The sequence below is a fragment of the Solanum dulcamara genome, chromosome 5, assembly GCF_947179165.1.
Source record: "Solanum dulcamara chromosome 5, daSolDulc1.2, whole genome shotgun sequence".
Lineage (NCBI taxonomy): Eukaryota > Viridiplantae > Streptophyta > Magnoliopsida > Solanales > Solanaceae > Solanum > Solanum dulcamara.
In genome coordinates this window covers 8,444,796-8,515,267 of record NC_077241.1, presented here as the reverse complement: position 1 = coordinate 8,515,267, position 70,472 = coordinate 8,444,796, and the positions used below count along the sequence as shown (strand labels likewise).

The 70,472-nt window shown below is 33.4% G+C and overlaps 4 protein-coding genes across 4 annotated transcripts in view; 1 reads left to right on the top strand and 3 right to left on the bottom strand.

The window, feature by feature from the left end:
- Nucleotides 1–2,407, bottom strand: part of LOC129888985 (formin-like protein 2) — a 4,858-nt gene extending 2,451 nt beyond the window's left edge. The window contains exons 1-2 of the mRNA XM_055964063.1: nt 1,177–2,407; nt 356–555 (exon numbers count right to left, since the gene is read on the bottom strand). Coding sequence (XP_055820038.1) covers nt 356–555; nt 1,177–2,363 — 1,387 coding nt within the window. The 5' untranslated portion in view covers nt 2,364–2,407. The remainder of the gene's footprint in view (nt 1–355; nt 556–1,176) is intronic.
- Nucleotides 2,408–15,890: 13,483 nt separating this feature from the next.
- Nucleotides 15,891–35,540, bottom strand: LOC129888983 (mitogen-activated protein kinase homolog NTF4). The gene is made up of 6 exons (XM_055964062.1): nt 35,118–35,540; nt 34,868–34,997; nt 33,875–34,012; nt 25,219–25,551; nt 24,412–24,592; nt 15,891–16,356 (listed from the first exon to the last, which is right to left on the bottom strand). The coding sequence occupies exons 1-6, from the start codon at nt 35,339–35,341 to the stop codon at nt 16,181–16,183; spliced, it is 1,182 nt and encodes a 393-aa protein (XP_055820037.1). The 5' UTR covers nt 35,342–35,540; the 3' UTR covers nt 15,891–16,180.
- Nucleotides 35,541–41,832: 6,292 nt separating this feature from the next.
- On the bottom strand, nt 41,833–43,304 carry LOC129890405 (acyltransferase Pun1-like). Its single transcript, XM_055965957.1, has one exon. The coding sequence runs from the start codon at nt 43,265–43,267 to the stop codon at nt 41,957–41,959; it is 1,311 nt and encodes a 436-aa protein (XP_055821932.1). The 5' UTR covers nt 43,268–43,304; the 3' UTR covers nt 41,833–41,956.
- A 24,057-nt stretch (nt 43,305–67,361) lies between these two features.
- The window catches only part of LOC129890822 (pectin acetylesterase 8-like), a 3,374-nt gene continuing 263 nt past the window's right edge, over nt 67,362–70,472 (top strand). Inside the window, exons 1-11 of the mRNA XM_055966297.1 lie at nt 67,362–67,521; nt 68,034–68,116; nt 68,351–68,477; nt 68,768–68,847; nt 69,120–69,206; nt 69,393–69,517; nt 69,603–69,666; nt 69,830–69,883; nt 69,969–70,046; nt 70,129–70,207; nt 70,284–70,423. Coding sequence (XP_055822272.1) covers nt 67,362–67,521; nt 68,034–68,116; nt 68,351–68,477; nt 68,768–68,847; nt 69,120–69,206; nt 69,393–69,517; nt 69,603–69,666; nt 69,830–69,883; nt 69,969–70,046; nt 70,129–70,207; nt 70,284–70,423 — 1,077 coding nt within the window. The remainder of the gene's footprint in view (nt 67,522–68,033; nt 68,117–68,350; nt 68,478–68,767; nt 68,848–69,119; nt 69,207–69,392; nt 69,518–69,602; nt 69,667–69,829; nt 69,884–69,968; nt 70,047–70,128; nt 70,208–70,283; nt 70,424–70,472) is intronic.

The following is a 70,472-nucleotide window of genomic DNA, read 5'->3' as shown; positions in this document are numbered from 1 at the left end:
AAAAAAGATGAGACACCCAAAAGAACTTGCTTTCTGATGTATGGATCAATTAAATATGAAAAAAAACAAAATAGCTAATTCAGAGAAATTGAGATAAATTAGAAAATGAAATCGTCATAAATGAGGGGGGGAGTAATATACATGGGAGGAAGAAAAATTAGTATTGATGAGAAGGTAAATATATTATTTAATTTGATGAAAGAAGATTTATAGTTATTTACTCATTCAATCGTACAATCTTTACCAAATTTGAAAAATATTAAAATATGAAATCGTTTAATAATAATTACATAATATGTTATATATATATATATATATATATATATATATATATATATATATTTGAAATCTTTACCTTCTAAAAGTGCTTCACAAACTTCATCACTAGTAATCTGAAGTGCTCTCAACAAAATTGCAATGTTCTGAGACTTCTTTAGGTCAAGCAACTGGTTCTCTTGATTCATCACAGGAATAATTGGGAGTCTTACACAATCTTTTGAATTCATATTTGAAGTATTTATAGTGAATAATGTTTCAATCATCTCCTCATTTAACCTAATATAACCAAACAAAAAAAAATGGTGGGAAAAGAAAAGAATTACAAATCAAAACCACTCATCAAGATTATGAAACATTTTTTTTTAATCTTGATTAGGAAATATATACACCCGCCCGTCTCAATTTATATGGACACCGATTGAATTTCGAGAATCAAACAAGTTTTTCTTTGACCGTGATTTTTTCATATGCCTTTAAAGTATTTTGAATTGTCAATTTTTAAATAATTTTCAAATATGTAAAAAAAAAATTATAATAAAGATTCCATGTTTGAATTTTGTGAAGATTAAAATATTTGACTTTCGACATCCAAATGGTACCATTAGGACAGAGAGTGTACCAATGAACTAAAATCAATTGACAACAAGGATATACTCAATGTTAAGCTATTAAACTTTAGTGGATCAAACAAATTCATACTACTAATAATCTCTCTAAATAAAAAGATATACTAGCATAATTATATTATGTTGCTCTGAGTCTTCAAAAATGTTGATTGGTACGCGTCGAATCCACCCAAAGGAGTGTGTTTTTAGAGGATCTGACACGTGCCACAACATTCTGGGAAAGTCTGAGGAACATATGTTTAAATACTTGGAATGATAACATAAATCTTACTGAAAAGAGCTAGATTTTAGTTGATCCCAAACCATTGCTCTATCTGAGCTAGCCCTGACTTTATCCCAATGCAGAGGCTTGAGCTTTGGCTTCATACTTTCTTCATTCCTCCTTTCAACACCTTCCGGAATTTCGGAAATGTCATTAGCATTCTGGAATGAAATGGGCATCGATGGCCAAACATCTTCTACTAGTACTCGAGGTGGTGGCAGTGGTGGTGGAGGTGGAAGTCTTATCGATATATACCTCCCAGGATTCCCGAGTTTACTCATAGTAGACTCGGGATTCTGATCAGGGGAATTATGGGTACTACCAGAAGATATTGAAGATGATGACATTGGCCTATGTTCCACTGGCTGAAGAATAAACCTCGCCCGTGCTGGAAAATTTACCAAACTCAATTCTCCAGAAGGACTATTGGATAATGAATCATTTGATGAATTGTAATTCAGATATTGATATTGGAAACTCCTTTGTATGAAATTTGGACTTCCTCTACTCCCAGAGGATCCTCTGGGGGAGAAGAATTCGTTGTCTTCATCTTCAAATGATCCATTTTTAAGATGTTGCTTGAAATATTGATGTCGTGGCAATGGAGGGAGAGGGTGGAGTTCTGGTGATCCAATTCTTTGGTAGTTTAGTGGGACAAAGTCATTTGAGGCTGTAGAAGATTGAGCAATTTCTTCTCTACAATTCACAAGCGTCGACGACTTTTTCTTTCCAATTTCAACGTGAGAAGGGGTTGTATTAGGCGAGACAAGCCTGAGAGTATTGTTTCTCTCGTGATCATCATCATAGCTTTTGGCTTCGCGGTGGGGATGACGGAAGAAGAAAAGAACAAGGGCAGTGATGAATACAACAGAGAGGATGGATACAGATACAAGGATGGCGATGAATTTGCTGGTGATGGAATTATTAGAGGAATGCGAGGAGCGTGGAAGTATGAGGGAGGAAATGTTGGCAGGGAAAGTGGCAAAATCATTTGAAGGTGGCGGAGGAGGAAGAAAAAATACGAAAAATGGATGAAAATGAGGAGAAGGAACTGGAGGTTTAGTTTTATTAATGGATGGAGTTGAAGTTGGAGGAAGCGGTTGATGGAGAAGGCGACGATGGCGGTTGATATTAGTGGCAGAGGAAAGAAGGAAGAAGGTAAAGATTAGACAAAGACTAAACAATGGAGAGTGCATTGTCAATTGTGAGTTGTGAATGGAAAATTTTCATTCTCACATTGAATATATGAAGATTGGAATGATTCTTGATAACAATGGGACTCACTATTAATTACATATATAAGACACATGGGAATGTTAATGTAAGGAGTTGTATGAAATTGAGAGGTTTAAATGCCATGCTATTTGATGAATGATGAGTGGCAATTGTAGTAAGGTAGCTGGGGTGTGCTATTGGGAGGAAAGCCTTGATTATGGGCTGTTATAGTGTGTAATTGGATAGAGAAGCTCTGTTTTAGAAGAATTGAAGCACTAGGGCTCAAAGGTTTTAGGTTCGAGTCCAAGAAATGGAGAAACTTCCTATAGTGGAACCTACACGGTACAATTTCAAATAAGTCAGATGAGTGGATTTTACATAGTAGTGTGTTGGTTACGGGTTCATCTGAACCCAATAATGGTATCTCAGACTATATATATATATATATATATATATATATATATATATATTAAAAAAGACATAATACATAAATATGCCCTTTAACTTGATCTCATTTTACATTTATGCCCTCCAACTTTGGGTGTGCATAAGTAGACACTTAAACTTGTATAAAATTGAACAAACAGACAGACATGTCCTACGTGACACAATACACGTAGGGCACCACGTAGGACACAATTGTCATGTAGCATGCTACGTAGGAGGAATGTGTCCATTTGTTCAAGTTTTAGATAGTTAAAGTGCGTATTTGTGCATTAGTAAAGTTAGAGGTCATAGTTGCCAGCTGAAGTCAAGTTAAAGGTCATATTTATGTATTATGTCATTACAATTTTGGCTAAACGAGTACAAACATAGATTTCAAACCCTAAATCAAATAAGTCGTGGCTCGAATTTGAACCCGCAGCTGAAGTCAAGTTAAAGGTCATATTTCTGTATTATGCCATTAAAATTTTGGCTAAACGAGTACAAACATAGATTTCAAACCCTAAATCAAATAAGTCGTGGCTCGAATTTGAACCCGTAATATTCAAATCTTGAATCCGCATATTCCGAAATATAAAGGAAAAAAAAAAGAACAGTGTGTATTGGGGGTAGTTTTGTTCTTTGTAGAGACAACTTCTTAAATAGTCTCTTCATCATATGAAAAGCAGCAGCATTGTCCTTAATGGTTCAGAGGTAGGGCAGTGAGAGAATGTTAAAGAATAGGACTTTAATCCTAGAGTTTGCTACCCCTTAAAAAGTGAAGAAAATGTAATCAAGATGCTTTGCAAGTCAATGATGAAGGAGACATACGGGTAACAAATAACAGACATGATAAATTAATAGAACAAAGGCCTCATTTGTTTCTTTTGTAAGATTTAAACAATTTGAATTTATATACCTATCTCAATATTAAAATGTGCTTTAAGATTTTTATGTTTTGAATTTAAATATACAATTGAATATTAAACTATTCCCAATTATTATTGTGTTAAGATTTGATTATTAAATAATTAAAACTGTTAGTTTTTTCAATATCTAAATATATACAACTTGTCTTTATTTAAAAATTAATAAATATAAATTTAATTAAATTTTATTAATTTTATCTAATATTATATTAATAAAATATTTTTAAAAAATTATATGGTGGTTGATGATGATGATAGCTAATGCTAGTGGTTGTGGATGCTGATTGGGGATGTCGTTGGCTAATGGTGGTGTTGCGGGCATGTGTATTGGTACATGACACATGATGCATTAGGACATGGTGCATGGTGCATGGTGCGGTGGTACAAGATGTGATGTAGTAGTTAGTGGTTATGGTGGCTGTCAGTAGTGATTGATAGTGGTAGTTCGTGGTGGCGGCTGATAGTTATGGTGGAACGTAGAAATAGCTAATGGTGGTGATAGTGATTTGTGATATAAAGTGGTGATTGTTATGGCAATAATGATAAATCGTGATAATTGTAAATGATGGCTAATAGTGGTGATGGATGACTGTATTGATTGACAGTGGTGACGGAGGTAACGGATGAGGATGATAGTTGATAATGGTGCACGACGACTGTGATAGTGGATATTGGTGGGCCGTAGATTTGAATGAAATGGAATTGGTGAACTGCTATTTTTTTTTAGAAATCAATAACTATTCATTTTAATGATATTTGGACTCAATAAATAGGCATCGTAATAATATTAAGACTCTTTAGGACTTTTTTTTAAAGATCTATGCAGACTCGATAAGTGGTTGTAACATAACAAATGCATTTCATTGTTAAGGTATGACTAAAGTAAGACTAAAAGCCAAACATACTTGAAATCTGAATGTTTAAGATTAATATATTTATTAAGTGTAAATAAATGAGATTTAATTAATTAGAATTTTTAAATCTGCTAGATATATCAAATGATCAATAAATGCATGATATTAGGTTAAGGCAGAGGTATCGCATCTATCCTTACCCCTTATTGTAGATCTTCTGATTCTGAGCTTCGAGTCTTGAGAATATGTGCATTGGATATAATTTGTGCCACTAAACTTATGCACTAGCATATAAGTTCAACGATAAGTTGTGCCACTAACTTATGCCTTACAATGTTCTTTTGCTTTGAGAGTTTTTTTCTTTCTATCAGAGGTATTTTTGGTCATATTTTTATTACTTAAAGCTAATGGGTAAAAATTAAAGACCAACAATTTTGAGGAACAAAAATTAAAGATCACCCTAAAATTGAGGCATCTGTGCAAATAACCTAGATTATTTTAACCTAATCCAATTTGACTCGTTCAAATTCAATCAAATCCATTCATTTTTTCACTTTTATCGATTAAAAAATTTCACAAGCAAGTATCTTTTGGAGTATAATTATCCCTAATAACTATAGTTTTGCCTAATTAAGATTCATAAAAATTATTTTGGAGTTGTAGCTGTCACTCAAATTCCTTGTATCTTTAATTCAAATTTATTATATCACTAGTGAATTTAGCCGCGCTTTGCACGGTAATAAGATTTTTAAACAATATTTTCATAATATGCAAATGATAACAATATTTTAATCTCTAATTTATATATTAAATTTCAAATTTTGATCTAATATATAAGTAACACTTACTTTCCTCTAATTTTTCATCACTTTTAAAGTGTTGAAGAATTTAAAGAAAATTGATCTCTTAACATGGATATGAGAGACAAATTTGAAATATAATTTTCCTTTGTACATTTAAAAATAAATATTTAATCTTGTTTCCTTTCATAGAAAATTTAATCTTTAATACTTTTATATATCTTTTAAAATTTAAACATAAAAAGAATATACTATATAAATATTCATCTCACCTTTTTTCTTTTTTCTTTCTCTTCAAATTCGTCATTAGTCTCCTATTAATTTTATCTAACCACCAATTCGTATTTTTCTCTTATGATAATATTCATTATTGTGCCTTGTAAATTATATATGAAAGATATTGAAACAACTCTTCTTTTTAGTATTCTTTCCTCCACTTCCTTTTCATCTTTAGTTGCACATAACGTCAATGTCATTATCAATTAGTTTAGACCGGCATCAATCAAAGTGGTATTATTTTTGAAAGGCATTGAAACAATGTATTTTTTTCATCAGATTTCGTTGGCATATTCAAAAGCCTTAGAAATTCATACAAACTTTGTTGAATACAAAAAATTAATCATGTATAGTGATATTGATATTTTTCACACATTTTTTTTTATGTTTTTTGATAATCGAGAGATAAAAGTAAAATTTTCGTATATTAATTGAATTGAGCAAAATCATGTACACAAATTTAAATCTTGCAATTGCAATTTGTGTGTTGAGATGTGGACTTATATAAGTTTTGAAAAGTTTCTTGACATATATTAAGGTAATTATAATTATCAATTAAAAAGAATTAAATCATAAAATAAAGAGAGAATTGAGGGAATGTTACGAGGTAAAAGAAATAATAGGGAAAAATAATAGGTAACAATAATGAGCAATAAATGACCCATATATTTTCCTGCAAATTTAAAGTAACAAATAATTTTTTTACGTTTTCTATATATATATAAAACACATTTAGTTTTATAAATAATAATAAATAAATAAATAAATAAGAAAAAAATGTCACAAAAATTAGAAAAGATAAATAGGATTTTTGGTCAAAAAGAGGTGTCATATCACTTTTTCTTGTATCTAACTTTAAATTATCTATATATTTATATTACATATAGATATGTATGCTCATTTTCCTTTACACCTTTTCAGTGCTTTTTTTTAATGCAATAATTTTAAAAAATTGAATAAAAAAGAAAAATGATCATAAAAAAGTATCACATCACTTTGTCTATGCCTAACCTTAATATTATATATAGATTTAGAGAAAGAAAAAGATAAACGTATTCATGTAAATTAACGACTTCAAAATAATTACACTTGAATCACAAATTCTTCAAAAACTTAAATAATAATGACATTGATCAGAAAACAAAATCAGCAATGACATTGATAAGAAAAACATTTGCTGACTTATCTCTTCATATAAAAAAACCTCTATATTAATTTGCCTGTTATAAGATGATGATAACATATATATATATACATGAAATAAAGCATGAATGATGGCAATTAATTATTGATGATTAAAAGCATCAAAAGTAACTGATGCTACGTGGGTTGAAGGCTTGAAGCAATAATTTAATTGTACATTATGTACCTAGCACAAATTCTTTTGGAAGGAAACACTAAATGCTAATAATGAGGAAAGAGGTTAATTCTTTTAATAGATTTTTGAACAGAAAATGAAGAGAAAATTCAAAATTCTGAGAAAATAGATAAATAGTGATACAAGCCAATGAGGCATGCCATATTAGCGTGCTTATTTTCAGCTTTATATATATACATAGATTTGCTCAAATTTGCTATATCTATGTTCAATTTTATTGTATATGTTCACTCAATTTCGCTTATCTATTTGTCAATTTCTCTAAATATAGTGTATTTGTTCTCTCAAACCTAGTTATATAAACACATTTTACACTGTATTTATATTCAATTACTCATCATATCATATTATTACATTAAAAGTGGAATAATTTAAATATTATAAATTATTTAATAATTAAATATTAAATAATAAATCATCATATTAGTACATGAATCTACCACCATAAAGTCTCTTGACCATGTATTCTTTGTATTAATTTCATGTTTGAGTACATTCATAACAAAATTTGTTTAGTTCATCTTCCAATTGGAAATATGAATAGTTATGTTTGCCCTTCACAAAAATAAAAATCATGCAAACCTATATTATATTCTTATATATGTGTGTATTAATGTGAAGTATATTACATAAATTTTATTACCACTAAATCTCCATTATGTGAATATATGTAACTCCCACTAATTATATTCATTATGATTTTTAATCACACATCTCATCCTCATCCCTGATCTCAAATGGATTAATGACATAATCATGACAGTTTATTGTGTTCCTTAATCATATTCTATAAATAGTGATATTTGACACAATATCAATTGAAAAAAATGAGAATCCTTATATGCTATGTTCTCTCGTCTCTTTTAATTTGTTTTGTTTAGTGTTTATGTTTCTTGTTTGTTGTTATTGTACAACTTTCTATTATTTTGTTGTTATTATTATTGAGAAGTTATCGTGGTTTGTTGCTTTGTATAGATTAGCCTAGCATATGGTATTTTTGTAAAGTCATTTGAAAATTGTATTTATATAATAGTTAGTTATTTATACTTTATGCACTTTTAGTCAATTTTATAATTAAAGATATATTCTTTTTATTAGGAAGATATATGTACTTTCTATCGTAAAAATGATGGATATGTTTTAGTAAATACCAATAGATTTGAAGAGGATAAAATATGTCATTTACAATACAAAATTGATGAAATATTTTGAGATAAAGTGCAAGGCACGTCCCCAGAACTAGTGTATTTTTAAGTATATAAACTGAAAGAGTCAACAAATGCTGCCTCAAAGAGTCAACAAATGTTGCCTCCCTTTTTGAAAAGTAAAAAAAAATGCGTAGAAGAAAAATGCAAGGTTGGCAGAAAAGAGGAAAAATGTGTTCCTCTTTTAACAATATTGCAACGCGTAAAAATTTTACGCGTTTTTGGTTCCTATAAATAGAGGGTCTCTTGCCTCATTTATATCATTTAGGAAAAGTGAGAGTAAAAATACAAAGAGAGTTATACACCAAGATAAATATTGTAGTCTTGAGTGTCCTCTTTAGTGGTTGTTCCTTTTACAAGAGAGAAGTGTTAATTGTTGTTTTCTCCTTGTATTTGAGAGCAGTGTACTCCCAAATTATCATAGTAAAATCCTTCTACCCCGTGGTTTTTTTCCTCTATTTGTTTGAGAGTTTCCACGTAAAATTTTCGTGTCCAATTTATTTTCATTATTTATTATCATATTAAACTTTAGTTGTGGTGATTCCTCCCCCCAACAGTGATATCAGAGCCTTTGTTATTCTGTCTCTTTTATGTGAAGGTACTATCTATGAATAGTAAATTTTCGTAAATAATAAAATTCGGTGAAAAGTACTATTTACGTGAATAGTAAATTTAGGTGACAGTATAGTTTATCACGATTGTTCGCAAAAATATTCAGAAATGATCTAGAAGGGTGTGAAGTAAACAACAATGTCGAGTACAACAAAGTTTGACGTTGAAAAATTTAATGGGACTAATTTCTCATTCTGGAAAATAAAAATAAAAGTGATATTAAAAAAGAGCAATTGCTTAGCTGCAATTGAAGGCAGACCCACAAACTTCACTGATGATAGCAAGTGGAACGACATAGACAACAATGCAGTTGCTGATCTACATTTGGCATTAGTTGATCAAGTGTTGTCTAGTGTGGCTGAAAAGCGGACGGCGAAGGAAATATAGGATACTCTTACGGGATTGTACGAGACCAAGTCTTTGCATAATAAAATTTTCTTAAAAAGAAGATTGTATAGTCTTTGAATGGCAGAATCCATGTCGGTTACTGAACATATCAATGCTTTGAATACTCTGTTTTCACAACTTACAACAATGGGTTGCAAAATAGAGGGGACTGAACGTGCGGATTTTCTACTTCAAAGTCTGTCTAACTCGTATGATCAACTTATCATCAACCTGACGAACAATACAGACAGTCTAGTTTTCGATGAAATTGCAGCCGCTGTATTAGAAGAAGAAAATCGGCGCAAAAATAAAGAAGATAGACAAGCAAGTTCGCAGCAAGTTGAAGCTTTGATGATGATGAGAGGAAGACCAACGAAACCTGACCCCAGTAGGAGTCACAATCATGGTAGATCTCAATCAAAAAGTAAGAAGAATATCAAGTGCTACAACTGTGGAAAGAAAGGGCACTTCAAGAAAGATTGTCGGTTCAAAAGAAGAGTGAACACCCTGAGCCATCAAATGCTCAAGAGAATGTTGCATGTAAGGTACCAAATTGTCTTGATAAGGTGGGGATGATTCTTCCCCTTTCCCCAGGAAATTGCTCTGATGATGGTGATATTTTATGTAGTGAAGCAATATCAAATAATGAAGGCAGAAAATATTTCACTGATGTCTGGATCATGGACACAGAAGCAACATGGCACATGACTTCTCGGAGAGAATGGTTCCATCAATATAATACTATCTTAGGAGGGTCTGTGTTCATGGGAGACGATCATGCTTTGGATGTTATTGGTATTGGGTCCATCAAAATAAAAATGTATGATGACACGATACGCACCATCCAGGAGGTACAACATGTAAAAGACTTGAGGAAGAATCTATTGTCTTTGGGACAATTAGATGATAATGGATGTTCATATAAGACTCATGATGGAGTCATAAAAATATCCAAAGGAGCGCTTGTAGTGATGCAAGCAAAAAAACTTGCTGCAAATCTATATGTGCTTAAAGGTGAAACACATAAAAAAAGAGAAGCATCAACCGCGTCTGCAAGTTCATTTGAAGAATCAGTGATGATATGGCATCGTAAACTTGGCCATATATAGGAATGAGGTTTGAAGATTCTTGCTGAGCAAAAGCTTCTTCCAAGGCTCAAAAAGGTTTCAATACCCTTTTGTGAGCATTGTGTTATCAGTAAGCAAAATAGACTGAAGTTTAGCAGTTTCTCTACTAAAAGCAATGAAATATTAGATCTGGTCCACTCTGATGTATGGCAAGCACCGGTGGAGTCTCTAGGAGGAGCGAAATATTTTGTGTCAATTATCAACAATTACTCCAAGAGAAGTTGGGTGTATCCAATCAAGAGAAAGGCAGATGTTTTTCGATTTTCAAAGAATTCAAAGCGCGGGTGAAACTTGAATCTGAGAAAAAGATCAAGTGTTTGAGGACAGAAAATAGAGGAGAATACACTGGTGATGAATTTGATAACTTTTGTAAACAAGAAGGTTTTAAATGGCAGTTCACTGTGGCATATACTCCACAACAAAATGGAGTAGCAGAGCGGATGAACAGAACCTTGTTGGAACGGACAAGAGCTATGTTGGCAACTGCAGGGTTGAAAAAACCATTCTGGGCAGAAGCAGTCAAAATCGTCTGTTATGTGATCAATCGGTCACCATCAACCACAATTGATCTGAAAATGCCAATGGAGATGTGGACAGGAAAACCAGCTGATTATTCTCGCCTACATATATTCAGAAGTTCTGTTTATGTTATGTACAATACCCAAGAAAAATTAAAGTTGAATTCAAAACCCAGGAAATGCATTTTCTTAGGGTATGCTGATGGAGTCAAGGGATATTGCTTGTGGGATCCCACTGCTCGCAAGGTGGTAATCAGCAGGGATGTTGTATTTGTTGAAAATAAGATACAAGCAAAAGAAGGTAGCACTTCAAAAGAAAAATCAGAGACTACTACAGTTGAAGTTGAAGAAATAAAAGAAGTTTCAGTTTCTTTTGAAGCAGCACCAGAGCATGAAGAACAAGAGCAAACTGAGATCGAAACTCTACAAGTTCGACGGTCAACTAGGGAGAGAAGAGAACCAGCTTGGCACTCAGATTATTCCATGGAGGGCAATGTTGCATACTGTCTATTAACAGAAGATGGATAGCCTTTAACTATTTACGAGGCTATGAAAGGCCAAGAATCATCTTTGTGGATGGTAGCAATGCAAGAAGAAATTAAAGCTCTTCATAAAAATAAAATATGGGATCTTGTTCAATTACCACAAGGAAGGAAGGCCATTGGAAACAAATGGGTCTACAAGATGAAACGCAATAGTAATGATCAAGTGGAGAAGTATCGTGCAAGATTGGTGGTGAAAAGATTCGCTCAAAAAGAAAGTATAGATTTTAATGAGATATTTTCTCCGGTGGTTCAACTCACAACAATTCGAGTGGTCCTGGCGATGTGTGCTACATTTGGCGTGTACTTCGAGAAGTTAGATGTCAAAATTGCATTTCTTCATGGAGAACTTGAAGAAGAAATGTACTTCGAGAAGTTAGATGTCAAAATTGCATTTCTTCATGGAGAACTTGAAGAAGAAATTTACATGCTCCAACCAGAAGGTTTTAAAGAACAGGAAAAAGAGAACTTGATTTGCAGGTTGAAAAAATCTTTATATGGTCTCAAACAGGCGCCGAGATGTTGGTACAAGAGATTTGATTCCTTCATTATAAGCCTTGGATACAACAGACATAGTTCAGATTCTTATGTTTATTACAAGAGATTTGGTGATGAAGATTTTGTTATTTTACTGTTGTATGTTGATGACATGTTGGTAGCAGGCTCCAACAAAGATCGTCTTACAAATCTAAAGGCACAGTTGGCTAGGGAGTTTGGAATAAAGTACGTTGGACCAACAAACAAGATTTTAGGGATGCAAATTCACCGAGATAGAAATAATAGGAAGATTTGGCTTTCTCAAAAGAACTAATTGAAGAAAATCTTGAGACACTTCAAGATGCAAGATTGTTAGTCAATTTCTACCCCACTTCCTATTAATTTCAAGTTATCCTCAAGTATGAGTCCTAGCAATAAAGCAGAGAGGATGGAGATATCTCGAGTACCGTATGCATCAGCAGTGGAAAGTTTAATGTTCGCCATGGTATGTACAAGATCTGACATTGCACAAGCAGTGGGAGTGATCAGTCGATACATGGATAATCCTGGTAGAGAGCATTGGAATACTGTTAAGAGAATTCTGAGATACATCAAGGGTACCTCAAATCTTGCAATGTGTTATGGAGGATCAGACTTTACTGTTAAAGGTTATATTGATTCAGATTATGCAGGTGATCTTGATAAAAGTAAGTCCACCACAGGTTATGTGTTTACTCTTGCTGGAGGAGCTGTAAGCTGGGTTTCAAAACTGCAATCTATCGTGGCTACATCTACGACTGAAGCAGAATATGTAGCAGTTACACAAGCGAGCAAAGAGGCAATATGGATGCAGATGTTATTGGAGGAGCTCGGGCACAAACAAGAGAAGGTTGCTCTGTTTTGTAACAGTCAGAGCGCTTTGCATCTTGCAATGAATACAACATTTCATTCAAGGACAAAGCACATACGAGTTCAGTATCACTTTGTTCGTGAGAAGGTGGAAGAAGGCAGTGTGGACATTCAGAAAATTCACACCAATGACAACCTAGCAGATATGTTTACAAAGCCGATCAACAGTAATAAGTTCATATGGTGTCGATCTTCTATTGGCCTAGCAGAAACGTAACATTGCAGTAATTGGGTAGAAATGATGGTGTGAAGACTTAATTAATTCTCAATTAAATCTTCAAGTGGGAGAATGAAAGAGTCAACAAATGCTGCCTCAAAGAGTCAACAAATGTTGCCTCCCTTTTTCAAAAGTAAAAAAAACGCGTAGAAGAAAAATGCAAGGTTGGTAGAAAAGAGGAAAAAATGCGTTCCTCTTTTGACAATATTGCAATGCGTAAAAATTTTATGTGTTTTTGGTTCCTATAAATAGAGGGTCTCTTGCCCTCATTTATATCATTTAGGAAAAGTGAGAGTAAAAATACAAAGAGAGTTATACATCAAAATAAATATTGTAGTCTTGAGTGTCCTCTTTAGTAGTTGTTCCTTTTACAAGAGAGAAGTGTTAATTGTTGTTTTCTCCTTGTATTTGAGAGCAGTGTACTCACATATTATCATAGTAAAATCCTTCTACCCCGTGGTTTTTTCCCTCTATCTGTTTGAGGGGTTTTCACGTAAAATTCTCATGTCCAATTTATTTTCATTATTTATTATCATATCAAACTTTAGTTGTGGTGCTTCCTCCCCCAACATAAACCACGTCTATATTATAAATGGACTTGTATATATATGTACAATTTTTCCCTATAATGTATTCATCATAAATGATACATATATGTACCATTTATTTATGCTATTGAATGTATACAAATAGCATGTATACATCCTTTTGTTTTTAACTGTATTTCATCGAATGCATCACTTAATTGTTGATGTAGGGGTATGATTTATGTATGCTTTTGTTTCTCTGCCAATAATCCTAATAATTTTGAAAAACTTGTCGCCTAAATTTGAGATGAAATAAACACGGTCTAATATGTGTACAAATCGTTAAGTTAATATGCTGAATCGATAAATTTCAAAATCAAATCGAATAGACCGATACACAATCCTAATACACACACCTTCTTCAATTCATCGACGCAAAATAGGGAAAAGAGTTGGGGAAAAAAAAAGGGAAATTGGCTACATAAAGTTGTTTGGTGATAACTTGAATGATTTGACTACTTGTGTGCTCTTGATCGAGCAACTTTATCATTCCATAGTGGCACTATATAATAAATGACTTTAACCTAGGATATTTGTATGTAGTCTAAAGCTAATACTTTGGGAGACTCCTCACAAATGAATGGATGATAATAGACCACTTTGGTTGGTAGTTATATATTGCTATCTATGATGGCCCGTAATAATGTATTGCTATAATAAGAGCTAGCTGTGAGTACGTAAAAACTACTTTTAACTTCAACATGAAACATGATGAAACAAGTACCAATAAACACAAATGTTACGTAGCATAAAGTGAAATAAAAACAAACTAAGAGGTATCAACGGGACTACGAGAGTTGTGATGGAAGTGGTAATTAAATACTTCATTATCAGTAATCAAAGGTCTCGGTTCAAATTCCGGTGGGTATGAATTCGCCTTACCCCCAAGGTGAGACTCTCTACGTGAATCCGAATTTACTAAAGTTCCAATATGAGTCCAGACCCGGATGAAAAAACAAAAAAAAACCGGAGGTTGTCACATTCTATTACCATGAGTGGATTTAGAAGTGCCAAGATAAGACTCACGAGGGACATATTGCACGTCATGGATAAAAATATACCAAGCTGCCTATTCCTTTCACCTGAATAATAGGATTGGTTGCATGTTGGGGCGGAGCCTGGGGTTCATCCAAACCTCTTTTGGTGAAAAATTATACTATTTATATATGATTAAAATAATTTTTATGTATATATAGCAATGGTTAACACCTAAATGCTAACTAAACTAAGGGGTCTTTTGGTAGAGTGTATTAGCAAAATTAATGCATGCATTAATTAGGTGTATTAATAGTACCTTATTTGGTACACTTTTTTTCATATTATGTATGACTAATGCTTGCATTAGTTATACACTATAGTGTATTAAGGTGTGTATACTTACACCATGAATTTTTAGGTATTAGTAATGCAAGGGGATTTAATGCATGCATTAACATGATTAAAGACCCAATTATCCCTTAAAATCTTTTTTACATCTTTTCCACCATAACTGTTGAGAATATTTTTGTAAATAAATATTTTTATCCAATGCATGCTATTTTTAATACATTAAACCAAACAATGCATAAAAAATATTTTATCTATAATTAATGCAAGCATAACTAATACAAACATTTTAATACACTCTACCAAACGACCCTTGAATGTGGCACATTTGGCCATAAAATATTTGTCCACCTAACACACACACACATATATATATATATAATCTTAAAACTCTCCCAAGCTGGAGACATTGAGGACACGGCTATGATGAGACCACAATTAAGGTGGAGAAAGAGATGTGGGATGTCGCAGTGGCAAATAAATTAAATTCTACAGTGATAATTTTTAACCTATAACCTTCACTTTTAACCTAGTATTGATTTATTTAGCTCTTTCCACGGTGGAATTGTTTTTTCACGTGGCAAAATTTTTAAACAAAAAAAAAAGTGTGACACCATCAGAAATTAGTTGAGGTACATTTTGTTAACCATTAGGTGATAATTCAGATAGAAAACTCGCTCTCAATAGTTCAGATATGAAACTCAAAAAAAATTAAGATAGTTCAAGTGTATTTTTAACCCTTTTAACTCTGATAAAAAGTTCAAGTGTACATGACCTGGAGATTTCAGATGCCAACTGTATTTTAGCATGTTCACAGGGTTGCCAGTTCGATATTAGAATTAACTAGTATCAGATGTACAAAATAAGTAATAAAACTCATTTTTTTCCCTGGGAGGGAGGGTTTTCATCAGCACAGTAAATCAGTATCAAAGCATGAGAAGTGACAAAGGAATAGAAATCCAATAGCAGAAAGATTACATTTCTGGGACTAAAATCGTCCAGCAGAATTTCAATGAGTAATAATAACAATACTGATACAAGTGAACCACCTCTTAAAGTACAGAAAAACAATGGTCATACACAGGTCATGCTACATAAATTAAAACGTTCAAAAAGAAACCTATCCCGTGATTGGGCGGAAAAGACATGTATATACATGGAGATATAACTGACCTGGTTCCATTAAAAAATGAAAGTCACACAGACAATCCAACAGCAAACGAGCGAGTACTCACATGTGCTGGTATTCGGGATTAAATGCAAGACCCTCCCTGTAAATCAGCTCTTTCATTTGCTCCTCAGTAAGGGCATGCTGTTCAAAATCGAAGCTAAAAGGAGTCATGCAAACGGGCTCGTCACTGATATCATGAAGCGATGTTAAATATGGATGTGCAAGCGCATCTTCAACTGAAACAAGAAACAAAATGTATAATCAAGGAATCAGTATGTAGAAAGATGTAGGCTTTTAAAGGATGCAGAAATGGAAATTCAATTTCAGTGCGCATCTTTTGACAAGTGCCAAGGATAAAAATATATAATACGACAAGTGTGAAGACCAAACATTGGAGGTTATCCATAACGCCTATCCAATCATGCTGCAAATCACTTGAAGCTGTACGAGTGTACTTTAAATCATAGCTCAGTACTTTCGACCAAGGAGACCACACAATACCCACAGAACAAATAGTAGCACTTCCCCGGGCTAGCTCTAGCATTTGCCCCATCTTTAGTCCACAAATCAAGAACGTACAATTCTAGGTTTAACAATTGTCCTTTCTTGGTTCATGCCGGAAATGTTACTGAAATTCTATAGAAAATCTCCTTTTTTATATTAAGTGGAAACTCTACAAAGTTCCAGCATATATTTAGGTATATGGTAGGATGAGGTTCATCAAATCCTTTAATATAGAAGGTGCTTTAAGATCTCAAGCAAAGCTAGAGTACTGCTGGCCAGGACTGAAATATGGGTTTCATGCTTTAGCTTTTGAGTTATTGTATTGTTGTAAGCAAGGTCAAGTGATAAGATCCATCCACCCCCAAAGCATGCAAGCTTTAATAGTTCTTCATTAGTATAATACAATAGCATAACTGTCAGCCATCCAATGGTGACGCCACCCCAATCTTGTTCGTCCTTTATTTATTTGTTTTTTTTTGCCCTTTTTTTTACCATAAGAGTTGATGGTTACATTAAAGCATGTTTCAACCCAAGAGAGCCTTTACTCAATACCTGGGGATTTGTTAAAACCCTAATTGGTGGGAAGGCCTTTCCTTGGCCGACTTTTGTCCAACCCAAGAATCAGTAGTCATTCAATTTCAATAACTCACAGTCGAGAGAGTTTAAAACTAAGTCTCACAGTCGAGAGAGTTTAAAACTAAGTTATTCTTAATGAAGATGTGAACATAGAGTTACTAAAAAATAAAGAGGTGGACGTAATGAATTCATACAAGATAAAGGTACACACTACAAAGAGAGAAGGCATAGTTCATATTCAACATTTTTCAATACCCTAGGTAGGACAAACAATTATTCACACTCCTTAATAATTGGGCATAAAAATGCCTGTGTGACATATTTAACATGTTCATGCCACTAACCACTAATGGCCCTCACATCAGGTTTTATCAGCCAAATTCTTGATTTTAAAATACCAAAATTTCCAAGTGTCCTCCAATTAAACCACCCACATCACCTAACTCATTCTATCGATTTTAACCCATTCCCTTTTACTTTTTAACCCACCCCACGTTATAACCCAACCCAAAATCCTTTTTACCCAAAGCACTGATCCCTTCTCCTCAATTCCCTTACTCAAACAAGTTATGCCAATTTGAAGAAGATGAAACAGCCAATTTTATCACTTCCAAAAATGGATAATGATCCTTTGTTTTCAGTTCTTCAGATTCAAGTTGTGGTGCATTTTCATAGTCTTCTGAAGCTGAGTGTTTTAACTCAGTAAATCCCCAAAGACTAAATGAGTTGACCAAAAGTAGGGAAAAGGGAAAATCATGGATGCATTGAATTCTTTTTGCTTGATGATAATAGGGAAACCTAAAGAGAGTTTGACCAAATCAACACAGGGTTTTGAAGATTTATGCCAATTAGAAGATGAAACAACCAATTTCACCAGGTGGGCATCCTTCAAGTTTCCTCAACATTATTTTGCAAATGGAAATGGGAAAAAACTAAAGACCTTGAGTTTAAATGAGCTAGGATTTGAAGATGAAATTTTTATCGAGAGAAATTCAAAATCAACTTGTTCTTGAGCTGCTTGGGATTTTGAAGATGGGATTTGGGTCTGTTTGAATGAGGAAAATGAGAAGAATGAATTAGGAATTTGGGTAAAAAGCAATATGGGTCGGGTTAAAAATAAAGGAAATAGTTTAAAATAGATGGAATGGGTTAGGTGATGTGGGCAGTTTAATTGGATGACACATGGTAAATATGATATTTTAAAATCAAGAATTTGACTGATAAATGTGAGGGTTGTTAGTGGTTAGTGGCATGAACATGCTAAATGTGTCACGGGAGGGATTTTTATGCCCAACTATTAACGAGTGGCATGGATAGGTCTTTTTTGATAGTTCGATGGCAAATTTGAACTTTTTTCCTTAACAAAATAGTAGTTGTAATTTACAATTTTTCACACCTAGACCCTTCGTGCAGAAATGCTATAGCTTCCTAAAGAGCAATCGCTATGTTGTATGAATGATAGTATAAACTAGAAAAAGTACTTATATTATGGTTAAGGCTTACGAAACAACAAAAACTTAACTCCATCTCAGGTATGAGTTATGACAGAAACAATTTGTTCCTTCCACTTATACTTCATCCCCAATTCCCCACACATCTCCATACTGATCATGCTAATTTTTAATTTTTTTTAGATGGTAACAATTTCAATATCATTTAAAAGCATACAGGCTATGCAGGCCATATCCAATTTATAGGACAAAAGAAATATAACCTAAACAAAAATTATCTTCTTCCTTACAGAGATTCTAGGACTTCTAGTAGACACTCAGTGTCATTTGAGTATTCTTGTTTACACCAGAAATGGAACAGAAAAATGCAATTCAGTTTAATTTTCTGAATAGAGTTGTTCTTTGCTTCAAAGCATCTCAAGTTGATCCTGCCCTTTAATTCCAGCTTGACATATACTCCACCAAATGCAGCCTGGGACTATGCTCCATGTTCTTTTCTGATCAGGTGATCCTGCCCTTTAGTTCCAGCTTGACAGCAGTCCAAGGCATTTCTTGGCATTACCCAACTCATGTCTTCCATAGCTAAAAAAATGTTCCACAATTGTGTAGTCACTTTGCAGTGTAGGAATAGAGGCTTGTATAACCCTCCTATACAGCTTCTTCTTTTTTTCTGAGGTAAAGGTAATGAACCCTCCTCTACAAGTTTTCCTGGGTCAAACAAGCCTCTTTTGCAACCAACCACACAAAACATGATACTTTGTTTGGGATCTTGACCTTCTATATGTTTTGAAGGCCATACCTCAATTTGGTTATCAACTGTGGTTCAGCACCTGATAGGATGAGTTAACAGAAAAGTTCCCAGAGTTGTGCCCTAACCATCATAGCCTATCTTGATCCTGTTATACCTCTGTGAACGGGTGGGATTGTGTTTGATTCTACATTTTCCCCACATAAATGGCAAATAGAGCAGTGTTGTATTTCCCTCCTCTTCAGGTTTTCCTAGGTCAAACAAGTCTCCTTTATAACCAAACACAAAAAACATGATACTATGTATGAGATATTGATTTTCCATATATGTTTCCAGGGCCACAACTCATTTTGGTTGTCAATGTGGTTCAGCATTTGAAAGGATGATTTAACAGAAAAGTTTCCAGAGCTGTGTACTAACTACCATAGCCTATCTTGATCCGGTTTACCCCTGTGAACTGGTGGATTGTGTTTTGGAATTCATCGAAACGTGTCTCCCAATCATTCAAAAGTCTCCTGAAACTGAGATACCAATCTTGTGCAGTCCATACTTCATCAATAGTAGCCTTTTGTTGTTGGGTCAAGGTGTGTATATCAGGGAATAAGTGTATTATAGTGCCCTGCCCCAAGGTTGTCTTCGCAAAATGATGTTTTATGGCCATTACAAACTATGTAGCTAATTTTTATTTTGTTTTGAAACTGGTAACTTGTATTCCACAGCATTAAGGGCTATGCTGGCCACCTCCAAAAAGTAGTAACAGAGAAGGGGAAAAAAACAGAAATACTTACAAAGAACCTATGAAATCCACTAATTGGCTCTTCTATATTTTGTTCTTTACACCAAAAACCTAACGAAGGAATTACTTTCCATTTAATCTTCTGTATTGAGCATTCTTTTCCTTCACAAATCCTCTGATTACTTTCCTTCCAAATATTCCACCAGATATAAGGAGGTACCGTCGTCCAACACTTCTTTTGACTCTTGCTGCCCCCCTTTGTGATCCAACAACTCAATAAGTCCATTGTGTGTTTTGGCATTCACCAGTTTAGGCTAGATAAATTGAAGAATAAAGCCCATACTTGTGTTGTTACTTTGCAATGCAAAAATAAGTGTTTGTTGGTTTCCAGTGCCTCTTTGCATGGTAAGCATCTAGAGGCTATGTTGATGCCCCTTTTCTGTAATGCTTCATGAGTCAAAAAGGCTCTCCTAGCTACCAACCAGAAAAAACACTTCACTTTAGTGGGAGCCACACTTCCAAACACTCCATGGCCCTGTTATCCTTCCTCCAGTTATCGATAGACCCCACTTATACAATCTGCTGATAGAGAATCTTCCATCTGGGTGTTGTCTCCATAATAGACGGTCTGTTTCCAAATTAGTGCCGGCAAACCTTCTATCATATTCAGTAGTTCAATTACCCCTTCTGTCTCTCAGTCATTTAACAACCTTCTAAATACCAAATTCCACCCTTGTTGAGACCACAGCTCACTGATTTTGATATCTGGATGCACACTGATAGAATAAAGTCCAGGAAACAAACTGTGTAGCTAATTTTATAGCTGAAAATTAGCCACAGAGCTTTGACAGCTCTCCAAACACTGACACCATAAGCAGTGGTCACCCCATTAGTTCTCCATCGACCCCTGTCTGTTCTTGATTACTTTCTTCCACAAGGAGTTATCTTCCTTGGACATGAGAAGGCTTTGCTTAAGTTTCCTCAAGTTCCTTATGCTCAGAACTAGCTGACTAAGGAGTTGGTATTGATTCATGCAAAGATTCGCCATCAAGAGAGGGAAGAGCATTGACTTTAGGTTCGGCCAGTCTCATCATTCACACAATTCTCCCGTCCATCAATGATAACGCAAGAACGCATCCAGTCAGCGCATAGCAAAAGAAAAAAGTGTTCATCCTGGATTCTCCTCCTCAAGGAGCCTAAATTGACCCCCTTCTTTTTTACTTTGGAAAAAGCAGTAAGGAGAGGAAACACTTGCATTCAGTGTGAATTCTTTTTCATTCAAATTAGTTGTTCAAGTGTGTCCTGTTCTGAGATCAGATTAAGGATGTTTTTTTCTAATATCCAGATTCCCTTGAGTTGTGTCAAATTCCACTCCTTTAGTTTCATTTTTTAGTGCTTTCAGTTTGCTTGCAAAATGAAGTCTGGCTACCTTCTACTTCAAATGACTCCCACTAACTTTTAAACTGATCATTGAACCCTTCTACTTCTAACCATCAATTTTCAAATTTGAAGAATGAATTTGGGAAGTTCCAGTTTCCACATCTCAGAGAAATTGGACTATGATCTGAACTCACTCTGGGCAAAATGGATTGTTTGATGTTCTTAAATTCCTCATCCCACTGGGAAAGAAGAGGTATCTGTCCAATCTGGAGGAGGAATTTTAATTTTCTCCTCCATTTCATGTGTATATACACCCATTGAGGGGGGATCTACCAGCTCCATATCTTCAATGAAATTTGAAAAATCAGTCATGTACTGATGTGTCTCTTGTTAAGGAATTGGCATTTTTCTTTTCTGAAATGAATCTGGGGAAATTGAAGTCCCCATAAATCATCACAAAGACCTCTGACTGCTCTTATTTCTTCCCACATAGTTAGCCTTTCTCGCCTACTGTTTGGGCCATAAATCCTGGTCAAATGCCAATCGAAGTCTTGCATTACAGCATTAGAACTGCAAGCTAGAGAGTATAAGCCCTTACATAAAGTTTCCCCCTTCCATAGTCTGTTGTCCCACATTATTATAATCCCTCTTCTTGTGTCGCCTGCCTCTAGACATTCATACTTCACCCATCTATTGGACCATAGTTGTTTTACATATTCACGTATGTCCCCCTCAACTTTAGTTTCCTGCAGACAATAAATATTTGCTCCTGTGTATCAAGTTATTCAGAGTACTCCTTTCCCTCCTGTTAAAACCCCTAACAATCCATGAGATAATACTTATCTTCATGGTTCATCCTCTGACATCAAAATCCTCCTATTTCTGTTCCCATTGATTTTAAATTGTGTATCAAAGATCAGACCTTTAAGTTCATTTAGGCCTATTCATTTTTGGTTTCTTGCAAATATCCGGGATTGGTTATGGCTTGTTGTTCTTTCTTCTGCTAGCCATTTTCATGTCATGGAAAGAGCTAAAGCCTCCTTTTCGCGTCCTTGAAAATCTACACCAAGCAGTTTTCTCAATTTTATGATGTTCCGGCGCACCATAGAGTTGCATCCACTTCGACATTGGGGGAATGGACTTCAATAAGTTCTGCATCGTCCACCACACATGGTTCCCCCCAGCTACAATTAATTGCATGTCTGCTACCGATTGAATCCTATGGAATTGACCCTTCAACCTCATCTTCAACCCTCATGAATTGTTCTTTCTCTTGCAGAATTCTAGTCTCCAATGATAATTAGCTCTCAATAATCTGCTTCTGTATATCAGCTGCCTCAATGGCATGGCCTGGGTGTTTGGGAAGAGCATTATTTTCCTGAGAAGTTATTGCTTGTGTTTCGACATTAAAGGGATCCTCTGTTAAATATTGGGATCAGTTCTTGAGCTTGATAAAACCCAGCCTCTGCTTTTTAAAGAACCCTACTCCCACGTGTTTCTACAGTTTCACGTGCCCCAAATTTTAAATTTCCCTCTTCCTTTGATGTGCCCATGCACTCCAAGACCTGCAATGCTGAAACAGTCCCATCGCCCTCTTCTTTATAGGGAATGATAGCACTATTACCCATGATAGCTTCTTCTCCAATCAGAACTTTGGCCTTCATTGAAGCCGAATATTATATATGAAGCCATCACTTTTCCCTTTACTTCGATACGGTCCAGCGTAAATGATTTTCAAGTGTGGTTTCTTTCTCTGTCTCAATCCATTTATTCCATACTCCATAGGAATCACCAATTTCTTTGAGAACCTTCGGAGACCATAAGGACAGAGGTAGCCCCAAGAGACGTATCCATACCCAGTTCCTTGACACCTCTTGTGGCCAGCAGCAAACAAACAGTAGGAGCCCACCATTCTAAGGTCAATTTAAATTTCTTCCTTCGCCATTTGCCTCAGAGAATGTTCAGTAGCCTTTCTTGTTGGAAGTTCAAACAAAAAGTGAAAGTCATTCATTTCGTATACATTGATCGCATGTGAAATTCTCCACGTGATGTTTACCCATCTGCGGATATTATTAAGCATTGTTGTTTCCTGTGATGGAGCCTGAACTGATCATGCTAATATAGGCAACCAATTCCCAGAAACAAAATCATTCTTATTCCACAGAATTAATTTTGTTCCATCCTTTCTAACTAAGCAGATTTCCAATCTAATTAACATCAACAGGAATAATAAATCATAATATGCCTATTATTTTTCATAGGCCTCCAATGGGGCCATATAAACTTCATATACTTCCTCCAAAAGTAAATTTTCACCATTACATAGCCAGGGGCTACAATAGATATCTAAACCGAGCACTTGAAAGAATAGATACCTTTATCCCTTATCAGAAGGCAGATAAATAAGAACATAGATACCTTAATCCCTTTTCAGAAGGCAGATAAATAAGAACTTTGAATGGAACAAAATCAGAGTTCTTTCCTTTTTCTCAAGGTAACAAATTTAATTAGAAACAAATGAAGGTGGTTTCGACCCCTAGATTCAACAACAAGATAACCACAATTTACAATAATAAACTGCATGCAAAGCAATGAGTGGATTGTTGGAGGAGTATTGTTATCCATCAAATAAAATTATGAGAAGGTAAAAATCCCACCACTATATCCAGATAAGAAGATATGCTTCAGGTTGTGATCTCCCACAATTATCATCTGTAGAAACTTCATTTGTCTGACAAGTAGATAAATACACATACTACCAACTCTAGTTCAAGAAAAAAATACATACTAGGAAAAATATGCACAAGTATTCTTCTATGCATAAGGGAAAAATTTAACATACAGATAGAGAAATGAACAATGCAGCTAGCAGAGAAGCATTTCAGGGGTTCCTTACCAGTAAGTCTCCTTCTGGGATCAAATGTCAACATTTTCTCAACAAGATCAATAGCAGCAGGGTTTACATGTGGAAATTTTTCGACAAATGATTGTCGACGGTAAAGGGGAAGTTGTCTGATGTACCGCTTTGCATTCTCATTCAAAAATTCCATTTCAGCCTCAGACGGGGTGCCAATCAACTGCAAAAAATTCCCTCATAAGAGTAACATAAGTATGAATAATAACATCAGAACATGACCTCAAATATAAGAGAGTGATTCTCGGTCATCACAGCAAGGATTATGAAATTAATAGTACAAATAATGAATGCTTAATCCAGGAGTCAAATCATGTTGGGTCTCATTCAGAAACTCCATTTTGGCCTTGGAAGGAACTAATCAACTGCAAATAGTTCCTTCACGAACAATAACGTGAAACTAATATTAGAGATTGGTCTGGGACATCTGCCAATAGATGGAGAGGGGAAAGAGGGTAGCAAGATTAAAACACTCAATATATCCATATCCACTCTTCGAAGAAAAATTAACACATCTGATTGCTCCTTATTCTTTTAATGCTCTAGATGAGCAGGCTGTTCAAAATATAAATGCTCGTTCACTCCTGCAGTACCTTCTGGTTTCCTAGATCTACAACATGATAGCTTTCTCTATTTCTAGCTAGATTTGAACGTAACTGACAACTAAATATAAACACTGAAAAGGCGACACAGAAAAAAGGCAGAGCGGTATACGACACATATAAAAGTAAATCTTTTGAGGGGAAGATTGGGATACGGTTTGATGATAAATTTTGACAAAAAAGATACCTCCATAAGCAGACGTAGCTGGTGTACATGATCTCTACCAGGAAACAGAGGCTTTCTGTCCATCAGTTCCATGAAAATGCAACCGACTGACCAAACATCAATAGCTGCAGTATAGTCAGAAGAATTTAACAACAGCTCCGGAGGTCGGTACCATCTTGTCACAACATATTCGGTCATAAAGTCAGTTTCAGAAGTGACACGAGCTAGACCAAAATCACATATCTTTAAATCACAATTGGCATTCAAGAGAAGATTGCTAGGCTTCAAGTCCCTATGCAAAACATTTGCAGAATGTATGTATTTCAACCCACGGAGGATCTGATACAAGAAATACTGCACCAAAAATATAAAACTAGTTATTATACAGATAATTTTGGCAGAATAATGCACCATAACATATATGTATGTATGTATATAGCAATACTAACTGTTATTGAGATAGAAGAGAGTAACCTTCTGTAATGTTCAGTATAACAGCAAATATAGGCAAGTGTATGTTCTTGGACAAGGTTTTCACCAAAAACTAAACAACCAATTTAAGATGTAGCACTTAAACCAGATAAAGCAATGAAATGTGTATTCTTGAATAATGATTTCATCAGAAAGTGAACAATACCAATATAAGATATTAAACTTAGACCAGAGTTCCACAACTGAACTCCATTATAGAATTCTCAAATTACCACCTCATAATATTTTCTTGAAAAATAGTAATTGTACTATTTACATAGCACCAATTAGGTGCTGTCAAAAGTATTTACAAGTCATAAACAAAAACATAGTACTTATTATACATAATCAAGCATTTAACATTCACATTGTTTTTAGAGTCCTGTTGCAATATCGCTCGTGTTATATTATGAAAAAGAGAACCAAGAAATGAGATGACCTTTTATACTTATTCTCTAGCCTGTCAATCTTAACCTAAACTCTTATTCTCTTTAAAGATTTGTTGTTGACAACTCTACTGTGACTGCCCCCTCTTCTCTTCCAGCTCTATTTCAAGCCTTCCAGAGGTATCTAATGTTACATCGGGAAATAAGATAAGGTTTTATGTTGTTTATGCACCAGAATACATAACCTTTACACTTTTATCAAGAAAGTACGATAAGTTTATTCCTATGAGGCAAACCAATATAAAGAATACATTAAACAAGAAAAATGCAATCATAAAAAGTACATAGCATCAAAAACTAGTTGGTTTTGGATAAGCATCAAAGACTAGCTGTTGATGTTTTCTTTAAAGAAAAGTAGTATGATCAGCCCACAAGAACAAACAACTGGAAAATTTCAAATTAATTAAAGAACGCTTCTTTGTATGATTTGTATTTTCTGTAAAGAAAGAAAAACTTCTATAAATGGGAAAAGGGGCAAATAGACCCCTCAACTTGTGATTTAGAGAAAATATACCCATTGTTAAAAAAAGTGCTGAATCTATACCCCCGCCGTCTAAGTTCTCTAACAAATGGTGCACATTAAACCTTTTTGTTAACAAAACATTAAAAAATATTCTAAAACTGGTTTTTTATCAAAAATGTCACGTGACTTTTATAAAATTACCTCACCCATTTTTCTTACCCCTCCGGACCTGACCCAAATGAAGAAGACCCAATCCTTCTTCTACTCTGTCATAAAACTGAATAAAAGAGAGATTGGGTATTTTTTAGTAGGTAGAGTCTGGATCGAGTCTGGAGGGCTAAAGAAAATGGGTGAGGGTAATTTTTTAAAGTGATATGACATTTTTTTAAATTAAAAAAAACAGTCTAAGGATTTATTTTTAGTTCAGTTGTTAACGAAAAGGTAAATATGCACCTTTTGTTAGATGGCGAGAGTATACATGCGCCACTTTTTAACGAGGGATATATCCTCTTAAATCGCAAAGTTGAGGGGTATTTTTTTCCCTTGTCCCTCTATAAAATTTGGGTAGACCATCCAGGAGATCAGATTAGCATATGTTTTCATTTTATACACATTTTTCCGTGCACCCCATTGGTAAATTAAAAAAACTTTAAATTCATTTTTAGTTATACATAGGGGATAGAGGGAATAGGGAACGGGATTTACAAGGTGGGAAATCAAACTCTCACCAACAAGATGAAAGTCCAAGTAGTCAATCAACCAACTGGACTAGTAAGATTCCCCGTTGGTGAATTAATAAAATGATATTGACTTGTCAACAAAACAAAAAGAATACATCTCAGCATTCTATCCAATAGCTGCACCTAATAATCAATTATACATCAGTTAAGCATTTTCTTTCATCTCATCACTCTAGCATTTGACTTATCTTTTGACATATACCTCCGCTATTATGTTAGTTACACTCTGTTTTATCTTATTTCAGCATTCTAACATTTAAACTTTTCCTAGCTTTTAAAGAGAAGCAATTTTACAAAAACTCATGAAAATGGTAATGTAATATCAGTCCTTATCCCTACATGATGCATACTCTGAATGCTAGAAGCAATAAAATTTGCCTTACTTTATCACAAAAGAAAAAATATGTCCCTATACAAATAAAAACGAAAAAGAGAATAATACTAATTAAAAAGAAAAATAGAAAAGCACCCAAGGGTGTGGCCTAGTAGACAATGAAGTGGAATGAGCACCATGAGATCTCAGGTTGATCCTAGCAAAGACAAAACACTAGGTGATTTCTTCCCATCTGCTCTAGCCTTGATGGACAGACTTAACATTGTACCTATTGTTGGTGGGAGGTGGAAGATATCCTTTGGAATTAGTCGAAGTGCGTGAAAGTTGGCCCAGACACCACAGTCATTAAAAAAAATAGAAAATGATCAAGAACAGCACACTGTTGTGTCAAATTGTCTATGATTAACCATTACCACCAATTTTTACTTGATGATCCCAAGTGGATACACTAGATTTCCAGTCACTAAGGTTCACCCTAAAAATGACAACAAAGAGCAGTCATAAATATTGAAGATTTCCTAGCTTTAGAAGAGTACTGACTTCCAAAAAATTGATAGAGATGATAATATGATCTAATGTACTTATCCAGGTAAGGAAAAAATGAGCACACTACCCATGAAAAGAGGAGGAAGAAAAACACAAAAAGATACTGCTGGAATTAGATTGTCTGTGGTTGACCATTGCTACCAATTTTCATTTGATAAATCTAAGTGGATATCATAGATTTGCAGTCACTAATGCTCACCCTAATATACGATGAAGAGACCTCCTAACCATTTCAAGTTTTTCCTAGCTTTAGAAGGGTATTGAGAAAGATCTTGCTGAGCTGCAGTGAAATAAAGAATTCTATCCGTAAGAATGTGGAGTATCAAGGAAACTCTTTCTATCATTCTAAATACCAAAAATACAAGAATTTTTAGCGCTCTTTTGAAGAAGTTGAATTACACTGTAGAGTCTTGGATTCATTATTTGTCCTGAGATTCCACATGTTCCTTGTTGCTAATGATTGAATTCTCAGTTTATTAAATGTATTCTCATAATTTGATGGGGAAAAAAATCATCTGTAGATGAATTCTCCCAGGCTCTTTTCCCTAGGTGGCTTCTAGAGATCCCTTCTGGGTGTCTAGAGCCCCTTTTCCGTGGTTCTCTGCCTTCAGAATCTCTTCCCTTTCTTGCTTCTTTTTTTTCAGGTTTTAGAACATGGAGAACAGGTTGTACTTCAGACAGGGGGGAAAATCTTACGATCTTACAGAATCAATATATGCTTCCGAGATATGATTTGAGTGGGTGGAGACTATCAGGATGTCTCTGAGGAGTATGATATTGACCAGGGGAGCTTTACTTTGGTTATGCAAAAGATTAAAGGAAGCTTCTGAAAGCAGGGGGAAACTTCAAATCATGGAGATGCAGAGACATTTCAACATATATTTATTGCTCCCTGAAGTTCAATAAGTACGGTTGATTTATTTCTGTTATCACGGTGCAGGGGCAGAGTAGATTAGTAATTATTATTCCAGAAAATGCATTTAATGAGGGATGGGGGAATCTGGTAACAAAAGTGGAAAACTTCATTGAGAGAAAAATAGAGAAGAAAGGGGAATTTATTACAAAAAGGGAATTAAATCTCAATACAATCGTTGGGAAGGGGGATTACAAGGGAGCTCTGAATAACAGTAAATGTAGCAACAGAGAAATGGATGTAGCCAGTGAGAACTCAATGCTGACGACAACTTCTCTTGTAGATGACAACAACCTGTTACGAAGATGTCTCGTTGGCAGGTTTTGTGGAGAATGAGATGCGCCAATTTGAAATGATGTGTGCAGATGTGCCCAATAAATGTGGAAGAAATGTTCAGGTGTACGACATGAATGGCTTCCGCTTCCTCTTCGAATTTCAAACCAGAAGGATGGCTGAACATGTTATCATAGGTGACTGGAAGAGACAAGGTCTGACCTTGAAGCTGGAATGGTGGTCTCCGACAATAGGAGCTTCCCAAGATGAAACAAGATTTGATTGGTTTTGGATTAGGGTTTTAGGGCTACCATTGCAGCTCTAGAACAAAAAGGTAAAGAAAAGATAGGTGATGAATGTAGGGGTGGCTAGAAACTGAAGAAGAGGCAGAAATTAAAAAACATCCGAGATGGGCAAGAATCAGAGTTAGAGGATCAAGGGAGAAGATCCCGACGAAGATAGAGATCGTCGATGATGGGCTGATATACTCACTGCCAGTACGGGTGGAGTCGCCGGCAACATCTAGATTGATGGAGGTGGAGAAGAGAACGGATCGAGGTGAGAGTGACATAAAACTGGATAGTACAGAAGCCAGACCTATGTTGCTAGAATACAGAGACAGTGTTGGACAGAGGAAAAGGTCCAGCAGCAAAGAAAACAACGGATATCGAGGTTTACAAGGAAGGGGTACTAGAAAAGGACAACAGTCACATGGCTAGAGGAAGAGGGACCCCTGAGCACACTTTAAATCTGAATAAAACACAAGCCCATCTCACACAACGATGGGGCCTTTCTAGCAAGCCCAAACTGCTATTTTCACCGACTTTTTTCTGATTTCATTAACTCAGGTTGGAGAGAAACAAAGCATCCTCTTAAGCACTCTATAATGGACTAGGAACTGGGAAAACATATGCAAATGGAAGAAGAAGAACCAAAAATCAGAAATCACAGAATCAAGGAGGCTCAGGTAGAGGACATGACTGAAGAAGGAGATATCATAGCTATTGAAGGGGAGACAAATAGTTACTTAATGAGCAAGGAAGATTCTTTTCAAGAGGCAGTTGCCACATACAATGAACCAGAACCATTCAGCATAGAAGAAAATCTTACGGAAGAGATGATAGAGACCTAAGTTGAACAGACTTCACTTTCATTGTCGCACCGATGTCGGATTCTCCAAAAATATACTACTTTTAGGGAATCTGACATGCATCCGTTGACATTTTTGAAGAGTCTGAGCAACATAGATAGAGACAAGGGCTACGATCTGGGTACACCTTATGTGATCAAATTAGGGCAAGTCTTTGGAGCAGCTATCAAGGGGTGTGAAAAAGACGCATATGCTTTGTGCATGAAGATGGATCAAAAGAGATACTTGGAGACACACGCAGGAAAGGGCAAACCCTCAAATAGCAATAACAACACAATTCCAAAAGAGCTCAGGAATTTAATGTTCGATATGAAATTCAAGGATGGTGAACCTAGAACCAGTGGAAGGAGACTAACCATTATGCATAGATGAGGATAAAGATCGTGTCTTGGAAGCTGAGGGGCTTAATGAGGAAAGAAAGAGGGGAGTGGTAAGGAATCTGATTAATCAATGGAGTGCAACTGTGTATTTTTTGGTAGAAACAAAGTCGGGGGAGAGGGGGGATATAGATAGACTCATTACATAGTAACTGGGATAATAGATGGGTGGGAGAGATACATTTGGAGGCAGACTTGGGTGGTGGGAAGTGATTTTAATGTAATCAGATATCCCAAATGAAAGAACAAACTGTTCCAGAATAAATGGAGCAATGGCTGAATTTTTTTAATGCGTTGAAGAGATGGAACTTGTGAACCCTCCTTTATTTGGAGGATCTTATACTTTGAGAAGGCGAGAGAATCATAGAAGTGCCACAAGAATTGATAGATTCTTATACTCTTCATCATGGGAAGAGCAGTTTACTCTCATTAAACAGACAGTATTGCCAAAGATAGGATCTGACCACAATCCAAATGTTATACTGTGGAGAATTGAACTTCAAGAAAAATTATTTCAAATTTAAAAGTTGGTGGCTGAGGGTAAAAGGGTTCCAAGAAAAGGTAAGACAGTGGAGGGGGTGCTTTTGTTGTTAATGGAGGCCTGACTATATTTTAGCTGCGAAGCTGAAAATGCTGAAAGAAAAGCTAAAATATTGGAGTAGAAATAATAGGGGCAATTGGAAACAAAGAAAGGGTGGCATTTTAAACCAATTGGCAGCCTTGGAGGCAATCCAAGAACAAAGAGCTCTCACAGATGATGAGGCATTGCAGAAATCAAACATAGATATGGAGCTTGAAGAAGTTGCAAGAAATGAGGAGATAGCTTGGAGACAAAGATCAAGGATACAATGGTTGAAACAAGGAGACAAAAATACAAAATACTTCTGTAGGATAGCTATAGCTCACAAAAGTGTAAACTCTATAGATAACCTGAAGGTGGAGGGTATGAAGATCAAAGAAGCTATACAAAATACTACAAGAACTTGTATAAGGAGACAGAAGATTGGAGGCCAGAATTAGCGTTACATGAAGCTACAAGGATCTCAGCAGAAAGAGGAGCTACAGAGACAATTTGAAGAGGATGAAATCTTAAAAGGCAGTAAATTGTAAACTATTGAATTTTTGTTTAGCTACTATTTTTGTTGCCTTTGTAGTTGATATTTGTTTGACTCTTATCGTTTAGCCTCTAGACTCTTAGGCTCGCGAAGGCAAGAAAGAGAAAGGCTCGCGACTTGGATCAAGTGAAGTGCAGAAAGGATGCAGAAAAGGTTCAAAAATACCCTTAATGTATTAGAAATGGTTCAGAAATGCCCTCCTTCCACATATTGGATCAAAAATGTCTTCCCTCCACCTATTGGATAAACAATGCCCTTAACCTACAAAAAATGGTTCAAATTTGCCCTCCTTTACCTAAAAGCATGGTTATCAACTATTAAAACCTATTTAATATGCCCGCATTTCGTGCGAACTTAATATATTTTATCGATAAATATAATATTTTTATCACATCAAAATATTTTTAAAAATTCATTTTAGCCTTCAAATTTGAATAAATTAAAACTCAACTTTTTAATTCATTTTACTTCTATTAGCATCTTAGTTATATATTTTTTTCATTGTCTAACAATTTTAGTCTTTTAAAACTACTGAAATTTTTGTATAAATTATGTTAACTGATACTGTATTTACACTCAGAAAAAAATTCAACAAAAATTAAATTCCTCTTCTCCGTAACTAAAACAATGTTTTTATACAACATACATTCTGGTTAATTCGCACGTTAGTTCATATATTTTATTTAAAGCAAATACTTCTATTAGGTAAGATAAACAAGTAAGAATTTTTCTAAAAAAATACAAATAAAAAAACTAAATAATTGTCAAAGTACTGTTAAAAAAATTATTGACATATATAATTAAAATTAGTAAATTTTTGAGTCATTTCTAATATTTTAAGGGAATTTTTTATCTAATAGGTATAGGGAAAGGCAAATTTGAACAATTTCTAATAGTTTAAGAGCATTTTTGACCCAATAGGTGGAAGGAAGGGAAAATTTGATCCAATAGGTGGAAGGAGAGTATTTCTGAACCATTTCTAATACATTAAGGGCATTTTTGAACTTTTTCCCTTAAGGATGAGGAAGGCAAGGTGTTGGTGGAAGAGACCTCTATTAAGCAAAGATGGCATGCGTACTTCCACAAACTCTTAAACGAAAAAAAGGAGATAGAGATATTGTGTTGGGTGAATTGGCACACTCTGAAAGACTTCAGGACTTTGGGTACCGTAGGTGCTTGAAGGTTGAAAAGGTTAAACGTGTTATTTGTAGGATGCGCAGTGGAAGAGCGACCTAACCCGATGAGATTCCGATGGAGTTTTGAAAGAGCACAAACAAGGCAGGTATGAAGTGGTTGACGGGATTGTTTAATGCTATATTTAAAACGGCAAAAATGCCTTATGAAGTAGATATAGTAGAATTGTATCCAATGAAGTTCATACTAGAAACTACAACAAAGAAATATAGAAGTGGAAAGGACATGGGTTTTCATTCATACACTTCAGCACTCAAAAAGAGGATGAACATCATTTCCACTGAATGAGAGAATGTTAATTGCTGATGTTACATGTTAAAACGCTGTAACTATGCACAACGAGCATGGATCATTACGACTCTGGAAAACAATAAACTACATGGTTTAAAGGAAATTTTTGTCAAAAACAATACTACAAGTGAAAGCTGTTAAAATGATACCGACAGAATAGTGCTTACTCCCAACAATACAAGAATTGGTATATGATTTGAAGTTTGAACAACTCCAACACAAATTTGAAAAGCTTGCTACATTAACCAATTAAATTTTAATCAAGAACAAGAACCACTTTTACAAGCTTCTAAATAATTGGATAGTCTTATATCAGTAATGCTCTAAATGGAACCTGGAGAGAATAGAATTATCCAAATAGAACCTGGCAATGTTCTTCTGATAATCCCTGATTAGAGCGAATAATTTGATGGAGATCAGTGTCCATAAGCTCATATGCAATGTAGACATCATTAAATGCTTCTCTTTGAGGTGGTGGAATTATATCTCTGATCGCAACAATCTGCAAGGCAAGATGCTGAATTAGCCTCAAAATTTTCTTTTATACACACACACATGATCAAAAGTCTCTTCCTTCTTGTGAAGCATCTATCTCCCATTGCGAAATCTAAGTAGCTCCCTCAATTACTTCAAAAATATGTACTCCCTCCATTTCAATTTGTTTGCCGGATTTGGACTTGGCACGGAGTTTAAGAAAATAAAAAAGATATTTTAATCTTATGATCTTAAACTGGATATATGTAGAATGTACCAAAATGTCCTTTAATCTTATAGTCATAAACATGCCATATGAAAAATTGGAATTAAGGAGTTAGCAACAATAGAAAGAGGCATTCTTTTTTAAACGAACTAAAAAGAAAAGTAAGAAAACAAATTCAATCGGAGGGAGTATAATTCTATATGCGTTCCATGTTTGCACACACAATAAAATTAAAACAAAGTTAATCTACTCTATCATTCAGCTGAAAAGGGGAGGGAAAAAAACAAGACTTTGTGTGGGGCGATACTAGCTAAAAGACATTACTCAATCTTTTTGTCTTTATAAAGAGAAAGAAACCATTTATTATTCATTCTCTCCATAGTATGTCACAATGTAGCATTGTTTCCTTATTATTTAAGTAGATCATTAATCTTGTAACATTGAACCAAGTGAATACATTCAACATCTCTACCGTTCCAATTTTATCACATGTCCCGAAGAGACAATTGAATAGTTCCAAAATCACTCTTTATACCATCTGATTGAAATACAATATAAAACAAGCATATATTTCCATACTTATTCCACAAATTTAAATTTGATCCAACAAGTAAATTATTATAGAAAACAAAAATAAATAAAAAATCACTCACTAACATTTTCATGATCCATATGTCGAAGAAGCTTGATCTCACGCAAAGTTCTCTTGGCATCAATTTTGTTATCAAAAGCATTCGCAATTTTCTTTATCGCAGCATGCTCATTCGTCTCCGAATTCAAGGCAGAACTATCATACCGCAAAATCACAAAAAACATGCCTCAACTCTCATCAATCAAAATATCACATAATAAATTTTAACAAGGACAAGAGTCAGTTGTAATGGGAAAAAAGCAAGAAAAAATTTACCAAACAATACCATAAGCTCCTTTACCGATGGGCATAATTGGAGGCTTATACTTTGCAGTAACTTCAAATATATTACCAAAAATATTGTATTGAATAAACCGTCCACCGTGACTCAACGTCGCAGGAATGTTATCCATTCCGGCCACCGGCTGCGACGGCGGATCTGGTTGCTGTGCCGCCGCATCCGACATCACCGTGTCAGTTTGCGGAGCTGAACCATCCATTTTTACCGGAAAACAGTAAACCCTAGAATCAAATTTGCCCTCTTTTTTCCTATTTCAGTTCTATAGCTCTTTCTGTGTGTGTGAAAAATGTGTGTGTTTTGGGGGAAAGTGAAGTTTGGGGTCAAACAGATCTGAATCGCGAAAGATGATGAAGGGAAATGCAAGTTTGTTGTTTTGCTTTTGTCTTTGTCAAAGTTAAACAAATTGAAAAAGGATTAAATGTAAATAAAGTGAGATATTTAAAATTAAATTATTTTAAAATATAAAATTACATTATGATATTGAATAAAATAGGTTTATTAGTCATGATTCATCTAAAAAAAAGTCATGACACTATAATTACCAAGCAAGATCCATTTATTTGGATATAAAAATATATATATTTTTGGTAAGTATTTGACATTTTATTATCAAAGTCATCCTACATCTTTTTGTTTAATCTTTGCATCATACCACTTCTTTAAAAAAAAAAAAAAAAAAAAAAAAAGCTATTTGAATTATCATTCTTAACTATTGTTCGTTTTCTGATGTTTTGAAATATTATTATATTTCTTTTCTGGCAAGTGAAGTAGAATGTTGCAGCTAAAGTTATTTTTAAAATTGTGGTTATAGTATTCTTGTTCTTATTTATATTAAGGGAAAAGGTTCAAACTGCTTCAGACAAATCTTTTTAATTAAAATAACTTGTTTTAACTTTAAATAATGACATATAAGTTGAAATAAAGAGAATAAGCTAGATATTAAGTTGTTTTAAAAATATTTCAATGTCCAAACAAAAATATCTTGCTTTGTAGTTATTGTGTAACGACTCATTTTTTGAATGAATCATGACCGTTAAATAACTGCACTATTTTGTTCTAATTCTAACATGTCGCGCAACTCAACATATTTAAAAAGTAACTTATAAAGTCATGTTTGAAACTTGTTTTAAAATAGGTCAAATATATAAACAGACACTTGGACTTGACCCAATATTTTATTTAGCTACCTCAATTAAACTTACAGCTATTTGAATATATGACTTTTGCTCAAAATGCGTCACTTAAAACCCCTCTTACTCAAACAATCAACAAAGTAAAACGTTTGTACTTCAAACGCATTCATATGACATATAAGCCAATTAGATGATGTTAGGTGGCTTTTGATCTTGAATAAATTCTAAAATCTTTGAAACAAAAAGAAAAGAGAAAAAGGAAAAAAAACTCGATTCTAAATTATCAATAAGAAAGTTTGTACGAGAAAAACTCTTCAAAAATTCAGCCCGCCAAGTCAATATCACATGAATCATCTCAATATGAGTAATGTACGCTTCAAAATATACTTATATGAGAAATACGCTTTAAGAATCATGTACCTAACGCATATACGAGAAATACGCTTCAAAAGTCACCTTAATTGGCTCCATAGCTCCAAAATGTTAAAAATTACTAAAATCCCGAAATATGACAATTTTAATATAGGGGCCTTCGCAATTGTGACCCCACTGTCACATTTGAGGCTACACAAGACTCAACAACAACTTTTTCACTAAAAATGTCTTAACTTTCTCCTACGATATCATAAATCGACGATTCTTGTTGCTATAATTCTGAAATCATGTTATAGATCTATCAATCAAAACACCATTTAGAGCTCATTTGCTTTGTATGGTAATTTATGCACAAAATGACTACCACAACATCATCAAAAAATGTCTGAAACTCATTAGAATCAAACCAAAACTTGTGAACAAGTTAAAAATCATCATACAAATCTGTTTGGAACTTTCAAATAATGAATAAGACTTCGTTTAGTCAAAACTTGACCGTGATCACTCTCATTTTTCAATTCAACTAGAAATCAACTCAAGTATCCAAATCACTCTCGAGCTCCTCAGTATCCGTATAAATTATTTGATTATGTTATAAATTACCATTCAGGCCTAATAAACCGTCAAAACTCATTTCTGAGCTCTTTACCCAATTTATTGACTTTGGTCAAACTTTAAATTTTCAAATTTTAAATTTAAATTTTTTTCTTTGAAACAAATCTGAATGCCACGGGAACCATTTTACCTATCCACGCAAGTCATAAACATAGTTTAAGGCTAAGAGGAAGGTCTTGAGGAAAACAGGTCTTTAGAACCCAAAACAACTATGCTGGTGTTATAAATTAACTAATTTGACAATTTTATAAAGAAAGAAAAGCAAGAGAATATAGAGAAAGTAGTAATATAGAGAGAGTAGTAAAAATTTTCTTCTATTTTGTGAGTTTCTTACATTGCAAATGATGGCTTATTTATAGCCAAAAAAAGATGAAGTAAAATACCATTTAAATTAAACAAATATTTCAAGTGGACAATCCACACAAATATTTCAAATGGACAATCCACAAATATTTCAAGTGGACAATCCACATAAATATTTTAAATGGACAATCCATAAATATTTCAAATGGACAATCCATTAGTCCATTTGTTCTTTAACACTCTCCCTTGGATGTTCACGTGAAATGTGTCTCGTTAAAACCTTACTAGGAAAAATCCAATAGAAAAAAGTCTAGTGAAGAAAAAAGAGTACACACATCTGGTAATACGTCTTGAGTGTTGCCTCATTAAAAATCTTATCAGCAAAACCTAGTGGGACAAAACCTTGACTAAGGGAAAAAGAGTACAGCGCGTATTTTGCTCCCCTGATGAAAATATCACTTAATATCTCGAAGATGACGCATTCCAATTTTATATCTCATTTTCTCAAAGGTTGAAGTTGGCAATGCTTTGGTGAACATATCTGCCAAATTGTCACTTGAACGAATTTGTTGGACATCTATTTCACCCTTCTTTTGAAGATCATGAGTGAAAAAGAATTTTGGTGAAATATGTTTTGTTCGGTCTCCTTTGATGTATCCTCCCTTCAGTTGAGTTATACATGCATCATTGTCTTCATACAATATTGTTGGAGCGTCTTTTGTCAAAGAAAGGCTACATGTTTCTTGAATGTGTTGAGTTATTGATCTTAACCAAACACATTCTCGACTTGCTTCATGAATGACTATTATCTCTGCATGATTTGAGGAAGTGGCAATCATAGTTTGCTTTATTGAACGTCATGATATAGCTGTACCACTACATGTAAATAAATAGCCTGTCTGCGATCAACCTTTATGGGGATCAGATAAATATCTCGCATCTGCATAACCGATCAATTGTGACATTGAATTATTTGAGTAAAACAATCCCATATCAATGGTACCTCGAAGGTATCTGAATATATGCTTAATTCTATTCCAGTGTCTTCGTGTTGGAGAAGAACTAAATCTTGCTAACAAGTTTACTGAGAAAGATATATCTGGTCTAGAATTATTGGCAAGATACATTAATGCACCAATTGCACTAAGGTATGATATTTCAGCCCCAACAAGCTCTTCATCATTTTCATGAGGTCGAAATGGATCTTTATTAATATCAAGAGATCTCACAACCATTGGGGTACTCAATGGATGTGCTTTATCCATATAAAACCTCTTTAAAATATTTTCAGTATATGTTGACTGATGGACAAATATCTCATTTGTAAAATGTTCAATTTGTAGACCAAGACAAAATTTTATCTTTCCAAGGTCTTTCATTTCAAACTCTTTTTTCAGACATTTTACTGCCTTTGAAAGTTCTTCCAAAGTTCCAATAATATTCAAATCATCAACATATACTGCTATTATGACAAATTTAGATCCAGACCTTCTCATAAAGACAAAGGAAAATTAGATCATTTTTATATCCTTCTTTTAGCAAATATTCGCTAAGAAGATTGTACCACATTCGCCCTGATTGTTTCAACCCGTACAAGGATTTTTGAAGCTTTATTGAGCAATTTTATCAAGAATTCTTGTATGCTTCAGGCACTTTAACTAACTTGACAATTTTATAAAGGAAGAAAAACAAGAGAATATAGAGAAAGTAGTAATATAGAGAGAGTAGTAGAATTTTTCTTCTATTTTGTGTGTTTCTTACATTGTAAATGATGGCTTATTTATAGCCAAAAAAAGATAAAGTAAAATACCACTTAAATTAAATAAATATTTCAAGTGGACAATCCATACAAATATTTCAAATGGACAATCCACAAATATTTCAAATGGACAATCCACAAATATTTCAAGTGGACAATCCATTAGTCCATTTGTTCTTTAAGAAGCTGGTCATTAATTAACTTAGTTTGCCTATCATTTTATGAAGGAATCGTCAATCATGTCCATGATAATTATATTAGTAAATGCCTAAAAATCAGCAGTAAGTTTATTTTTCTCAATTGCATACATGTATTCTTTTTCAGTTTGGAACTTTTATCGTATATTTTACTCTAAACAGAAATATCTAGAGAACCCAGCTTAAATGAGTGAAAATGAGCTATGCAATGACAAGAGATAGTCGCTTGAATGGTAAACACCTTCCACCTCCAACTTTAAAGTTGTTAGTTCAGGTAACTAAGAGAGAAAGAAAAGTGGAAGCTTCTAGGGAGGGATAAAAAAACACTAAAAAGGATGTTTAAAAAAACTATGCGATAGAAATGAGTAATTTGCAGTTGACTCTCCTAATACATACACTCTTTCGTGATTTACATCTTATTTTTATATATTTTTAATGATCTACACCCTACTCTACTTGCAAAATTATTTTTTAAAAAATAAGTGTCAAAAACACATCTGAACTATCCCATTTTTTGAGTTTTATACCTAAACTATTGGGAGTATGTTTTATATCTAAATTATCACTTATTAGTTTGAGAAACACACCCCTCTCTTTTATTCCACTCTCATTATGATGTGTGTACTACACTCTCTCTTTCATTTAAAAAAATTTGTCACATCATATTCCACATAGACAAAACATTCCACCTTAACAAAAATTTAATAAAAATTAGAATTAATTAAAATTTCTCCACCCAAAAAAATTATAAAATAAAATATAAAATATTTTTCTTACCTCAATCCACGACTTTCTCTCACCAAATCCCCCACCCCAACCCAATTTTTTAGTTTTATTTTTATTTATTAAATTTCTTTTATAAAAGTTCTTTAAAAATTCTTATTTCATCTCCCCCCTCCCTTCAAATAATAATTTAGATATTTTTATTTTTTTAAAAAAATTCTACCCCACCCAACCTAATCCTGCGCTTTCATTTTTTTCTCTTTTTGTGTTAGATATATACATATGATTTTAGGAAAGTATTTTTTACTTGTCGCAAGACTTTGTTAAAATAAATTTTAATTTCTGTTATATTCCGTAAGCAAGTAGGAAAAAATATTTTCCTAAAAATATATGTATATATCTAACACAAAATGAGAAAAATATTTTAAAAAATTATATAAATTAAGAGCAGATGGTTAGATGGGGTGAGTATAATTTTATTTTAAAAAAAATAAAAATAATAACATTTTTTTGGAAAGAGTGGCCGGGGGTGAGGGTGAAGTATGAATTTTTTAAAAATATTTATAAAAGAAACATAAAAAATTTTAAAAAATAAAAGGATGGAGATTGTGGGGAAGGGGGGAGGGGGAGAGGTGGTGGAGTGCGTGAGCAAAATATTTTAAATTTTATTTTTTAAAAAAAATCTTTTTTAAAAAAAGTAATTTCTTTTATAAAAAAATAATTTCTTTTTTTGGGGGATAGAAATACTTTAGTCTTTAACTTTTAACTAATATTAATAGTTTATTAATTTTTGTCAATGTAAAATATTTATCTATGTGGAATGCCATGTGACAAGGTTTTTTCAAAAAATAAAGAGAGTAAAGAGAGTGTATTACACACACCACTGATATGTGTTTTTCAAACTAATAAGTGATAGTTTAGGTATGAAACTCACACTTCCAATAGTTTAGGTATGAAACTCAAAAAAATTCTTTTTTAAAAATATTTACGAGGATAAAATAGAAAAGACAAAACTCATATTGTACGACAAAAAGAAAAGTTCTACCCTGAAGACATTAAAAAATAAAGACCATCAAATGATGTAGTGTAGTGAATGAAGTTGCTCTTTCCTTAATAAGAGATCTCAGTTTGAGCCTTGGTATGGAAAAGTCTTTGGTAGGGAGTGTTACCCCCGAATGGGTCCTACTTAGCGCGAATCCAAATTAATTAGGTACCAATGTGGATACCGAATATCGAATGAGAACCAAATGAGAAAGAAAGTAATGATAATCCCAAATATTTGAAGTTCTTTCGGTTCGAACTATCGATCATATAAATGTAAAAAAAATTAAATATCTACATATAGTAAGATCATACGCATTTTGAAATTTCATCCATTCTAGAACTTGGATTCACTTTATATATATTTCCTCAAATTCAATTTGTTTGTCTAATTTGACTTGACTAATTTGACTTGACACGTAGTTTAAGAAAATAAAGAAGACTATTGAATAATGCAATCTTAAACTAAAGGCATGTAAAATATATCATAAAGAGAGAAATATTCTTTTTTAAACAAACTATAAAGGAAAGTAACACAAACAAATTAGAAGAAAGGGAGTATTATTACATAAACATATCAAGACATGCCAATTGCCAAATGCTTACAAAAGCTATAAAATCACTTATTATTCATGAACACCTATGATCCACAACATAAATCTCAACTTCTAAAAATAATTTGCATATGGAGAAGCAAATTCAAGAAACTCTTCATCGCGCTCAAATACAGACATGTCTTGTTCATCCAACATGACGAACGCTTCGATGCCATCGTCTTTGTAGTTCATCAAATTGAACAATTTATTGTACGGACCAGTAGCTATGGTCGTAGCCATCGGTTTGCCCCAACCAAAATCGACATCGTAGAACGGAAATTTACATACGCTACTACAAGTGTATTCATCAAATTCCTTCTTCTTGGGTGGCAATCCTTTAGCTAATTCAAGAATTTCCAATGCCCATGCATTTTCTTTAATATTATCTCTAGTCCTAAATAGTTTTTTTTCTTTCCTCATGAGACTAACTATTTGTGGTAAGTTCATGTCTGCCTCGTTGAAAATATGTGTCGAAAAGTGAGACAGAACATTGCCAATAGAGTTAGGTGGTAACTTTGGTGAAATCATCCCTCGTAAATCGGCATACTGGATTAATTTAGAAGGGATGAAAGAGCCTGAGTTCGCGGTCACTGCTTTAGCAACACATTTGAAAAGAAGTGCACTAAGGACTTCAGTAGTTGTAGGATTTTTCACTTGTGATTCACTAGCAAGATAGGACTTAAGTGCACTTACTTTTGATGAGGAAAAAACATACCTTTTTTGTATACATCCATCTAATATTGATGGAACAACAGGGGAATCCAGAGGACCACTTGGTGGTGATGGAAAAATAGTGTCACTTATGTAGTAAGGTGGAGTTGTTTTTGCGTTTGGATCGCGCGTTAATGTTGCCCAATCGATTGAAAATTGTAAACCATTACATGCATCTCCAATCTTGTGTGACAAACATGTACTTACTGCAATTCCTCCACAATCGAAATGTGTTAATTGAATTACAGCCAAACCGTAGTCAGAATCATTCTCCCAAGCTACACAAGGAGGGAAGATTAAATCTTTGACATTACAATCTTGGTGATTGAGAACTTGAGACATTGGTGCATCAATATGGACATTCAAGAACTCAACACCCTCGTCATTACAATCGATCGCGGTGTTATCTTTCATGTGTCCTGCATATGGATAATAAGAGACTAAATTTTTGGAGAGGGAGTTTTCAAGAAGTTTTGATATTTGGGCAGGTTGATTAGAAAGTGCACCTAATTGATTATTGGAGTAGAAAAAACCAAAGGGTACATAACTGTGTGTTTGAGCTTGTTCAATGAAAGAAAATTTGTGCCATTTTTGAGTTAAAGGGGTTGGATAAGAAGGTTTGATGAGTTTCTTGGAAGCTCTTGATAGAACTTTCAATGCAGTTGAGGCCATTTTCTCCAATTGTGGTTACATCAAATTCTTGACACAACAATTTATTAAATTGATGTATTGCATAATAAGACAAAGTCCATTATTAACATAGAAAAATGTTACTTTAGTCATAAAAAGACAAAAAAAGCCCATTATTAAGAAATGTTATCCTGGTGAATGATTTCCAAGCAAATGTCACCAATTGTCAATTTTTGTTATGTAATAATTATTGGATATGAAGATTCTTTAGCAAAGTTGGAGCATCGGGAATTAGCACCTCATAAAATATGTATAAAGATTTTTACCTTCTGTGGAGCCTAATTTTTATAATTATAAGTAGCCCACATTTCCATATCTTGTCCTATTTAGTTTATTTTATATGTAATATGAAATACTTAGGGAAAATGCAATAATTTCTTTATTTGTGATAATGATTTCCATTTTTTGATGTTAAGAAACTGATTGAAAGTGTAATATTAAATGTTTATCATCATACATTTAAAACATTATTGATTGAATCAAAATAAAAAAATTGAAAACTCCATTTTTTTAAAAAGCTCGAAAACTCAGAGGTAAGCTTTGTGATTTATTTCAATTTTGGCAATTTAATAATTGAGGTTCGTTGGTGATGTCATTTTAAAGTTGTGGTTAAATTATGAAGTTATTTTATGAAGATTTGAGCTCATTACAGTGACAACATTTGTTTGGAAATTTCATGGCTGATATATATATATATATATATATATATATATATATATATATATATATATATTGGTATTTGATGTTTAGATCTTAATTAGCTATTATAAATAAAAGGATGCAATAAATTATTTTAATAATTTTGTGTATCAAGAAGAAGGAATGTATTTGTCAATCAATTTATTCGGGAAAAAAAATAGAAAGAGTATGAATGTAAAAAAAGAAAAACACCAATAACTGATGGACATCATTTAAATACAATTATTTTCTTTTAGATAATCGTATTTGAAATTTACTATGTGTATGACATTAATGATGATTACCATTAATATTTTAATATATTATTTTTATACATGATATATTTCTAACAAAATATGGAGTATTAGACAATATTGGAATGTGATTGTTATAGAGAGGTAATTTCACAAAGAGTGTGCTGCTATAATGATTGTCAATTTGTCACAAATGTTATAGGTAGAATGTTGTTATAAAGAAGTAAACTATAACATCAAAAATCGGTTTTAGAGAAAATCGTATTGTTATAATGAAATCTTGTTATAATGAATGATTGTTATCATGAGGTTTGACCGTATTATGTACCGTAAGTGTATATTATTGTATAATATCGATAACGAATGTACTGTTGGGAATTTTTTTTTAGCTATGTGGGGATAAATTAAAAATGGCTATGTGGGTGCATATATTGTGTTGAGTTGTATATTTTTTAAAAAGTTCCTAAAACACATATATCTAATGAAGTGATGATCTTTATTAGCCTTTAGACATCTCAATGCAGAATTTATGAGTGACAAATGGGTGGTCTAGAATGAAGTTTGACGAGTCAAGATGTACTCAATTAATATATGAGCCCATGCCCAATCATATTCAAAGCTTATTTGTGCTGAAACGGGTTGGGTTAAGATGGACTAAATGATGGATAATAACCTAATCCATTCAATTTGACTCAACTTTTTTTTTTTAGAGATATCAATAATTTTTCTTAACCAAATATCCACAAACAAGCCTTTATAAATACACCAATAATATACCTAGTGAAATTTTAAAGTAGGATCTGAAAAAGTTGTGTATTCAAGAAATTGAACCCTGATCAGTACTGTGAGGGGGTACCATGACTTGGAAAACCTCACTTTGAACAAACAAGTCTTCATAAATATTACATAATACCAGAGTTGAGTTGGGAGTCAAGGTGAGGGTCGAGTCTCGAGTCAAGAATGGACTCCATTTCGGGTTGATTCGATTCCCCCGCTTGCCCAGGAAATGAGTTGCGTAGCGGTTGGTTTTAGATTTTGTGTCTAGATTAAGTGAGAAATCAAGTCACTGGTCTATTCAGGTATTAGGTCACATGTCGGGCCCTATGTTTGGGTGAGGGTCGAATTGTGAGTTATTTTTGAATCTTGGGTTAGAGTCAAATCTCGGATTGGGGTTGAGTCTTGAGTTGGTGTCGTGTAATGTCTCAATGAAAAATTATTTTTATATGTAAAATAACCATATTATCTTTTTCTTTAGCGTTATCATGCTTATTATATATTGTGGGGATGGTTGGCATGGTTCATGATGCAATCAAGTGAGATTTTAGTGGTTTTGAGCCTTTTGAGTTGAATTATATTGAAATGATTAACTTTGATCAACATTGCATGATTTGAGTGCTGGATGGTGATTATGTTAGTTCTGTTGCGTCTGGAACGTCGATTTTGATCTACTGGGGTGGTTGGTTAGGGTCTCATGACCTTAGGTTGTGATTTAAGTGTGTAGGCAAAAAGTTGAGTATTTGGTTTAAGAGGGGTTTCGAGAGGGTATTTTTGTCATAATAATATCTTTTTGAAAATCCAACGATTCTATTGGCTTTGAAACATGTTTTATGATCAATTTGTACTATTGATTCGTATTTATAGAGTTTGAGATGAGTTCTGAGGGTCAAAAAAGATGTTTTGAAGGGTGTTTGTGCAAGTTGACAACGGTCAATAGGCCCTTGTTTCGCTGGAAACAACCCTTATTTCAGGATTTCTTTTCCATTTTCATTATTTTACCATTTTCAACGCCTTGAGAGCATGGGAGAGAGATTTTGGGAGAGATTTCTTAAGGGAATTTGTGAGGGTAAGTTCCTAACTCAATTCTAAATCATTTTCTACCAACTTTATCTACTAAATTCTTCAAAATCAAAGATTTCGAAAGAGGGTTTTGGGTTTTTTTCCCCAAATTGAAAATTTAGTATTTCTTTAATTTGAGACTCGATGTCTTACTTGATTTTGGTTGGGTTTTCACCCACAAACTCCTTTCACTTGAGAATTATGATTTTCAAATAAAATTTCATATTTACCCTTTTTCAATTTCGAAGAGATTTTTGGTCAATTTTGCCTTGATTTTCAATTTTGAAGTTAATATTCCATTGATTTTGACTTCAAAATTTGGGGCTTTTCTCAAGAACATGGATTGTTAGTCAAATTGGGGTTCCACGCTCATTTTCAACTCTTTTTTGATGCGATTTTCATTAATGGGTTTCAAAACCTTTAGGTAACATGATTTTTACATAAATTTCCAGATTTGGCTCTAACTCTCGAGAATGGATTTTAGGTCATTCAGGACCTGATTTTTAAAATTAATGACATGGTTATTGTTTCAGAATTTTATTGTAATTTTATATTTAATTAGATTGTGTCAATTTGGAGACCCATGAGATAGGGAAGACTCAAGTGCCAAGTTGATTGTTTGCTTTCTTGAAGAAATGGTCCTCTTTAATTTTTGTTAAGTATATTGAACCATGTAGTCATTGTGTGAATGGGTGTAATGAGAATTGATGAAGGATTTCGTATAAATTACGTATTATGAATTATTGAATGAGTTCTAACGATGTAAAGTGGGATAAAAGAAGAAAATTGTTGTTATGTGTGATATAAGATGTGCCATGAATGGTTTAAATAGTTGAATCAACTTATTCATGATATTAACTGAAATTATCTGTGTTGGGTTCATATTGTGAAGTTTACATTCCTCTCATTTAGCATTTGCACATATCTATTTGCATTGATGCGATATTCTTGTTTTGATGATGCTTGTGAGGATGAGAAGAAATAAGGGACAGGCCACACGAGCCGTGACATATTTATATTAAGAGGAAATACTGGACGTGCCACATGAGCTGTGGCAAATTCATATTGAGAAGAAATACGAAATGGGACATACGAGCCGTGGTAAGTACATGGACTGATTAGTCTCCCATGGATCCTGTATTGAGATTTAACGTGTATGTATCGTTAGGATAGGCATGCATCATTACTTATGACATTGAATTTTATTGCATTGCACTTCATCCTTGTGTTTTGCTATCCATGAGTGATGTCATGTTATAATGGTTGTTGAATATGAAAGGCTATAGTGATTTATTTGTACGTGTTGAGGTGCAAATTTTGATATTGTAAATGTGCTATATTGCTGTTGAGTGTGAACTGTTATGTTAGACTGATTTATTCTATACATGTTGTAGTTGTGGAGGCTCAGTTGGTGTGTGATGGAGTATTTGTGTTCTGTATTACTTACTTCGAGTTAGATAGGGCTGCTTATTGAGTACCATGTTTTTTAGTACTCATCCCCTTGCTTTCTACACTTGTGTAGGTTACAGGCTCTCTACATCTTGATTACCCTTCTCACCTTCATCTGAGGCTTGTTCGAGTAGTTCGTAAGGTAGATGTTTTTCACTTCGGCAAACATCTATTACTCTTTTATTATGTTTTTATTCTATTTATAAATACGAAGATATTTAGACTTGTATTTTTTGAATCTAATGTAATTTAAAGTCTTGTACACATGACACCAGGTTTTTGGGGTGTATTTGAGATATATCATATTTATCCGCAATTTTCATGATTTATTAATCTTTCATCTTTTTTACTTCCATATTCTCTCCTTATTTAAGTTTTAAGCTGACCTATCGAGGTGGGATAGGACATGTGACATTGCACCCATTTTTGGATCGTAACAAAACCACTCAGGGAGTGTTTGGCTGGTAGTGATGGTTGTTTTAGATGTGGCAAGCCAAGTCACAAATTGAGGGAGTGCCAGTGGCCTCATAGAAGGTAAAGGATATTCTCTAGAAGACCCAGTCCAACTCCTCATAAGCTCCAAATGGTCACTCTACTCAACGGAGTACCTCATTTAGTGGGGGTGGTGGACAATGACAAAATAGGTTCTATGCTTTGCAGACTCGACAGGTTTAGGAAGATTCCTATAAGACTTATTGATTGATTTGATAGGGTTTGATTGTATTATGAGCATTGAGTCTTGGGAGGAGTACCGACCACCTAATTGAGTAAGAGTAAATAAAAATTCGAACTCAATAACTACGTAGCCAAACGTAGAAGAGGATTGAACTGTTAAAGTCAGATGTTCCCTACTTTATTATCCTGAAAACATAGGACTTGATTGATTGATTGGATCCATGATTGGATGATTCGTCCTTTACTTTGGCAAAGTATTGGACGGTTGTGGCAACAACAACGAGCTTGTTGTACGATCACTAGCATAAGAGAAACTTCCAGATATGTCTTGATAGTACTCTAGTGATTAGATTGGATTGCTTATGATTGGTCTATGTCTAAACCTATTCTTACTTTAGACTTATGACATCTTGATTGAGTTCATCATCTTTCTAATTTGAGATATCTGAACTGATATGATGCTACGAGATGCATGTTTCATTCTATCATATTACATACTCTTACATTCTACGTACCGACGTCTATTTGGACCTGCATCATTCATGATGCAGAGACAGATTCTAGAAATCATCAATAGGCGCACCTTTGAGGATCTGTTCTTATTCAACTGATTAGTGAGTCCTCCGCTGCATTCGGAGGATACCATTTATGTTATTCTTGCTTTGATTTTAGTCTTTTCATTTTGACTTGAGGTATCCATGAACATGTCATTAGCACCATTTAGACAATAATGATAAAGGCTTCATAGACTATATAGAGATGGGTTGATTGAGTATTTCTATTTTTTGAATTGTTCTTGTTAGACTATTCTCATTACATAGATTGGAGTTGGATTTGTTGGCCTATGACCTTTATTCCTTGAGTTAGATTGTTGATTGAATTTGCCCACTTATTTATCTCGTTATTTCAAGTCTTTCGTTGATTGAATGAATGAACGGATATGTGATTATGCCAAGTGATTTTCTTGAGAGCCAGTAATGGTTTCTGAGTGTCGGCCACGTCTAGGGTACCCTTCCGGAGTGTGACAAACTTGGTATTAGATCATAAAGTTCAAGATTCCTAGGGAGTCTATGAAACCGTGTCTAGTAAAGTCCTTCTTATGGGTGTGTTGTGCACTACACTTATAATTAGGAGGCTATAGGACATTAGGAATTGTTTCACTTTTTCATATTTTGAGTTCGTACGATAGAGCTTAAAACTCTAAGAAATCTCTTCTTATTTGTGTGTTCGTTTCAGATCATGCCTCCAAAAAGAGCCGCCGGACAAGTCAGGGGCAGAGGACGTCTTGCCAGATAGAATGTTGATCAGCCTGGGCAGCATGTGCTTGAGGGACAAGGAGGACTTGTTTTTGCAGCACAGCCCCCATAGGCCGATATCACCAATGCTGAGCTCCGCCAGGCCATCCTGACCTTGGCATAGGCAGTGACAACTTTGGTGGCTAGGTAGACAGCATGATGCTTCAGATACATCTAGGATTTGTGAGTTCTTGAGGATGAACCCGCCTGAGTTTATAGGGTCGACACCTAATGAATATCTAGAGAACTATATAGATGAGCTTTAGAAAGTCTTCCAGGTTATTCATGTGAGTGATGTGAACGGGTTGAATTGGCTACCTACCAGCTCAAGGGTGTTGCTAGACTGTAGTTTGACCAGTGAAGGAAGGCTAAAGGAGAGGGTGCACCACTTCTAAGTTAGATAATGTTTGGGGATGCTTTCTTGGGACGTTTCTTCCCAAGAGAGTTAAGAGATGCAAAGGTAAGAGAATTTTTGAATTTAAAACAAGGCTCTATGACTGTACATGAGTACAGTCGCAAGTTCACACAACTGTCCCGTTATGCTCTGGAGATGGCTGCTGATATTAGGAGTAGGATGAGTTTGTATGTGGACGGACTGGGTCGTTTGACAAAGAAAGAGGAAAGAGGAGCAATGTTGGTTGGAGACATGGATATTGGTAGGTTGATGACTTATGTGTAGCAGACAGAGGAGGAAAAGTTGCAGGAAAAGGAGGAGTTCAAGAGCAAGAGGGCTAAGACATCTAGCTATGAGGTTGGTAAGAGAGGGAATAAGAATGGGAGCCATTTTCAGACAGGGCCATCTGGGCCAGTTCCATAATCTGCTAGTGCGCCTACACCCAGGGTCAGAAATGAATAGGGGCCTCAAAACGTCAAAGCCCAGGGTTCTCAGTCACAAGCTAGTGTGGCTCAAGGTCCTAGAGGTAGGCCACCATGTGGTAAGTGTGGCAAAGTTCACTTAGGAGAATATCGTAAGGGAGGAATTGGGTACTACAAGTGTGGCCAAGTGGGTCACTTTCATAGAGACTGTCTAAAGTGGGCCAGGAAAGCCCAATCTTCTACTCCAGCACCACCAGTTTGAGGAAATCAGAGTGGTACTACTTCTGGTATATGCGGAGGTTCAAACCATTTGTATGCCATAGGTAGTCACCAAGATTAGGAGAACTCGCCATATATTGTCACTGGTATGCTTCGAGGTTCTTCTTTTGATTGTTATACTTTATTGGATCTAGGTGCCACTTGGTCATTTGTAACCCCTTATGTGGCTAATAATTTTGATAACATCCATGTGTTTTCTTGAGCCTTTCAGTGTGTCTACTCCTGTTGGTGAGTCTGTCCTAGCTGAGAGGGTCTATTGAGATTGTATTGTGTCAATCTATCATAGGGATACCATGCCAACTTAATTGAGACATGGTTGATTTTGACGTGATTCTTGACATGGATTGACTTTATTGCCTATTATGCCTCTGTTGATTGTAGGACTCGGATTGTTAAGTTCCGATTCTCCAATGAGCCTGTCTTAGAGTGGAAGGGTAGTTCTATGATGCCTAAGGGTAGATTTATTTCCTACTTTAGGGCCAGAAAGTTAATCTTGAAAGGGTGTATTTATCACATCGTGCGAGTGAAAGATCATAGTGTTGAGTCTTTATCCCTTGAGTCGGTTTCGATTGTTAATGAGTTTCTGGAAGTCTTTCCTGAGGATCTGCCCAGAGTCCCTCCTGATAGGGAGATTGACTTTGGGATTGATGTTCTTCCCGATATTCAGCCTATTTCTATCCCTCATTATAAAATGCCCCCTGCTGAGTTGAATGAATTGAAAGAATAATTGAAAGATTTATTAGATAAAGGCTTCATTAGGCTGAGTGTCACATCTTGGGGCACTCTTGTCTTATTCGTGCGAAAGAAAGATGGGTCCCTTAGAATGTGCATTGATTATCGGCAATTGAACAAGGTCACCATAAAGAATAAGTATTTTCTCCCCAGGATAGTTGATTTGTTTGATCAACTTCAGGGTACCACTTATTTCTCAAAGATAGACCTAAGATCAGGTTACCATCAGTTGAAAGTGAGAGAGTGTGATATCCCAAAGAGACAACTTTTCGTACCTACTATGGCCATTTTGAGTTCTTGGTCATGTCCTTTGGATTGACTAATGCACTTGCAGCCTTTATGGACCTCATGAATCGAGTGTTTAATCCGTATCTTGATGTGTTCATGATTGTCTTCATTGATGACATTTTGGTCTACTCCAAGAATGAGGAAAAACATGCCTATCATCTTAGAGTTGTCCTCCAGAATCTGACAGACAAGAAATTGTATGTAAAGTTCTCCAAATGTGAATTCTGGTTGGCATCAGTGACTTTCCTAGGCCAAATTATATCTGGAGATGGTATTCGGGTTGATACTCAAAAAATTGAGGCAGTGAAGAATTAGCCCAGACCCATGCCTCCAACTGATATAAGAAGTTTCTTGGGTTTGGCTGGCTATCACTACTAAAAAATGTGAAAAAATGACGCAAAAATGCGATGCACTACGTCACTTTTTTGGTCAAACTCAAAGAAAAAGCGATGCAGTCACTTTCGTCGCTTTTTTGCTCGACACTTTTAAAAAAGCGACGGACAGGGTCGCAAAAAGTGACGGACTATGTCGCCCCTAAAATTGTTTTCATTAAAAAAATATATATATAAAAACGACGGACTCCGTCTTTTTATTTTTTTAAAAAAGTAATTATTTAATATAAAACGATAGATTATTTGTCTCCATTCGTCGCTATTTGATCTTGGTGTTCTAAAATATTTTCAAAAAGGCAACGGACTAAAGGACCCAGTCCGTCGCTTATCTGCAATATTTTTGACAGTAGAAACCTGCAGTTTCTGCAGTCCACCTGCAATCAAAATGAAATTCACTTCATAGCAATTCAGCCCCTTCAAACACAAATAACAACCAAAAAAATACGCAAAATACATAATAACAAACATAATTAAACACTTAAAACGAATAAAGTCATTATTTAGAATGATATAAAGTTTGTCAAAGTTAACAAAAAAATTTAAAATGTTTATAAACTAACATAGGGAACCTAAGGACTATTTGCTATATATTCATCACTATCGTCGGATTCATCCGGAGTGGACCCTCTTGAATATCGGGGTAGAGGCTGACGAGCGAGGTTGAGCACTTGTTATTTAATATGTTCAACTTATTCATTCATACCTTTTTTGCTCCTCAACTCTTCTTTTCTCAAATTCTGCCAATGCGCGTGTAAGTTATATAATTTGCGTAGACATAGAAGCTATTTGAACCCCGTCAAAGGCCTCAGCTTGACGCGATGATCCAATACCTTCTTAACCTGATTGGAGTCGTCGTACATTATTCCTAGAGTCCATTCCATATATTTGGCCCTTGTGGCTGCCTCCAACCATTTTTTCTGTCCAAATTTGAGTGGACTGTTCAGGCGTTAGCTAGATCGAATCTCCCATATCACGTATGTGTCGCTCATAATCTTGCTGCATATTAAAAAATAAAAGTTATAATCAATATATATATATATATATATATATATTAAAAATGAAAGTTAGAATCAAAATATATTATACATTCTATTAAATAACTTACATAGGCTCATTCTGCCATTTCTTTTACCACTCATTCGAATCCGATGCATTAGTCTTTTTCTTTACATGATTCTTCTTAAAGACTTCATGACGATAGAGAGTGCGTCCCAATTTTTTTTTCTATAAATAAAAATACAATTAATGAAATAATATTTTGTCAAATAATTTATTAAAGAAAATAAATTTAAACTTAAAATTTAGAAACCTTATCATCTCCCTCTGAATCGTACCAATACTCTTTGCACCTCTGGTGTGCAATGAGCCACCCTTTAGGCTGACTCTTGCTTTTTTTTTTTCTTATTCGGACAAAGCCTTGAATTCTTTGGTATCCAATAGCGGGATAATTCTTCAAATATATGAGGCAACATCCAACTCGAAGGTGCCCGATCATCCCTAACTTTCTTTAGCCAGCTAGACAGTTTGGCGGTCGCTTTTTTTCAAAAGTGATCGCAATGACCATATTGTACCTTGGCTCCCAGGTACATAAAGTCACAATAAATGAATAACGCTAAATAATTAGTTAAGTAAAGTATACTAAAAATATTAAAAGTAACTTAAAAAAAATAGATTTAAAATATATATACCTTGAATTCATTAAACATCGCCTGACGAATACTATTTGGAATCTCCCTCCAAGAGTGATATGGATCAGTATATACCCTCCTAACACTCTCCTGAAGAGCCCTAACAGCCTCCTTCAAAGGTTTCCACCTGCAAGACACATAATAAGCATATAATTAGTTCATGAATACTTTATTAATATAGCAAAAATAAATAAATACAATATTAAACTTACGAGGATCCATCAAGCTCAATCATGACTCTCCCAAGTCTATCCCTCTGCTCAGGAGCTAACCGAGGCACATCATGTACTACCACTAATCTATTAGCAAAACAAGGTGAAGCTGATGTTGTAGTAGTATAAGTCTCAACACTAGAATCTCTAAGTGTCAGAGTAGATATGTGAGGTGATTGAGATGTGAGAGATAGAGTAGATAAAGATGCTACTCTCTGGATTTAAGCAATAACGTCTGTGGGTAAATGGTAGGTCTGATCATATGAAGTATATCAGATCTATGAAGAAGTAAAAGCACCGCGTGGTCTGCAGAACTGATTATGGTAAACTAAAGGATCCATAGTCTCAAAAGGCACAATATGAATATGTGTAGGACTAGTTCGGCGGCGCTGCATCTCCGACGCAGAAAAATATGTCCTGGGATATGTTAAGGATCAATAGGTTTCCTAGACTTCTTTGTACTCCTACCAGAATGGCTAACCCCAAGATGATCCCGAGATATATCACCATCACCAGATGACATTTGTATGTAAAGTAAAAATACAATATATTAAAAACATAAATTAAATAAATTACTAGTTATAATCTACTACTCTATTCTCCCCCTCTTGTTTCATTTTCGTCATCTTTCCATTCCTCCTCTTCAGTTGTTTCATATTCATTATCATTCCATTCCTCCTCCTCAAATGATTCATATTCCTTGTTTACTTCTTCCTCAATATTTGGCATTATAAGTTCATCTTCGGAAGCCTCTTTTAGTATGTGTTGAGGATGTTCGAGTGTGGTTTCCAACTCAACATCAACTTGTTGTTGAACAAGTGAAACATCATTTTGGTACGCCACATCTAATACATTCTCAATTTCAATTCTTCCACAGGGTTTGTCTTAATAACAACCCACCAATCAACCTTATCTTTACGCAATGGATATGGAGCGTAATAGACTTGCTTAGCATTTTGGTCAATGATAAAAGGATCATAACTTCCGTATTGTCTGATGTGCTTAACTTCAATTATATTTTGTTATTGGTCCACTCTTGTTCCTCTGTGTGATGGGTCAAACCACTTACACTGAAATAATATTATTTTTATTTTTTAGGCCAACCTGAATATCTTAATTCATTAATCTCTTGAATGACACCATATTATTCTACAGTTTGGCCATTACCGTCGACATCACCTTGAACGCATACCACTATTATTGGTTTTGTTGTGCATAAAATTTTTTCAGTTTGAAACTTAAAACCATTCACACAATATTTATTCATTGTATGAATATGAGATTCAGGCTCGAGTGCGATCTATCTCACAAATGGCGAATGTTCGACATTTGAGTATTCATCATAAACCCACAAATTGATTTCAAAATAATACAATTTACTATAAAATAAAAACATTATACCTATTGATTTAATATAAGCTTTCACACTTACATAATCCTTTAGCCATTTGGAAAACCTCATATATATGGCTTCATTGCTCCATGTGCTTACGAACGAGCTGATATTGATATGTACAATTTTGATAGTTAGTAATCAGTTATTACTATGTAATTTGATAATATAATTTAACACTTACTTAAGATATGACTAAATTTCTAGACAATTAAGCAGAATATGGGTCACAGATGATTGTCTTTCCATAGTAGTGAAGCCTCATCTTTTACGCCGTTTAGATCCTCGACCACTTTGATTAAAAATTAAAATCGATAGAAATATCGGATCATTATCACCTTCATCATTGCGATTAGGCCTATTTCTCCTACTTGGAACTTCATCCCCAAAGTAATACGAATAAAAATTACCAGTTTCTTTCGCAATGTGAGTTTGAACAATTGATCCTTCGATCTTTCCTCTCTATTTAATTATTTTTTTGCAGCTTTCAATTTTTCTAAATATATATATCAATATATGTTAACTAATAATTATAGTATATATAAGAAAAATAACTTAATTACTTATATAAGAAAAATATTACCTCTCAAATGGATACATTCACCTTTTACAAGATAAATCGAAAGATGTTCCATCACATCAAAAAAATCACATGGAAAAATCTTCTCCAACTTTGTAGTAATAACCAAAATATTTTCCTATGTCTTGTTTAAAGTACTTTCCAACAACTTTCTAGAACATAAATCTCTAAACAAAAGACTTACATCTGTGATTGACTTCCATATCCTGTCAGGTAGATGGCTAAAAGCGATAGGAATAAAAGTTTCCATGAATACATGACAATCATGGCTTTTCATATCTATCAACTTTCCTTCATTCAGATCTGTTCGCTTACCCAAATTCGAAGCATATCCCTCTGGCATTCTCAAATTTTTAACCCACTCACATATGTCACATTTCTCATCCAATGTGAATGAATAACTGGCTTTTGGCTTGACAATTTTACCATTTTATAGTTCTTGCAACCACAATTCTTTTCTCCTACATTATTCCTTTAAGTTCATTCTAGCTTTTGTGTTGTCTTTTGTCTTGCCCTTAACTTCTGTCACTGTGTTAAATAAATTATCAAAATAATTTTTCTCAATATGAATCACATCAAGATTATGTCGTAGGAGATTATCCTTCCAATATAGCAACTCCCAGAATATGCTCTGTTTGTTCCAATTATGTTCAACACTATATCCAAGAAGTCTAGATGGTGGAGTTTTTGTAACTTTAGGCAATTGAGAAATCTCTCCCAAATTTGATGTCTTGTCAGTGATGGAGGTGGAGGGTCATTTTCAACCCTGTTTTTTTTTAATGCATGTTTCATCTTTCTAAACTTATGGTTCATTGTCAAGAACTGACGATGACAATCAAACCATAAATTTTTTCTGTCATGCTTTAAGGTGAATGCCTTACTTTTTCCATGCAATGAGGACAAGCAAGCTTTCCAGCAGTCATCCAACCAGACAACATCCCGCATGTAGGAAAATCATTAATTGTCCACATTAAAGTAGCACGCATAACAAAATTTTGCTTAGTTGATATATCATAAGTCACTGCCCTTCAAACCACAATTGTTTAAGTTCATCTATCAATGGCTGTAGATAGACATCAATCAAATTTTTAGGATTACGAGGACCTGGAATAACACAGTTTAGAAAGTGTACGAATTGTCATGCATATTTCAAGAGGAAGGTTGTACAGGGTAAGAAATACAAACTAGCAAGAATAAGGTGAGACGGCAGTAAAGAATGGTGTGAAGCCATCTGCACACAACCCCAATCTTACATTTCTTGGTTCACTAGCAAAATCAGGATACATGTTATCAAAATATTTCCATGCTTCTCCGTCAGATGGATGAGAGAAGACACCCGACGACCTTCTATATTCACGATGCCATCTCATATGTGGGGCAGACGTCATCGATGCATACAACCTCTTTAATCTAGAAATAAAAGGTAAATAATGCATCGTCTTAATTAGGACCATCTTTCCAATAGGAGTCCTCTTATAACGAGCTTGCCCACAAAACTTACAATTTTCTAATTCGCTATCAGTCTTGTAGAACAACATGCAGCCATTAACACAATAATAAATTTTATCATACAACATCCTAACTTGGAAACCAATCTCTTTGCCTGATAGAAGGTCTTAGGTATGTTAAACTCAAGATTAACTAGTTTGCCCTAAAGATCAACCATTGAGTCCATAGCCGCATGAGGAACACTCTAATCTGATTTAATATTCAATGACCGAACTGCAACTGACAAAGCAGAATGCGGACTTCCTTCACATAGTGGACGACTAGCCTCTTGTAATTGTTGATAGAAGCGCCTTGCTTCTTCATTAGGAGTTTCATCAAAATATTGTTCGGGTTCCATCCCACCTTGAACCCCGAAAGCATCATTGACCATTTCATGAACTCTATCATGTTGAAATGTATAATGTTGAACTCTATCATGTAGAATCCTATCATGTTCAACCCTAATTTGACCATATGGTGCAAGCATATTATATTCATCCACGGACAATAGATTATAAAATATATTATTCAATCCATTTATTTCTACATGATCAACCCATATAAAATATCTAGGCTTAAATCCATTACTATACAAATAAACCATAACTATATCTGGATTAAAAAATTTGAAGCACCTACATTCACGACAAGGACTCCTAACTAGTCCATTTTTCTTAAAAATATCAAGTGTCATTGCATGATTGATAAAACTTCTTACACCGTCAATAAATTCAGGTTTCAAACCACCACCAACTTCATAATGCATGTTATACATCCACAAACGATGATCCATCTACAAAATTATAGATATATTCAAGCTTAATTAGTTTATAAAGACTACAATTAATCGAGATTACAACTGTCATTAATTAAAGTTATAATTAATTAATTCATATAAAATTATGTTCAAGTTATAATTAATTTAAGTTATAATTAATTACTTCATATAATAATTAAGTTCAAGTGCTACTTAATTCAAGTTATAATTAATAATTCATATAATAATTAATTCAAGTTATAATTAAGTTCAAGTCCTAATTAATTCAAGTTATAATTAAGTTCCAGTTCTAATTAATTCAAGTTATATTTAAGTTCATATTCTAATTAATTCAAGTTATCATTAATTTCATGTTCTAATTAATTCAAGTTATAATTAATTTCAATTTCTAAGTTTAACTTCAAAAGTCCTAAAGTTCAACTTCATGACTTTAAATATCTAACTCTACTTAGCTTAATTAATTCTAAAGTCTAAAAAATTCAAAAATTATACAAACCTAAAGTTCAAAATTAGTATCTAAGTTATTCTAATTATAAGTTCTAAATTAAAGTCCTATAATTCAAGTATCCAATTTCCAATATTTTTCTAAGTTTTAAACTTCAAAATTTCCTATATTCAAGTATCTAAGTTATTATAAAGTTCAAAATTAGCTTAATTAGTTCAAAAGGAAGCTTAACTTCAACAAGATTTCTAAAGTTAACAAAAAATTCAACTTCAAATTTCTAATTAAGTTCAACTTCTAAATTTAAGTATCCTAAAATTCAAGTATCTAAATTATTCTAATTATAAGTTCTAAAGTCCTAAAACGCAAGGCTCTAATTAAGTTCCAATATTTTTCTCTATGTTTCAAACTTCAAAACTTCCTAAGTTACAATCCAATATACAAACAAACTACAACAAACTACATGGAATAAACTAATTAAGTAACTACTAAATCACAAATTACGATTCAATTTACAATCTAATACAAAATCCCAAATCTAACTTAAAGCTTAAAATCAAAACTATAACTAGATTCACTAATTTTACAATCCAATATACAAATAACTACAACAAACTAAATGACATAAACTAATTAACTAACTAACATCACAAATTACTAAAATATTTACAATCTAATTCAACAACCCAAATCTAACTTAAGCCCTAAAATTAAAACTATAACTACATTCACTAATTTCACAATCCAATATACAAATGAACTACAACAAACTAAATGTAATAAACTAATTAACTAACTAACAAATGACAAATAAAAAAATTGAAATTTTTTATAAGGTTTAAGCTCTAACCTCTAAGATGAATAATACTCCTAAAGAAACAGCGGAGGAGGCGGGGGACAGCGACGGGGGTGGGGGGATGGTGGTGGGAGGCAGAGCGGCGATGGGCGACGACGAATTTGTAGAGAGAAGGCAGAGAAGGAGTTTAGAGAGAGAGGTAAAACAAAAAAAAGATGATCTGCGTCCAACATATTTTAATAAAAGCGACGGATAGCGTCTCTAAGTCTGTTGCTTTTTTAAAAATATTTAACCACCTTTTTGACCAAAAAGAGACGAATAAAGCGACCGAGTCCGTCGCTATTTTAAATTTTTTGACCAAATCTTTTGACCAATAACGACGGACTTAGTGACCCTGTCCGTCACTATGTTAAAAAAATATTAATAAATAAAAAATAAATACTTGCGACGGACGGAGTCATAATATTTAATTTATAAATAATTATTTTTTAATAAAATATATAAAATATTTATATAAAAATAATATTTATTTTTAGCAAAAAAAATGTCAAAATAAGCGACGGATTAGGCGTTACTGTCCTTCGTTCCTAGTAAAAAAAATAATTAAAAAAAATGACGGACAACGTTGTTTTATCCGTCACATTTTATTTGCAACGCTGTCCGTCGCTTTTTGTTTTATCACTTTTTGGACTCTTTTTAGTAGTGTATTACCGAAGGTTTGTAGAGGAATTCTCATCCATATAATCACCATTAACTAAGCAGACTCAAAATAAGGTTAAGTTCCAGTGGTCCGATGCTTGTGAGGAGAGTTTTCAGAAATTGAAGACCAAGCTGACCATCGCTCTGGTTTTTACTTTGCCCGATGGAACAGAGAATTTTGTAATCTATTGTGATGCGTCTAGAGTTGGTTTGGGCCGTGTGTTGATGTAGAGAGGGAAAGTTATAGCTTATTCTTCGAGACAACTTAAGATTAATGAGAGAAATTACCCAACTCATGACCTCGAGCTGGTAGCTGTGGTATTTGCTCTTAAAATTTGGCGCCACTATTTGTATGGAGTGCATGTGGATGTTTTCACGGACCACAAGAGCCTGCAATATGTATTCAATCAGAAGGAGCTTAACCTAAGGCAAATGAGATGGCTAGATTTGCTCAAGAATTATGATATAAGCATTTTTTACCACCCAGGTAAAGTTAATGTTGTTGCAGATGCTCTTAGCAAGTTGTCTATGGGTAGCACTTCCTATATAAAGGAGGGAAAAAAGGATTGGCTAAAGAGGTGCATAGATTGGCTCGATTGGGAGTTCAACTTGAGAAGAATAATGAAGGTGGAGTTAATGTTCAGAATGGGTTTGCATCATCCCTTGTGGCAGAGGTGAAAGAGAGGAAAGACCAAGATCCTGTTCTTCTTGAGTTCAAGGAAGCTGTTTATGAACAGAAGGTGAGGATTTTCTCCAAATAGGAAGATGGTGTGTTGAGGTACCAAAATAGATTGTGTTATCCTAATGTTGATGATGTCCGAGAAAGAAATAGGACCGAAGCACATAGTTCCAGATACTCTATTTATCCTGGTTCTACAAAGATGTACCATGACTTGAGAGAAGTCTATTGGTGGAGTGGAATGAAGAGTGATATTGCTGAATTTGTGTCTAAGTGCACAAATTGTCAATAGGTTAAAGTTGAGAATCAAAGGCTATGTGGGTTGGCTTAAAACTTTGAGATCCCTGAATGAAAGTGAGAGATGATCAATATGGACTTCATTATAGGTTTGCCAAGACCCCGAAAGCAGCACAATTCGATTTGGGTTATTATGGATAGAATGACTAAATCAGTCCACTTCTTGTCAGTTAAGACGACAGACACCGCAAAAGATTATGCCAAATTGTATGTCCGGGGGGTTCCCTTATCTATCATCTCAGATAAAGAAGATCAGTTCACTTCCAGTTTTGGATATCTTTTCAGAAAGGACTAGGTTCAAAGGTGAGTATTAGTACAACCTTTCATCCCAAGACAGATGGTCAGGCAGAGCGCACCATTCAGACATTGGAGGATATGTTGAGGGCATGCGCACCTGAGTTCAAGGGTAATTAGGATGATCACTTACCTCTCATTGAGTCTGCATACAACAATAGCTATCATGCAAGTATTCAGATGGCTCCCTATGAAGCTTTTTATGAGAGGAGATGTAATCACCAATTGGGTGGTTTGAAGTTGGTGAAGCTTAGTTGATTGGGCCTTATTTTTCTTCACCAGGCTATGGAGAAGGTGAAGGTTATTCGAGGGAGGCTAAAGACATCCCAAAGCCACCAGAAATCTTACACCGATGTGAGAAGGAGAGACTTAAAGTTTGAGGTGAATGATTGTGTGTACTTGAAAGTGTCACCCATGAAGGGTGTCATGAGATTTGGGAAGAAGGGAAAGTTTAGTCCCCTATACATTGGTCCTTACCAGATTGTGAGAAGGATTGAGAGTATCGCTTATGAGATAGAGTTACCTTATGAGTTAACCGCCATTCATCTGGTATTTCACATCTTGATTTTAAAGAAGTGATTGAGAGATCCTTCATTGGTAGTTCCCATTGATAGTATTGGAGTTAAGGATAGTTTGTCATATAAAGAGATTCCATCTAAATTCTTGATCGTCAAGTTTGCAAATTGAGGACCAAAGAGATTACCTCAGTCAAAGTCTTGTGGAGGAACCAATTTATTGAGGAAGCCAATGGGAAGCTGAGGAAGATATGAAAATCAAATATCCGTATCTATTCATGCGTATCGATGAGAATGTTGTTCGATCGCTGGCATAAGAGAAACTTCCAAATAGGTCTTAATAGTACTTTAGTGATTGGATTGGATTGCTTATGATTGGATTGGATTACTTATGATTGGTCTATGTCTAAACCTTATTCTTACTTTAGACTTATGATATCTTGATTGAGTACATCATCTTTCTGATTTGAGATATCTGAACTGATATGATCCTACCATGATGCATGTTTCATTTTGCCATATTATTTTTTTCCTACCATTATGCATGTTTACATTTTGCCATCTTACATTTTGCCATTTGGACCTGCATCGTTTCATGATACAGAGACAGGTTCTAAAGATCATCAACAGGAGCATCATTAAAGATCTGTTCATATTCAGCTGATTGGTGAGTCCTTCCCTACATTCGGAGGATACCACTTATGTTATTCTTGCTTTGATTTTAGTCTTTTCATTTTGACTTGAGGTAGACATGAACATGTCATTGGCACCACTTAGATAGTAATGATAGAGGCTTTATAGACAAGATATAGATGGGTTGATTGAGTATTTCTATTCTTTGAATTGTTCTTGTTAGACTATTTCCATGACATAGATTGGAGTTGGATTTGTTGGCCTATGGCCTTTATTCCTTGAGTTAGATTGTTGATTGAATTTGTTCACTTATTTATCTCATTATTTTAAGTCCTCCACTGATTGAATGAATGAACGGATGTGTGATCATGCCAAGTGGTTTGCTTGGGAGTCAGTAATGGTTTCTGAGTGCCGCTCAGTTTAGGGTACCCTCCCGGGGCGTGACAATTCCCTTTTTAAATAATTCCTTAACTCTTTTAAACCATCCACATATTTTATAACTAAATAAAAAATTATAATTGTTCCATATTGTCAAAAAAAGAATTTTTATTGTTATTGAAATGTCATATCAAATTTTTAACTTCATTTACTTTTATTTATTTATTTTATTAAAAATAAAGTTGCATATGTATTTATCTATATTATCATATCAAGAGAATGATAAAAAGGATTTTTATTTTTACTTTTAGTAATAACTATTTATTCTATATTATTTTCCATTTTTAGTTATCTATTTCCCATTTTTGATAACTAAGTGTAAAGATAAAATTCCTTTTTATTTTTCTCTTGATATGATAAAATAGATAAGTACAAATGTAACTTTATTTTTAATATAATAAATAAAAGTAAATTTATTAAAAGTAAACGAAGTTATAAATATGATATGACATTTAATAACAATAAAATTATTTTTTTAACATTATGGAAAAGTAATAAATTTTTATTAGTTATAAAATATGGATGGTATAAAATAGTTAAAAAATTATTTTAAAAAAGGAATAATGTGACATGTCATCTCATAATTCAAAGTAAAAATAAAATTCATTTTTATTATTCTCTTGATATGATAAAATATATAAATACAAATGCAACTTTATTTTTAATATAATAAATAAATAAAAGTAAATATATTAAAAGTAACGGGGTTAAAAATATGATATGATATTTAATAACAATAAAATTCTTTTTTTTAACAATATGGAAAAGTAATAATTTTTTATTAGTTGTAAAATATGGATGGTTTTACATAGTTAAAAAAATTATTTAAAAAAGGAATAATGTTACATGGCATTCCATTAGGAGAGAGAAAAATGTCTTTATTATTTCAAGTATATTTTGGTTAAACTATGAATATTTGGTGATATTGAAGTCTAAAAGAAACAAAAATGATATTTCTAGCCAATGGAAAATTACTCAAATTGTTTTGTCAATGTATGAGAGAAATAAAAGTACGTACGGAGAGAATAACCTCCATTCACTACAGTTTGGAAAGGAAAATTACTATAGCATTTGTAATAGAAAAGATTTTGAAATCAATAATTAAAACAAAAAACTAGTATATATTTAAGTAAAATTTAAGAATATTGTAATATTTTTGTTAACTTTTCCAAATAATGTATTATTTTCAAATTCCGTCCAAGTTTTAAAATATTTCCCATCACAGACAATTACAAAATTAAATGTATATTTAATTTTCTTATAAACAGTAAAAGCCTATAAGTGGAGCTAGTATTGGATGAGAGATTAAAATGTATTTTTCCTCCAAATGCTCCTGAAATCACAGAGGATTCACTCATAGATTAATTATTTTGTAAAAGTTAGGCAATAGACAATTCTGCTTAGGCTCAAAACTAGTACAAGATACATTGTATACTATATATGATTTCTTTCAAGTAATTTATATAGCAAATTGACAAAAACATTGAAGAAATTTAAATGATATAAAGTTAGCGTTATGTTTGGTCATAGATTTTCGAATATTTTTGACAAATTAAATTTGGATGAAGTTTGGATTGAAGTTTTTAAATATGTTTGATTAAAGTTTTGAAAACATGGTTCACTTTTTTTTTATGAGAACATGAAACATAGACTTATACATAAGCTGGTTAGAGTTGTGAAGATATTAATAATGTAGGGATTAATTATGTGTGAATCTATGAAATATTTTATGTAGGTATTATTTTAATGAATTAAGGTCTGCGTACACTTTACCCTCCCCAGACCTCACGTTGTGGGATTTCACTGGATTGTTGTTGTTGTGTTATTTGCATGGATTGGTTATCCATTTATTAGTTATTCCACATTATATCCTGCATAAAATAATATATAAATTCCATCACAACTTATACATATATTAATTATGCGGGTTTTTAAAATCCTCAACCAAACATCATATTAATTTTATACATAAATTATTTATTTCCTATCTACCTACTAAACGTTGTAAGTTATACGAAAGTTAATATATAGATAACTTTTTTCTTATCCAGCTATAAAAATTATCAAAAACACCTATAAGTTTGACACAAAAATATCATTTTTATAAGAAATTAGATAATACATTATTTTAAAATCATACCACGATATTTGATAAAAACTATTAGTACTATGTCTGTCCTAATTTATATGACATACCAAAAAGAATGATGTATTTTCTATTTAATGATTATTTAATTATACAATTAATATTTTACTTATGTTGAATTCCACTTATCTAGTAAAAAGTCTTACAGAATTGTACTTCTCTATTTTAAAATATCATTTATATTAAGGGTAGTCATGTAACATCGCAAAGTCTTCCTATATTTTTAAACTTCATGTCCAGTCAAACTAGATCACATAAATTGAGACATAAAAAACGGTAACACAATTATACTAGCTACTACAATTAGTGAAATCAAAATTAGTTATAAAGATCTATCAGTGAAAAAATAAATAATAACAACGGCAGTAACTAGTTATTTTTTAATATAATTTTTTCACACTATATGAACAATCTTTTCATGACGAGCATGCATTTTCAGATCAGATGATCAAAAAAAATTATAGGAATCAGTTAGTCGTACGTAGATGAGGTTTTTTAAAAGTGAAAATATAATAATTTGGAAAAAAATTTAAATTTAAAAAGAAATATATAGCTATATTTTAACCCAAAAAAAAGTTTTTAGTAGATTTTTGGATTTGGTTTTCAAAATTTTCAAAAAACCTAGATAGATTTTATGACCTAACAAACTTTACCAAATTTTTTCCAAAAAAGTGCTTTCAAAATTTATGATCAAACAGGTCTTAAAATTTCCTCGCTTTTTAAAAATTATATGTGTTTGATATGTAGGAAAATATTTTTTAATTTATTCATGTTTGATTGACTAAAAATTTATGATCAAACAAGTCCTAAAACTTCCTCACTTTTTAAAAACTATATTTGTTTGATATGTAGGGAAATATTTTTTAATTTATTCATGTTTGGTTGACTAAAACTTTTATCGAACTTATAAAACTAATTTTCTTATAAACAGTAAAATCCTATGAGTGGAGCTTGTATTATATGGAAGCTTATATGTATTTGGATAAGATTAAAGAAATATTTGAAACATAAGTTAATTATATGTTTTATGAATATTTTATCGAAAAAATTCAAAAAAAAACCAAAAAAATCTGGGGTCGAAAAATCCGAATTATATTAATTTGATTTGATTTAAAAATTTAAAAATTTGATACAAATAAATTAATTTAATAGTTAAAAAATTCGAACCAACCCAATCTACGTACACCCTGCTTAAATGTATGTTTACCTTCAAATGCTTCTTAAGCCTCACGAGATGATGCAGTCATAGATGAATTATTTAGCAAAAGTTAGGCAATATAGACTTTGTTTAGGCTCTAAACTACGAGGTACACTGTACACTATATATGATTGCTTTTAATTAGTACCATATATGGCAAATTGACAAACACCTTCATTGGAAATATTTTCATCTTGAGGAAATCTAAATGATATGAATTTTTTCATATTTAATTGATCCAACACTTTTGAAGAGCTTTTCTGGAAGAAAAATAAATTTCTTAAAAATAGGTACTTAACTCTAGTAAAAGTGAGAAAAATAAGTTATTCACTGCACACTAATTATCTAATATTCACCCCAACTCCATAGCCCCTAGCCCTACCATCCATACCGTAGTTTACTATGCCAATTTCAATATATAGTATTTGATTAGATTATATACAAATGATCTTGGAATAATATTTTTTGTTTAGTTACAAAATATTATAAAAATAAGTAAGAAACTCACTTATTTGCAGTAAGAAACATTTTCAAATGAACCAAATACACCCTATTAGTAAATCAAGCCATCTACGTTATACTTCCTCTATCTCAATTTATATGATGTAGTTTGATTGGACACGAAATTTGAAAAAGAAAGAATTTTGAAATTTATGATCTAAAATAAGTCATAGATGTTTGTGTGCTATAAATCATCTCATTAAAAAATAAAATAAATATTTTAAAATTAAATTATTACTAAATATAAAAATGCTAAAAAGTATACTGGTATAAATTGTAGCAGTTACATTATTACAACATGTGCTGGATTGCCTAACTTTTGCCAACCAAGGCATATTTATTATATATATATAATATAGACAATAGTATACATTCTTATTGGCAAGGTTTATTTCATTTTGAGACTTAAAAAGGTACATATGCACCTTTGTTTCTTCTCATGATCATGAAAAGAATTGTCAAATAGTAGTAGATTCTTGGTCATGATTTATACAGGAATAATCATATAGTAACTTCTTTTATTGTAATTATATTATACACTCTACTTGTTGATTAATTTCCCTAATATATTATCACACTTCACTTGTTTTATATTCTCAGTTGGGATGATGGTGGCAACAAGATCCTTCAAACTTGTTTTGTTACTCCTTTGTTCATTGACCATTTTATTGGCAGAAAATACACCTAATCAACAAAAGGACACATCTATTGATGAATACTTTATTGAGAAAACAATCGTTAAGAATGTTGTGTCTAAAGGAGCAGGTAAATTCCTTCACTTATATACAACTTATAAACTAGAGAAGCCAGAATTTTGACTTTATAAGTTCTGAATTTTATAACGACGAATTCAAGTGTTTTTAATTTACTATTTGTACATATTTAATAAACTTTTTAATAAAAATACACTATTCGAGAGGATTTTATAAAAATTTTAAAAAAACTTTCAATTTATTATGTGACATATTTTTTGTCTATTCCAAAAAGAAAATGATAATTTTATTAATGAGATTTATAGTCACACAAATATCTATGACTTATATTAAAATATAAGTTCAAAAAAGAAAAAAAAATTAAATTAAAATTTTATATTCAGTCAAACAATATCACATAAAATGAGATTTATGAAAATAATATTCTTCTGCCACTACAACAAATAAAAGATTTTGCAATAATTATTTAACAATAATAATATAATACAAATATTTATAAAAAATACTATATTTTTCTCTCTTTATATAATTATCACTAAAGACTTTAGCGACTCTAAATGCAAGTATGCTTGGATGGAACCCCACCAGCATACTACATGGATAGAGGATTTGGAGAAGGTGCTCAAAGCTGGATGATTCACCTCTCTGTAAGCCTTACTTAAATTAATCCTCAGAATTATTATATATATATCCTTGCATTTATTACGGGTCGTAGCAAAATTAGTTTATGAAAAAATAACCCGTTATAAGTTTGGAGGTATTAATGATCATCTATTAATTAATTCTGTCCATTATAATAGCACAATTCGAGTCGTTTAAATAAAATTATATACAAATATTTTTGGGATAATATTTGAGTTGTAATACTTTGTTGTTATTAGGGAGGAGGATGGTGTAGAGATGTAAGTGACTGCCAAAATCGTTCACGGACTTCTTTTGGTTCTTCAAAACTTATGGGTACATTCAAATTTAGAGGTCACTTTAGCAAGAATAAAAGTGCTAATCCAGGTAATTAAACACCAATTTTATTTTATTTTGTTACATATTTCTATGATTGTTTGAAACGTTACAAAATTAGAAGGAATTAATTAATATAATAACTAATAATAGTCACTTATATGAGTGTAATAATAAGTCTTCCACTTAGTAGGTGTAAGTTCGATTCTCACTATCGAACTTAACAAAAAAAAAGGTGCAAGTTCGATTCTCACTATCAAGACGTATATTTGTGGTTACTACGAGATATATAAATGTAATAATTTGCAAAACTAATAGCCTTTACAATGCAAAACGTGCAGACTTGTTCAACTGGAACAAAGTTATGGTTGCATATTGTGATGGAGGAGCATTCACTGGTGATGTTGAAAGAGTTGATCCTGTATGTTATTATAAAGCAACATAATCTTATATCATATGGTTTTCTTTTTCTTGTTTTGAAAATAATGTGTGTGGGGGTGGGGGTGGGGGTGGATTGATAAACTTCTTTTATTTTTGAATTAGCTTGAAACAAGTTTTAGCATTAATATGAATTCGTTAACCGTGTAAGAATGATACATCTTGATGACGAATTCCACGATAACATACTATTATTCATTATTATAGAGTTTAGAAAATCTTCAATTATATTCTTACTTCTTTAATCTTTTTTAGGCTACCGATCTTCACTTTAGAGGTGCAAGAATTTTTTCTGCAGTGATGGAGGATCTGTTATCAAAAGGATTAAAGGATGCGAAAAATGTATGTCAACTTAATTTACTTATTATACAAAGTAAACAAAAACTATGTCGCTCGGGTTCTTCAAAAATATCGACGAGTGTGTCAGATATTTTAAAAGTAGTGCATTTTGGAAAGTCTGAGCAACATAGATAAATAAAATATTGCTTTTATGCATACTAATAGAAGTTTAACTTATTGTACTACTAGGCCCTTCTTATTGGCAGTTCTGCTGGCGCATATCCAGCAATGTTATATTGTGATCGCTTCAGCAAACTATTGATTAATACTCCGAGAATAAAATGCTTGACTGATAGTGGCTATTTCGTCGATGTGTAAGACATTTTATCGTGTTACATGATCAATTTTTCCAAGATAATTCATGTGTAAGAATTACGTTACAATTTGTTCTTTTTCCAGTAACAAGACTCTTCAGAAGGGAAAAAGCTTCGAACCAATCTATAAAGCACTTGTTACATTACATGTAAATAATCTCCTTTCGTATTTCTTCTTCTCCTTGCATTTTCACATGACAAGAGGTATCAAATGAACAAGTCAAAAATGAATTGTTGAGTTAATATATGATACGTCTAAAAGTTACTTGGACCGAGCTAATAAGCTTTACTTATTGCTTATTTGAGTTGCAGGGGTCAGCCAAAGCTTTACCAAAATCCTGCACTTCAAGAATGAAGCCAGAATTGGTAAAAAATATTACTAGATTAATTTTCCTTCTTGTGGATTAATGTTGATATTATTACTGAAAATCGTCTCGATACGTTTTTACAGTGTTTCTTCCCACAAAATATCCAACAAGATATCAAAACACCACTTTATACAATTATGTCACCGTTCGATATAATTCAGGTGATTATATTATATATACTTGTCATGTTTCATTTCTTGAGGGTTAAACTACACGAATTTTGACCAATAAATTGTATTGTAGGTTGGTACTACATTAGGTGATTATTACAATGCCATTAAACAGAATAATTTCTCTGCTAATCAAAAGAAAAACCTGAGAGGTTAGATTACAATTTAAACATTTTTTCCAATATTCAAGTTTGCAATTGTCTAATTATTTGAGTTATTTTATTTCAGAACTTAGATTGGAGTTGTTAACTAAGTTGCCAAATGCAAGTGACCCAAAATTAAGAGGAGCTTTCATTGACTCTCAATTTCATCATACTAGACTTCTGAATTACTGGAAGCCACAGAATGTCAGTGTGGTGAATAATGTGGTATGACATTATTTAGTTTGTTCCGAAAAGGATGTCATATTTTTTTTTT

Excerpts from the sequence above, each read along its gene's own strand:
- LOC129888983 (XM_055964062.1), bottom strand. The coding sequence starts at position 35,341 with ATGGATGGTTCAGCTCCGCAAACTGACACGGTGATGTCGGATGCGGCG. Across the intron at positions 25,552-33,874 it reads TATCAGAAGAACATTGCCAG|TATTTCTTGTATCAGATCCT; the intron begins GTTCTATTTGGA and ends TTTTTGGTGCAG. Across the intron at positions 24,593-25,218 it reads AGCTACGTCTGCTTATGGAG|TTGATTGGCACCCCGTCTGA; the intron begins GTATCTTTTTTG and ends AATTTTTTGCAG.
- LOC129890405 (XM_055965957.1), bottom strand. The coding sequence starts at position 43,267 with ATGGCCTCAACTGCATTGAAAGTTCTATCAAGAGCTTCCAAGAAACTC.